The 72089-nt window shown below is 37.3% G+C and overlaps 1 protein-coding gene across 1 annotated transcript; it reads left to right on the top strand.

Annotated features, from left to right (window-relative positions):
- Positions 1–33144: 33144 nt before the first annotated feature.
- Positions 33145–39039, top strand: LOC140157207 (protein C3orf33-like). The gene is made up of 5 exons (XM_072180324.1): positions 33145–33308; positions 33460–33519; positions 35860–36016; positions 36768–36931; positions 38117–39039. The coding sequence occupies exons 1-5, from the start codon at positions 33192–33194 to the stop codon at positions 38447–38449; spliced, it is 831 nt and encodes a 276-aa protein (XP_072036425.1). The 5' UTR covers positions 33145–33191; the 3' UTR covers positions 38450–39039.
- The last annotated feature ends 33050 nt before the right edge of the window (positions 39040–72089 follow it).

Genomic DNA, 72089 nt, shown 5'->3' with positions numbered 1-72089 from the left:
CAAACACTGGTTCAACATGCACTAATCAAAGTAATCTAGTTAATAATACATTTTGTCCTGTGGCACTATTCCACTTGGGACAAACACTGGTTCAAGATGTACTGTTATTATATTTTGTCATGTGGCACTGTTCCACTTGGGACAAACACTGCACGGTTCAACATGTACTGTTATTACATTTTGTCCTGTGGCACTATTCCACTTGGGACAAACACTTGTTCAACATGTACTGTTATTACATTTTGTCATGTGGCACTATTCCACTTGGGACAAACACTGGTTCAACATGTACTGTTATTACATTTTCTCCTGTGGCACTGTTCCACATGGGACAACCATGGAGGTCAACATGCACTAATCAAAGTAATCTAGTTAATAATACATTTTGTCCTGTGACACTATTCCACTTGGGACAAACACTGGTTCAACATGTTATTACATTTTGTCAGTAATCTAGTTAATAATACATTTTGTCCTGTGGCACTATTCCACTTGGGACAAACACTGGTTCAACGTGTACTGTTATTACATTTTGTCCTGTGGCACTGTTCCACTTGGGACAAACACTGGTGCAACATGTACTTTTATTACATTTTGCTGTGGCTCTGTTCCACGTGGGACAACCATGGGGCTCAACATGCACTATTCAAAGTAATCTAGTTAATATTACATTTTGTCCTGTGGCACTTTTCCACTTGGGACAAACACTGGTTCAACACATACTGTTATTACATTTTGTCCTATGGCACTGGTCTACTTGGGATAACCATGGGGTTCAACATGCACTAAAGTAATCTAGTTAGTAATACATTTTGTCCTGTGGCACTTTTCCACTTGGGACAAACACTGGTTCAACACATACTGTTATTACATTTTGTCCTATGGCACTGGTCTACTTGGGATAACCATGGGGTTCAACATGCACTAAAGTAATCTAGTTAATAATACATTTTGTCCTGTGGCACTGTTCCACTTGGGACAAACACTGCATGGTTCAACATGTACTGTTATTACATTTTGTCCTGTGGCACTATTCCACTTGGAACAAACACTTGTTCAACATGTACTGTTATTACATTTTGTCCTGTGGCACTATTCCACTTGGGACAAACACTGGTTCAACATATATACTGAACAGTTATTACATTTTGTCCTGTGGCACTGTTCCACATGGGACAGCCATGGAGCTCAACATGCACTAATCAAAGTAATCTAGTTGATAATACATTTTGTCCTGTGACACTATTCCACTTGGGACAAACACTGGTTCAACATGTTATTACATTTTGGCAGTAATCTAGTTAATAATACATTTTGTCCTGTGGCACTGTTCCACTTGGGACAACCATGGTTCAACATGCACTAATCAAAGTAATCTAGTTAATAATACATTTTGTCCTGTGGCACTATTCCACTTGGGACAAACACTGGTTCAATGTGTACTGTTATTACATTTTGCCCTGTGGCACTGTTCCACTTGGAACAACCATAGGGCTCAACATGCACTAATCAAAGTAATCTAGTTAATAATACATTTTGTCCTGTGGCACTTTTCCACATGGGACAAACACTGGTTCAACACATACTGTTATTACATTTTGTCCTATGGCACTGGTTTACTTGGGATAACCATGGGGTTCAACATGCACTAAAGTAATCTAGTTAATAATACATTTTGTCCTGTGGCACTGTTCCACTTGGGACAACCATGCGGTTCAACATGCACTAATCAAAGTAATCTAGTTAATACATTTTGTCCTGTGGCATTATTCCACTTGGGACAAACACTGGTTCAACATGTACTGTTATTACATTTTGTCCTGTGGCACTCTTCCACGTGGGACAACCATGGAGCTCAACATGCACTAATCAAAGTAATCTAGTTAATAATACATTTTGTCCTGTGGCACTATTCCACTTGGGACAACACTGGTTCAACATGTTATTACATGTTGTCAGTAATCTAGTTAATAATACATTTTTTCCTGTGGCACTGTTCCACCTGGGACAACCATGGTTCAACATGCACTAATCAAAGTAATCTACATAATTAATAATACATTTTGTCCTGTGGCACTGTTCCACTTGGGACACACTGGTGCAACATGTACTATTATTACATTTTGTCCTGTGGCACTGTTCCACTTGGGACAAACACTGGTTCAACATGTACTGTTATTACATTTGTCCTGTGGCACTGTTCTACTTGGGACAAACACTCGTTCAACATGTACTGTTATTACATTTTGTCCTATGGCACTGGTCTACTTGGGATAACCATGGGGTTCAACATGCACTAAAGTAATCTAGTTAGTAATACATTTTGTCCTGTGGCACTTTTCCACTTGGGACAAACACTGGTTCAACACATACTGTTATTACATTTTGTCCTATGGCACTGGTCTACTTGGGATAACCATGGGGTTCAACATGCACTAAAGTAATCTAGTTAATAATACATTTTGTCCTGTGGCACTGTTCCACTTGGGACAAACACTGCATGGTTCAACATGTACTGTTATTACATTTTGTCCTGTGGCACTATTCCACTTGGGACAAACACTGCATGGTTCAACATGTACTGTTATTACATTTTGTCCTGTGGCACTGTTCCACTTGGGACAACCGTGGGGCTCAACATGCACTAATCAAAGTAATCTAGATAATTAATAATACATTTTGTCCTGTGGCACTATTCCACTTGGGACAACTATGGGGTTCAACATGCACTAATCAAAGTAATCTTGTTAATAATACATTTTGTCCTGTGGCACTATTCCACTTGGGACAAACACTGGTTCAACATGTACTGTTATTACAATTTGTCCTGTGGCACTGTTCCACTTGGGACAAACACTGCACCAGGGGGCTCAACATGCACTGATCAAAGCAATCTAGATAATTAATAATACATTTTGTTCTGTGGCACTATTCCACTTGGGACAAACACTGGTTCAACATGGACTGTTATTACATTTTGTCATGTGGCACTGTTCCACTTGGGACAAACACTGTATGCAAAATATTTGTAACATCATGCAAGAGAACTGTAACTCAACACTGCATGCAAACCATTTGTAACATCATGCAAGAGAACTGTCCTGTAACTCAACACTACATGCAATACATTCTTAAAGGCCGCTACAAATATCTGGAAAACACATTAAGTTGGGAGCTGTACAAAGTTGGTGGTATAGAGGTGAACATTGACTTGATTATATTTTAAGCCTACTTAATTGGGGTATCCTTGAAAGTTTGCCTGGTCAACTGGATCCCCCTTTAACATCATGCAAGAGAACTGCAACTCAACACTGCATGCAAAACATTTGTAACATCTTGCAAGATAACTAACTCAACACTACATGCAAAACATTCTTAACATCATGCAAGAGAACTGTAACTCAACACTACATGCAAAACATTTGTAACATCATGCAAGAGAACTGTAACTCAAGAGTCAACACTGCATGCAAAACATTTGTAACATCATGCAAGAGAACTGTAATTCAACACTGCATGCAAAACATTTGTAACATCATGCAAGAGAACTGTAACTCAACACATCATACAAAACAATTGTAACACCATGCAAGAGAACTGTAACTCAACACTACATGCAAAACATTTGTAACATCATGCAAGAGAACTGTAACTCAACACTACATGCAAAACATTTGTAACATCATGCAAGAGAACTGTAACTCAACACATACAAAACAATTGTAACACCATGCAAGAAAACTGTAACTCAACACATACAAAACAATTGTAACACCATGCAAGAGAACTGTAACTCAACACTACATGCAAAACATTTGTAACATCATACAAGAGAACTGTAACTCAACACTACTTGCAAAACATTCTTAACATCATGCAAGAGAACTGCAACTCAACACTGCATGCAAAACATTTGTAACATCATGCAAGATACCTAACTCAACACTGCATGCAAAACATTTGTAACATCATGCAAGAGAACTGTAACTCAACACTACATGCAAAACATTTGTAACATCATGCAAGGGAACTGTAACTCAACACTACATACAAAACATTTGTAACATCATGCAAGAGAACTGTAACTCAACACTTCATGCAAAACATTTGTAACATCATGCAAGAGAACTATAATTCAACACTACATTCAAAACATGCAAAAGAACTATAATTCAACACTGCATGCAAAACATTTGTAACATCATGCAAGAGAACTGTAACTCAACACATCATACAAAACAATTGTAACACCATGCAAGAGAACTGTAACTCAACACATACAAAACAATTGTAACACCATGCAAGAGAACTGTAACTCAACACTACATGCAAAACATTTGTAACATCATACAAGAGAACTGTAACTCAACACTACTTGCAAAACATTTGTAACATCATGATGCAAAAGAACTATAATTCAACACTACATGTGTAACATCATGCAAAAGAACTATAATTCAACACTACATGCAAAAGAACTATAATTCAACACTACATGCTAAACATTTGTAACATCATGCAAAAGAACTTTAATTCAACACTACATTACTCCAGACAGCATGCAAAACTCTTGCAATGCCAATTAAGTTGCAACATAACACAAACATTTGTAACACCAATTACCCTATGCAACTCAACAGTCAAATACATTTTAATCATTTTCAAATTTCAAACAGAATACTTATCTGAAATCATCTGAAGTGTAGTGCATTATCACATTGTTGAAGCTCTGCAGTTCTATTTGAATGCGGATTCGACATATAAAAATGGCTGGATTCAAACCATTTATTTAATGGGAAAACATGATGTCATCTTTTATCCTAGCTTAGTTCTGTGAACTTCTGTCAGACTGGGCTCCTCTCTTCATTATTCTATCTTTAGAAGGGTAGAACCGTAGGTATCAGCATCTGAGACGCAAATTAAAAAACAGTTTTGTTTAATGTTAGCACATTCAAAAGACAAGGCGGTTTTGAACAACAAGCCTCGCCCGCAAGTGTTTATTTGTAACATGGAAAATGTGCATAACTTTCAGTTAACTTGTGGGGGGGGGGGTTACACCCCATAACCCAAATACTTGCACAATGTTCTTCAGTATGATGGCATATTGAATTCGAGCTCGGATTTATTTTTCAACTATAATTAACCAATCTTACCGTTAATTAACCAGTTAAATAACCGCGTTTATTTTAACCGGTTAATCAAGAAAGCTGGTGTCACTAACATTGAAAATAGATTTATTCACAAGACTGTACTTCAAAAATGTGTGAAGTTCATAACCTACTCAAAAACAATATTCCCTCTTAATCTGCTGTTATACTGAAATCATATTGGTTTAGGTTCATTAGGACAACTTGTAAGAGCCTGCATGAAAAAACCAACATTCAAACAGTTTGATATTTAACCCACACATCTAGGGCCTTCTGTAACTTTACTTGATTTTAAAATTTGTGGGCTCTCATTAATTCTATAGCAAGGATGTGCCTTCAGCGTACTTTTCATGGAACAACACGCCGATTGCACAACCAAAGACCGTGAATCGGTCAATTCTCAAAAGATGCGCTTGCGCCGTAAGCATGTGGTCTTGCTCGACGCAAATATCAGTGCGTACCCAAGTTGGTTGTGATGATCGAGAATTATGAGTCGGATGTCGGAAATGTTGATTTTGAGACAGAGTCAATATTATTATTCAACTTCCTTTTTATTTTATTATTATAAGCAACACTAAAATGGCCATATCCCTGGAACCGTAAATCAAGTTGTAATGGCATATTTAGCAAAATAAGCTCTCAGAATGGCCAATGTAATGAAATTGAAAAATGAATTTTGTGCTTGATCGACATCACTCATTTCACTCATTGTGAAATTTAAATGTTATACAGGTCCACATTTAGGTGACACTTTGTAAGACTCCAAACAAGCCAATCCTCAACAATGTTTTTTCATCGGGGGGGGGGGTGGCTCACATAGGTATACAGGGTATAGGTGCCACTCTAATTGAGTTCCATTTTACAAGAAAACCCTGAATGGGTCCTGATTTGCAACAAACAAAAAATGGTCAAAAACTGTCATATTATGAGCCGTGTTTTAGGTAACAAAAATCTAAACATGTGTCCTGATTTGAAAAAAAAATTGGGGTTCCCTGTACCGTGCTAGTAAAAACCCCTTAACATGGACATGGTAGGGGTTTCAGAGTTCCAGCCCTGTGAAATTTAATTCGAGTACTGGTGCCCCCCCCCCTCCCCTTGTCGACGGGGGGGGGGATGTTTACGCAATGACATTGACAGCATTGTTGTTACAGTAGGACTACATCCACTATTCAATCAATGAATGTGATAGCTTTAAAAAAATGTAGGCATGCCACGTTACCCGCCCATACATTTTTAACGGCCAACTGCGGTAGCAAGCCATTCATCATGCAGGTTGCTGTACAGACAGCAATACCAATTTAATACCAACCATGTCATGATTAGCGTGGCAGCTCTGTGCGCGGCAGTTGGACTGTTTTGAATGCTTGCGAATGGCCGCGTTGACAGATGTCCATATGTCTAACAGAGTACAAACTACTAAATTGACTTTAATAACTCACCGAACTATGCCGCGACAATCACCCTGGAAGCTCCTGCAAACTTGTCAATATCAACTGTTATCATAAGGTAGTCAAAAATGGTTAATTTACTTTCACTTCGCCTCAATAACTTTCCCGGTAACGATCGATGCACTGCGATTATTAAAAATGGCGTTGTGTGGCCCGGTCACACCGCTGTTTATGCATGACATTTTAGTTGTACGCACTCGCGCATGGGCACGGCATTTACAGCAGGAAATGGCGGGAAATTTCAACCATTTTCGCGATACCATACAAGACGCACCTGGTCACAGTTCCTTCCAAAGCTTCAATTTCTTGTGTCCAATTACTTGAACCCGATATTATTTTTGTTTAAAAACGTTATTCCTAGAAGTTAGAAATGATTTTTCCTTGCTTAGGCTCTTCAAAATATTAAATTCACTTCATTCAAAAGGGTTAAAATATGCAACATTTCATCATGTCAACACTGATTATAAGATAAAAATCACCTTTTATGATCACAATTTTACATTTTTTCTGAGGTTATCCCACTGATTGGAATATTTTATTATGAAACAACGGCCTTTGATAAATACACTGAACCTTTAGTTTCTTTCTCAATAGGTCGATTTCGTATTTTAAAGGAAAATTGAATTTACCGGTTTTTTCTACCATGATTTTCTCTAACTTCTCGGAATTCAATATTAATAAGTCTATGTTGATATATTTCCACCTCATCCACTCCATTAAATTTGAAATGAAATCATTTCATTGAAATGTATGAACTTTAATACTATTATATTATAAATCCGTCACAGGTAGGCCGGCCTATCTGTAACTAGCCCCTTCTGAGGTGGTTTGTTTACAAACAAGTCAGCATGGCATGACATGTGACACGTACCTGGCTAGCTATTATCGAGGAAGAGCAGTATGGAACCAGAGTCGTGTATATGGAACAGAAATGTGTACATTTTCAGATGCCAAAATAGAGATTGAGTATTATTTAAAAAAATATCTGCATGAGATACTGAACTCTAAATATTACAGAGCTAGATCCAGTTTATTACGACACGGCGGAACAGCATTAAAAATGCAGGCTGTTGTTTAATCACGAAGAAACTTCGGCCGGCCACGTTGCACGCTAGCCCGCGCCCGGGACGCTAGCTGTGAATCTCATGGCAGCCCGGCATGGCAGGTATATGGGGAATACGTAAAACCTTCATAATTAAATTTTAATAAATAAATAAATAATAAAGTATATTAAAAATGATTTATTGATTAAGGAAAACACTGACCCCTGCTGAAAACTGAAGCATTTCTCGGCAGCATGACTAGGCCCAGGGGCGTAGCCAGCTTTCTTGGTCAGGGGGGGTAAAATGAAATTTTTGGGGCACAGACGAAAAAAATTGCAGTTGCATCATACAATACATAGAGACTGTATGTCTTCTAGCGTGCCTAAGAGGGCCTTATTGGGATGATGTGTGCGCGTAGCGCGAAAAAAAAAGTATTTTACACAATTTTCGCCCATTATCCGGCTAAAAAAGGGCTTTATTGTTACAATGTGTGCGCGTAGCGCGAACAATTTTGCTATTTTACACTATTTTGGCCCTGAATTTTGCTAGAAAAGGGCTCCTTGCCCTTTTCTTTTCCTTTTGCCCTCCTGATTTTCTCTTTCATTTTTTGTCAGGGGGCACTCTGCCCCCTGCTGGCTACGCTACTGACTAGGCCTACTCTAGGCCTATCCCGCATGTAGGCCTACATCAACATCATTTCATGAAAATAATTTTCATGAAATGATTTTGATGTAGGCCTACATGCGAGATAGGCCTCATGTAGGCCTTCATCAACATAAGTTCATGAAAATGATTTTCATGAATGATGCATGATGTAGGCCTACATGCGGGATAGGCCTAGTAGGCCCAGTCATGCTGCCGAGAGCCACTGCGGGATAAAATGAACGCCCGGGCCAATTTCTGTGCTTTTAGGGACCATTCACAAGCAATTGTAAGGGGGGGCCTGATGCAAAAAAAAATTCATCATGAAAAATTTTTGGGACCTCAAAAATTTCAGGCCCCCCCCCCTTTTGGCATGAAAATTATGGGTCAACCCCATAGAAAAGCATTTTAACTCATTTTTTCTAGGAAAATTTGTCATTTTTTTTCAGGGCCCCCCCTTAGGAGGGTCAAAAATTTTCAGGGCCCCCCCTTTTTGCATCAGGCCCCCCCTAACAAATGTTTGTGAACAGTCCCTTATGGCCCCATTAACCTTGCCCATTAAGGTATGTTTTCTTTATTTTTTACAGGCACCCCCATAACCCCCTTGTCGGCAGCACTGAGTAGGCTTATTGATAAAGTCTACCCCCAGGGTCGTCAATTGTCAAAAAGGTCTGCCAAAATCACTTCCCACTTCACCTAGGGAGGGCGAGTTAGCGCAGCGGTCGTTCCCTCGCTTTGCACCACCGAGGTCTCGGGTTCAAGCCCCAGCAGCGCCCAAGGACTCATGTGCACTTGGTTTATCCCGATTCCATGCTCGCTCTCGCAGGTTTTCTCCGGGATCTCCGGTTTCCTCCTGTATCACAAAAATCGGTGATTAGTTGTTTGGTTATCAAAAACTTCCTTCACCCAATGGAATTTGGGGAGCTGCACAGATAATTGGTGAATGTTACAATCTAAATGCGGATAGGTGTGCGGCGCTGTGCGCTGCTCGGCAGCAACCTAGTTGATGCGATCTGATTGTGATGATTCACCATTGCAGCGAAATTACAGCGCTTTGAGTCCTCTAAGTTCTGGAGAAAGGCGCTTTATAAATCCAAAATTAATTATTAATTAATATGTCTGGAGCAGTTAAGTTAGCTCAATCGATAAGGCGTTCGACTATGGTACGAGAGGCTGCGGATTCGAACCCTGGCGGTGCCTAGTATGCTCTTGTGGAAAAACGTACTAAACTCTGGGGCTGATCCTGGTTGCGAACTTTATTTGTGGAATGTCTCATGAAGCAGCAAAGTCCCTGAATTGTGAAATGGTTTATGGAATGATGTTGGACCGTAGAAAAGTGGGGCGATGAGCACGAAATGCCCCTTTAAAGTAAATATGTCTCTGAAACTATACATCTCACACTAACAATACTAACACATTTTTTTGATGACTTTGACCACAAATTTTTATTTTTTTAAATATCTTAAAAATACAAGAATCTAAGCTAATTGAACAGACAGTAGTACTACCCAAGTTTTTTTAGTGGCCCATATATAGCAGAGTTACTGCAGGGCTACAAGCTGGTAACTTCCATGCCATAACTTCAGAATTACTCCACAGCTACTCCATCACAAGCTACTGTATTATAGTGGAGTTACTCTTAAGGGGGTACTACACCCCTGTCCAATTTTATGCCTATTTTTGCATTTTTCTGAAAAACTATAGCGCATTGGTAACAAGATAGGTATATTATAGGGCAAGGACTACAACTACTGCACTGGAAATTTTATTTCAGCACAGAAAACAGTTGTGGAGTTACAGTCAAAAATGAGGGAAAACCAATATTTGATCAATAAATCAATAACTACTTGCCTTGAGTTGCTGAATTTTCAGTGCAGTAGTTGTAGTCCTTGCCCCTATAATATACATATCTTACTTGACACCAATGCGCTATAATTTTTGAGAAAAATGCAAAAATAGTCACAAAATTGGGCAGGGGTGTAGTACCCCCTTAAGTTATTGCACAGCTTCTCCAGCTTGGAATAGTCCTGCAGTATTGAACTCGGCTATCCATGGCTACCCAATAACTGGCCATATGAATATGGTTGTGTATGTTTATGATTGATCAGAGTGGTGATGCAGAGTGTGACAAAGTAAGGATTCACCAGAGGTTTGTTACACTTTCATAACATACTTAATTTTCTTCATGCATAGTGTATTCTACATCAATTTGTTTAGACCTTCATAGAGTTACGAGCAAAAGAATAACATTGTGACGTCATAGGTCTAATGAAAATGAAATTTGTTCTGATTTTGATGAAAATGATCTCAAATTAGAGGCTGTGCAATAATTATGAACCCTGGGGAGGGTAAAATTGGGGGGGGGCAAGAAATTTTTGGCAAGCCGAAAGGGGGGGGGGCAAGCGATTTTTGGTGGGCCGAGGGGGGCAAGCAATTTTGGCGAGCCGTTCGGATATTTTACCCGCCCGCCGGGGGGAGCTGATAATTATTGCTCAGCCCCTTATTGGTGTTCTTGCAAGAAATCAGACAAAGAGAATAGTTCTTTTAATTATCTAGGGTGCTTTCTTATCCAATTTGATATCAATTTCAAATTGACTAAATTATAGAACTCAATAAGACTCGATGTGTATTGTCCTTTTTTGAATTTTTGATGTGTTACCAAGGTAACATAAGATCCTATACTGCACAGGTTCACCATCGGTACTTGACCTTTGCAGTACAGCATTGTAATGTGTAGGTACTCTGTGTGTACAAGTCAGGTACCTTGGGGATGATGAACCTGTCCTGGCGGCCACAATAGGGATACATGTACATAGTGCAAACTATTATTTTTCTGATTTATCATAGAAGGACATATAATTGGAGACCATTTCAACTTCGAGCATCCTCTGAACCCTTTTGACCTCGGGAACACCAGCTGGAACATTATTGTTTGTGTTTAAGAAAGTCCAAGCAATCAAGCAAATTTAACATGATTTGCACATCATTGTATATTAACATCCTTGTCCAGACGTGTCGTTATCATGCGATGACAATGTCACAATGTACACCAGCACCAACCCTCTTCATGAATGGAACTACATATCTTCGCCCAGTTTCTCTTGAACATCCATGTTCTTTTCTGTGAAAATAGAGCAATAAAAGAAAATAAAAAAATTAGTAAATAAGCTTAAACTGAAAGTTGTTATTGTGTATATCAATTACAAATATGAATCACTGATTAACTTGATAACTTAAGCTGAAATTACAGCTAGGTTTAGGTGACAAAAAAAACCCTGTTCTACAGGCCTGTCTGACCTAGATTTTTGTGTCTTGGGTGTGTTTTTTTTGGAAAAAAAAAATATGAATGGAGCAAGTGAAAAAAATTGAAAAATTTTTACAGATCTTAAAATTTACAGGTATTTTAAGGTCATTTGCACAAGAAAAATGCTCAACTGACAAACCTACATGGGTTTATTTCTGTCGCATTTGAGTATACAAATTGAAGAATCGTGGAGGAAAAGTGAACAGGCAAAAGCAGCCTGCCTATTCCCAATTTCAACAACACAATCTTGATGTCCATCATTTCTATTAAAAAGCAATGAGCACCAACTCACTGTGTTTTTTTAGTGAGTTTTTGAGTACTTTCGTCACCACCTATCCCGCGGAATGTGGGAAAATGATGGCACTTGTAATTTTTGGTTATTTTGAACAGTCTATAATTTAGTTGAAGTGCAATTTTAGCAACAGTTTTGATGCGATGACCCCATCGTTATTTCCGAACTACCCTTGCTATTATGGTGTCTTTCTTCATCAATTTCTAGCCTCAAAAGCTATTGGTGAGCAAATTCCCCGGCAAATTCGAAGCTAGACTACCAGGGTGCATTCTACCATTGCCAATCCCTGGGTTGTATAGGGTTGGAAATATTCCAACATGCTACACGTTCCACCCCTAGAGTGCACCAACAGGTTAATTCCTGTTAATTAAAAATGTATGTAAACCCAGCTTACAGCCCCACATTTTCTAGGATGGGGGAATCTGGGATGATGGGGGTGAAGTAGGCCTACTTGAAATGAATTGCAGGATAATAATCATGATTAGGCAAAAAAAATATTATTGTGTTGCCCTCAAGTGGGAAATTTGGGTTGGACGGTCTGATTTCTTTTTTTTTATTCTCAAATATTAAATAATGCTTCTCAATTAGGGGACATTTGTCAATTTTGACTTCTGGATACCTGTTAGACATCAAATAAAGACTAGTCTTTCAATAAAATATTACTTTTAAGTGAAAAACATTGAGTTTTTGAACAAATCTGTAAAATTCATCAAAAAATTGCGACCCTGATTTTTCAGGATTTAGGTCGGACGGTTGAGGCAAAACAATAATTTTTTTTGCCTTACGCATGTCACACACATAACACATTTGATCGAGAAGTCTATCTTTAATACAGGCCACTGATATAGAAACCAATGATTGATTATTATGGATTGAGCTTTGGAGCTACATGTATCTCCAAATCATGTCAGAATCAGTCAAGCATAACACCACATTAGCAATGAAAATTCGGAAGTAAACAACATCGCAGATCACGATGGGTACAGCACCCCGAAAAAGCTGCTCAAATGACACATCATCAGCGAATTGTGAGCATGGTTAATCTCATAAAATAAAAATGAGCAAACTTTGGCTGCTCTGAAGATACAGATATGTCATCAAAATAAATTTCGGTACCCCGGTAACATTAAACTTAGTAAAGAATTTTTGAATGTGTTTGAAAATTGGCGACGATTAAGTGACTGAAGTAGTTAACAGTTCCATGCTCTATCTCTGTCCAGTGTTCACACTCACTGTGTCATCGTGGATAGTAGATACGAGTTCTAGATCAAATGATGCACAGACAGTAAGCTTACTTCAACCCAACAGAAGCCAGCTGCTCGGTCATAATATTTAATATTGCGCATCTCTATATGGTACTTCTAGGTACATCCACGGCCTTGCTAACGTACATGTTTACATACACATACCCATTTACATGGCATAGCACTCAGAAATACATGCATGCCATATACATGCATGATATTGAAATCGTTTATTTATTTTTTTTTTTAAAAGGACATTTTTTAACCTTGGGTCATTCATTAATTCAGCCTATTGAGAGCGTTTTTATTCACTTGCATACAAGATCAGATATAAAAGAAGGTGTACCAAGTGCCCAAAATCATGGGAAAAGTACAATAAAAATCCCCTCTAAAAGGGAAAGCCAGCCTCGATGCAGAAGTGGTCTTGTAACAGGTTTGAGTGGAAACTTTATGGTAGTAGGCTGTGCTGAAATGTGTTTGAAAATTGTTTAGATTGGGGAAGGGTGATAGGCCTATATAAATTTTATTTATTGTACGGACTTTTAAATTAGTGGTTTATATACACATGTAGAATGTTGATGAAGAACACAAACAACGAACTTGTGAATTTTGATTTGAAATTTATTATCAGTTGTAACACATATGTATTGGTTGTCATAATTATTTACATAGTGGTAAGCTTAAGACTTAATTTACATGCTATAAAAAGCATTGGAACTGTAGTGGTGGAAAGTCTGATAATATAATGAAAGACGCATCATAAGATAAGTTCGATCTGATGTCCGGGAAAGATGTGCGTGCGTTTGATTGTTGATGATGCAGCCCTGTTTTGTTTCATTGGTGGAATTTCAGATGCGAACTTATCTTTTGATTTTTGTTGTTTCAGATGTTTTTAATACTACATTGTCCTTAAAGTTACAAAATAAAACAGATAACATTAAATAGTATGTGTAAAGTGCTTGTTCTAGAAAAGTACTTGAATTTTGTGTTGGATAACAAGAGTTATGTTCATTTAGTACACGAAATAAATAGGTTTGTCTGGTCTGTATTGTTAGAAGTTGATTAATTGATTGACTTAAGTATACTTTTGTGGAAGAAGTTAACTTTACACATATTTAGAGTACGTATTTCTATTAGCTAAAACTAAAAATAATACAGCATATAAGTATATTTTAAGTATACTTTTGTGTGGAAGAAGTTAACTTTATACATATTTAGAGTACGTATTTCTATTAGCTAAAACTAAAAATAATACAGCATATAAGTATATATTAATACTTTGGTAAATCAGATTACAGTTGAACGTAGAATTATTGACTTGAAATGTTAAAAATATAATCAATATGATAAATGCGATTATCATTTGAATGTGATATCTTTGGAAGCTGAGGAGTAAAATTATAATACATTCGTAATAATAGGTTTACTTTTACAGTTCTTAAAATACATTATGAGAGGTAGTTTTGAATGGTATTTAAAACAATTTAATATTGCTGTTTTAGTCATGATTAATGAAAGACGCATAATAAGATAAGTTCGATGTGATGTCAGGGAAAGAAGTGCGTGCGATTGATTGTTGATTCTGCAGCTTTGTTTTGTTTCATTGGTGGAATTGCAGATGCGAACTTATCTTTTGATCTTTGTCGTTTGAAGTGTTTTTAATACTTGTCCTTAAATTTACAAAATAAAACAGATAACATTAAATAGTATGTGTGAAGTGCTTCTTCCAGAAAAGTACTTGAATTTTGTGTTGGATAACAAGAGTTATGTTCATTTAGTACACGAAATAAATAGGTTTGTCTGGTTTGTATTGTTGGAAGTTGATTAATTGATTGACTTAAGTATACTTTTTGTGGAAGAAGTTAACTTTACACATATTTAGAGTACGTATTTCTATTAGCTAAAACTAAAAATAATACAGCATATAAGTATATTTTAAGTATACTTTTTGAGGAAGAAGTTAACTTTATACATATTTAGAGTACGTATTTCTATCAGCTAATACTAAAAATAATACAGCATATAAGTATATATTAATACTTTGGTAAACCAGATTACAGTTGAACGTAGAATTATTGACTTGAAATGTTAAAATATAATCAATATGATAAATGCGATTATCATATTTTGTATTTGGTGATGAGCATTGTTGAATGTGATATCTTTGGAAGCTGAGGAGTAAAATTATAATACATTGGTAATAATAGGTTTACTTTTACAGTTTTAAAATACTTTATGAGAGGTAGTTTTGAATGGTATTAAAAACAATATAATATTGTTGTTATAGTCATGATTAATGAAAGACGCATAATAAGATAAGTTCGATCTGATGTCAGCAAAATAAGTGCGTGCGATTGATTGTTGATTCTGCAGCTTTGTTTTGTTTCATTGGTGGAATTGCAGATGCGAACTTATCTTTTGATCTTTGTCGTTTGAGATGTTTTTAATACTACAAGTTTGTCCTTAAAGTTACAAAATAAAACAGATAACATTAAATAGTATGTGTGAAGTGCTAATACTACACTAGTTTTGAATATTTACATAATCATGTTTTGAAGGAAATATTTGTTATGTGCATTTATATCCTTTATGTTATAAGTAGGTGACTTTGTTAAACCTGCTACAGATGTAGTGAGGTTGTGTAACAAAGTAGCAGTGACAATAAGTTATATGTATATGAATTTTGTTGAAGTGCCAAAAAAGTGAGTGGAATTTGTTACCTTTTGTTGTTACAATGAATATTTGTTTTGGCAATTTTTGGTCTGAGCATGACGTGTGCTGCCTTTTTTTATTTGACAAACGTCACTTCTACAGCACCACATGGCTGACATTATACATAAAAATATACCTTACATTTTGACAGTATAAACCAGTTTTGATTTCTTAAAAGTTTAACAAAAGTAAGATATATGCAAAAACAAATTTTGATGTATGTCATCAAAGTGTTAGCATTTGATTATACTAGTATTTGTTTCACAAAATTCACATGGCTTATGTTTGTTGTTATTCTACACCAAATGATCTTGTTAACAAGTTCATAGATAATACAGCAATTGTTTTGTATTATGTTCTGTAATGCTTGAAGAAATTGATATATAATTTACAATACTTTGAATAAATATAGAGGTATTGGCAGAACCGTATCAAGGTGTTTGGTACAAAAATAGAGAAGTCATTTAGTATATTTGATATATTATATTAACATCAATGGTCTAAAATGCTTTATACATTTGTCTACATACATGAAATCACAGTATGTGCTTACATTTTAAATAGCTTAGATACATGGATATACTGCCTTGTTACGTATTACACAATAGTGGGAGTAGTTGATCTCTGTACATACATAAGAAAATATTTCATATTCATGGGTAAAAAAGAATACAGAAACTGTAAAAGTGCAGCCATCTGGTACATCAACTTTCGAATACCGATATTGTTGTTTATCAGGCAAACTCAACACGCACATGTGGTGAAACGTAAAACCTGTTTGTCTTTCTCACGTGAACTGTCAAACGAGACCTACTTCCAAGAAAAACAGCGACCGAATGACGTCGAAGGTTATCAAAACCCAAACACATCGTTCAAAACACAATCAGTTCGCTAAGACTAAAATAGTACCATCGCTCACAATATAAAATAAACCCCTTCGTGCTTTTTGACCATCAAAACATCATAAAAGCACAATGATAATCAATATTACGATGACATTGGCATACTGAAGTATTGGACGGCGAACTTGACATTCACGTGATAACACGTCAATATTAAACAACACGCGTACTAATATTAAAAATTTTTCGGTAATTCGCCAAAATTTCCAGAAGAAATTAAGGAGTATACATGAATACTTTTGTAAGAGTTGGGAAAAACTTACCTCGGACAAAAACTTGCCTCGAACATCAATTGTTTAAAACCAACCATCAATTCGACGACGTCCAATAACAACAATGCTTACTATAAATTCTTCCCTAACACGTGTAATATTAAAATCTAAACCAAAATAAACAAAAACACCTTCGTACATAAAACATCGTCATTCAACTTTATGATTGTTCCCTAATACGTCACAATCGCCATAGCTTCATCGTGCAAGGCTTTCACGTCATCATGGTCATTGGTGATATGCTGTATAACATGGACGATATCCTTACATTTAGGCATAAACGTATAATATTTAAGCCATAAATAATTCAAATATAACTTTGGAAATACTCACTCGTTTTCGTTCGTTGAAACGGCAAAACATACCTACTTTTCCTAACAAATCGAATTAAAATATTTAAAAAAAAATTTAACCACAAAAAGTAAAAAAAAAAATCATTCCAATACCACTAAAATATAATCTCTTGAGTAAACTGACCCCAAACCTGAAACAGATCCAGCCCCGAATGGGCTGGCGAAAAGATTTGAAAATCCTACCGCTGCTACTGCCTTGTTGCAGCACGGTCAATCACAATGCAGAGCTCCGGAAACAAGTACAGAATTTGGGTGCAAAGTAATGTACAATTTCAGGAAATATTTATCACTGATGATGAAACCGGATTCATTTTAAGAATATCTTAGATCAAATAATTACCTTCGATTCGAAAATGTAGTTACTCTTGCAATATTAACACCTTTTTGCAGCATTTTATTCCACCACGGCTATTGTTTACGTGCAGACCGCCAGCATCCATCTTTAATTGTGTCACGGGCATAGTCTCGTTACCAGTCGTTTTAAGCTCTTTCGGTACAACTAATTTGCGCATTTTACGCAAAATAAACAGCGGTGTCATGTGACTTTAACCAATCGACCAATCAGGTGGCGGCATTTTGCCACGCATGCGCTACTTACGGAAATTCAAAATAAAAAACCTAACACAAATAAATAAAATATTATGGCCTATAATTATTAGTTTTGTCAGCAATAAACAAACAAATAAATAGATAAATAAATAGATAAATAAATAAATAATTAATTAATTAATTAATTAATTAATTAATTAATTAATTAATTAATTAATTAATTAATTAATTAATTATTATTAATTAATTAAATAAATAAATAATTAAAATAAATAAAAAATAAATGAAATGAAAGAAAGAAAGAAAGACCACATAAATGAATAAATAAATAATGAAATAAATGAATGAATAAATAAATAATAAAATAAAGGAATGAATAAATAAATAATAAAATAAAGGAATGAATAAATAAATAATGAAATAAATGAATAAATAAATAATGAAATAAATGAATGAATAAATAATGAAATAAATGAATGAATAAATAAATAATGAAATAAATGAATAAATAAATAAATAATGAAATAAATGAATAAATAAATAAATAATAAAATAAATGAATGAATAAATAAATAATGAAATAAATGAATGAATAAATAAATAATGAAATAAATGAATGAATAAATAAATAATGAAATAAATAAATGAATAAATAAATAATGAAATAAATGAATGAATAAATAAATAATGAAATAAATGAAGGAATAAATAAATAATGAAATAAATGAATGAATAAATAAATAATGAAATAAATGAATGAATAAATGAATAATGAAATGAATGAATGAATAAATAAATAATGAAATAAATGAATGAATAAATAAATAATGAAATAAATGAATAAATGAATGAATAAATAAATAATGAATAAATGAATGAATGAATAAATAATAAATAAATGAATGAATGAATAAATAAATAATAAATGAATAAATAATAAATAAACGAATGAATGAATGAATAAATAAATAATAAATAAATGAATGAATAAATAAATAATAAATGAATGAATGAATGAATGAATAAATAAATAATAAATGAATGAACGAATGAATAAATAAATAATAAATAAATAAAGTAATGAATAAGTAAATGAATGAATGAATAAATAATAAAATGAATAAATAAATAATAAATAAATAAATGAAGGAATAAATAAATAATGAATGAATGAATAAATAATAAATAAATAAAGGAATAAATGAATAAATAAATAAATAAATAAATAATAAATAAAGTATGAATGAATAAATAAATAATAAATAAATGAATGAATAAATAAATAATAAATAAATGAATGAATGAATAAATAATAAATAAATGAATGAATGAATGAATAAATAAATAATAAATAAATGAATGAATAAATAAATGAATGAATAAATAAATAATAAATAAATAAATGAATAAATAAATAAATAATAAATAAATGAATGAATAAATAATGAATGAATAAATAATAAATAAATGAATAAATAAATAAATAATAAATAAATGAATGAATGAAAATAAATAATAATAAATAAATAATAATAAAAAAAAAAAATAATGGTATAGCAAACAAACAGCCAATAGTAAAATATAATGGTTTAAAATTTTATTAAATACAAAATAAACAGATAAATAAAAAAATTAGTAAATAAATTATAAAATAGAAAGAAAGAAAAAATTGAGGTGTGTGATAAATAGCACACCTCAAACTTGTGAGGAATGATTGAGTGCGGAGGAGTGTGATCGCACCAGTGGCGTAGCTAGCCGGGGTTGATTATGATGATGTTAGGATGATAGGCCCTACTCGTTCCCCTCCAATTCTGGCATTCATTGCTTGGAGGGGGCCAGAATGGATGCTGAATTGGCCAAAACGGTGCCCCCTATCAGGCCTTGCCGTCTAGATTTTAAAGATTTTAAAATGGTATTCACGTTCAAATGCGCGCGAAGCGCACTAAAAATTTGTACATTTCTTCGCTTTGAGGGGTACAAAATCGAATTTGCTGATTCGCTGGCTGATTTTATGAGATTCGCAGCGAGTGATATTTAATGTCCATGGCGAGTGGAAAATCGCTCACTATAGTCCATGTCCATGGCGAGTGGAAAATCGCTCACTCGAGTTTGGGCGAGCGGCGAGCGGTGGCGAGCGAGAGCGATCGCTCGCCTCAAACGGCAAGGCCTGTCCTATTAAAGGGTGACGCCCAGATGTTGCCCCCGGCCCCCTCAAGCGCTACGCCACTGACTCGCATTCCTCAAAACTCAAAGGCTCCAAAGCCTGCCCACCGTCACTGGGACTGCCCCCCCCTGCGTGCCGTCCATTTCACTGCCAGTCCCTCCCTTCGTTTTGGCTTTCCAAACAATTCCTAAATCCCATATTCAAGTTACCCTCACCCAGGGCTCATAATTATTGCACGGTCCCTAAAAGAAATATATGATGGCTAGGAAAAAAAAAAAAAATTGTTTGTTTGTCCACGTCAAAAAAACCATGAACCCTGGTCCCGACCGTTTTTTGTTTTTTTTGGAATTTTTTTTTTTGAATTTTTTCAAAAAAAAAAAAAAAAAAAAAAAAAGATTTTTAAAAATTTTTTTTAAGTTTTTTATTGAAATAAACAAGAAAAAAAAAAAAAACACAAAAAAAAAAAAAAAAAAAAAAAAAAAAAAAATTCAAGATGTTTTGTATTTTTAATATGAAAATTGATAATTTGTATTCATGTCATAGTCTATTAATGATTTCAAAATGCATTGAATTTGAATGCATTTTGAAATCATTAATAGAGTATGACATGAATACAAAGTATCAATTTTCATATTAAAAATACAAAACATCTTGAATTTTTTTTTTTTTTTTTTTTTTTTTTTTAGATCAACCATGAAATCGTGGCGTTTAGGTATAAGCGCGGGAAAATACAAAACCAAAAAAAAAAAAAACTTTTTTTTTTTTTTTTTTTTTGCAATTTGGTACCCGGTTACCCGCCCGAAAAATGCGCCGGGTACCCGGGTACAAAATTACCCGAAAATGCCAGGCCTATCAGCAGAACCATCTCAAGAGTTAAACCAGTGAAGTGCTGTGTGTTTGGACTTATTTACCAGTCTTGTCAGTTGTCAGTTTCAAGTGCAATATCTGTAAAAAAAAAAAAAAAAAAATCCGACCTACCGACCCAACTATTTCATAAGCCTTTATGGACAAACAAACAATTTTTTTTTTTTGGCCCTATGGCTAGTGGACATCGATTAGGGACCGGACGCACCACTAGACTTAGACTGAGGATGAAGTGTTTGAAAAAAAACTTCCCCCACTACATGAGGAAAAAGGAAACTTTCCCCACTATCACTAGAACAAAATAATAATAACTCCTGGGCAACATATAGTGCAAAAAAAAATCTTGCCGCTTTCGGCGGCGAAAAATAAAATTGCACTGACCACCCCCCCCCCCGCGAAGTTTAATGGTGCGTCCCCGAGGGTGCGTCGCTTAGTACTAGTAAACAACATAACGGTCATCACCTGACCCAGCAAATTCCAGATAGTCATGTACTTGTACGGCGTACAATGTACGCTCATGTGGTTATGGCAAGCCATTGGATCCATAACGCAATTATTCAACGAGGGCGGCGTGAAAATGTTACAAACTCATTATGGAATTTCCACAATAGGCCTACTACATTTATTGCAAGCCATCAGATTGTCACTTGATTGAGTCAATCAATACTGCAGCCAAGCGTATTACGTTTAATAATACTAACGAATCGCGTTTGTTTGTTTGTTTGTTTGATTGTTTGTTTGCTTGTTTTGGACAGGCCATCATGCAGTTATTGTTAACTACATGTATATTTATGCACACAACACAGGGGCACTCACAATAGGCAATTGAACCCTACTGGTAGCGCTGTGTTGTAGATATATGAGATAAACTAGTTATATCGTCATATATGAAAAAGTATAAAAGCTATGATTTTAATTACTTAGTCTTTTCAAAATATCTGAATTTTCAACCCGATACATGCTTTAATAACGGGGGAACATAGTACATTTGTAAGAAATATACCATCCAAACTCCCGTCTTATTCCAATGCACATTTTGCTTCACAGGGCCGTCCTGGCTTGGTCGCAGTTGCAAGAGGGGTGTCACTAAACCATATTATATAAATTTAGTACTGTATTTCAATCAAGTATGGTTTATTCTATACATGTCAAACATCATATCATTATCATAACGGTGGACCGCCTTGATGAGTAAATGATAGCAAACCAGTACCCCAATCGACTGCAAAATTTACAAAATCCCATGGGAAAATTGCCAAAAAACGTCTTGTGCCCTCCCACCACCAGACCCGGTGCCCCCAAGCATGGTCGGTCCCCAAGGCCCGTAAGCAGGATTTCAATGAGAGGGGATTCTGATTTTGAAAAGGTGGACTTTTTCCAAGGAGGGGGGGGGGCGATTTTATTGTCCAAAAAACGTAAAAAATCTGAAATTCTGACATTTTGCGTACGGGCCTGGGTGACCCCACCCCATCGCCCCCTACCCCACGTCGGATGAACCACGCTACGCCACTGCCGGACTCCTGCGGCAGCGAGTAGGCCTATATATAGAGTGGAAACCAAATGCAAAATGCTCGAACCCGGTACCTCATGCAATTATGCAATCGAGGACATTACGGCTAACCCACCGCGCGCTGAATGCTCGTATAATGAATCGTGGAATAGGCCTACAATCCTAATTTATCAAATCGGGATGCATCATACAGATCTTATTCAATTCTATTGGTTATCAGCTCAACACGTTGTGACATTATCACAACGCGTGTGCAACAACGCCTCTGTGCAAAATCTAATATGCCTATCTGAACTCGGATCGTAAAAGAGTTTTTCTAAAGGAAAGTTACGAAAGGCTGCAAAATTGGTGGGATGGTGTAACTTGATGGAACTGAGAGTTTTGAGGGAAAACAAATATGACGCGACTACCGTTTTTAGATCACTCAAAACCTGCTTGCAAGGTTTAAAATGACGCGAAACAACAATTTGCTAAAATTGAAGTTTAGAAATACTGAATATGCAAATTAGTCGTTAGAAATCCAAATTGAATTTGCAACAATACAAAAGATAAATAAAAACATATTTTTCTTAAATAAAATAGCTTTATTAACCAGTTTATACTACAAATTTGTCACAATTGCCTCCTAAAAACAATAAATTACAAAGAAATTGCATGCATTAGGAAAATATAGAAAATATTACAAGTAATTTCAATTTATATTGTCCACGTCTGTGTCTATGAATATGAATCATAAAATGAGTACCGAATGTCCAATTTCTTTCAAATAAAAGCAAATTGAAGCTGAAATTTCAAAGAAATTAAATATGAGAAAATCCTAAAATGAGTTAAATTCTAAATTGTCCCCTTAAAAAAGACATGTTATCATTGGAGTCCTTGAAACAAGACATTGAACTAAAAAAAACACAACCAGGATAGAGTGACCATTTAATAAAGGGTCTATGGTTTAAATCAACAAACAGCACACAAACAAACACTTTGACCACAATGGCTTGCCATATTCGGTCGCTTTGCAGCTGGGCGTATGGAGGAGTCGAGGCATAGATGTTTTCCCATGCACGTATACCATCACTTGCAGCGACCGCAGGCTGGCGACCTGGCAGGGGCAGCAGGCGACTCGCCATTGTGAGATGATTCCGAATTCTTGTTGGTTCTATTGTTCATGTTGATTGCCCTGTTTAATTGTCAAAAATTAATTAGATCCGAACTGTACATCCAGGATAAATATTTTACACTGCTGAATTAGATCTAAATTATGTTTTTATGTTTGATTTCAGAACTTGGTAAATGTACGAATAGAAGTTGCAAATTCACGAATATAAATTACTTCATAGACCTGTACAGTCTTCGCTTTTGTGAATGCTACCGGTATTTAGCCTACTTTTTATAATTAGGCCTATCTTTTACGATATTATAATAATCTTATAGGCCTATGTGGGATTCCCCTTTTGCACCACCACATCACGTTTTGGTGTTTCATGTGCAATAAATGTAATATACTAAACCAATTGACAGATAAAATGGAATGCATAGGCAAAAAAAATCAATATTCAAATGTCTTTTTTTATATTAAATTAAAATATGCGTCAATGTTGTTCAGTCTGCCGTCCCGTGCCCCGGTCATTAATGTCCCATGATTTAAACCGTCCCGTCTTATATAAGTTATTTTCAAAGTCATCCCGTGTTTACCCCCCCCTCCGTTGTCCCGTGCCCAGCCATCACGTGACCGTCGTTTTTTCCTGCTACGGGACGAGATGTCATGTGTCCCGCTGTCTCATACCCGCATGCCGTTGCCCCCTCATGTCTGCTCAAGTTTCCATTCAAAAAGTAGCATCCCCTATCCCCTATAAGGCCCTTCACAATTAATTCTTAGTTTCCTGTTTCATGGTTGAAAACCAGGGATGAGGCGACTTTTAATTATTAATTATTAATTATCTTTTATTTTCTTTATTTTAAAACAAGTTGTTGCAACCTACATCAAGCCATTTTGACAAGGAGCATGCATTTAATTATTTTACTACTATGTTTGATTTTATACATAAGTGATGGTACAATTAGGTTCTATGTTTATTCATCATTATAGATGATATGATCAAAGTCAGAAAGTAGCAAATGGGAGTCATTTAAAGTTATTTTTAAAGAGAGAATCCAAAATATAAATAAAATAATTAAATATTTTGCAATTCTCTACTTTGGACGCGGGCGGGAAACAGGAAACTAAGAATCAATTGTAATTGGCCTAACCAACAAAATTCGGATTCCCCGCCCACCGAGACTTCCCCCTCATAAATATTGACCGGTCCTTTAGTGCGGTATTTCATATGTATACGCGTACAGCGTTCAGTGAGAGACTAGTCAGTCTTTTACAGTAATCATGTAACCATTCAGTAATCAGCTACTGAACGATCAGCAATCAGTGGTCAGTGACTGAACAATCAGTAATCAGCTCCTGATCAATCAGTAATCAGGTAACCATTCAGTAATCAGCAACTGGTCAATCAGCAATCAGTAGTCAGTGATCAGCAATCAGTAATCAGTGATCAGCAATCAGTGACCAGTCTTTTATACCTGCCGTATCAGAGTTGTTATCAATTCACACGGACCCATACTGGTCAACAATAGAATACGTGGAAATGGGCTGGTAACAAAGCCAATCGATCGTGAATTCTGAGAAACGTGTCCTTGGTCTACACAGGCTAGCGTTGAATAGTACAGTACTCACGTATGTTGAAATCATGTCGATAAAGATGCAAATATATAACGAAAAATGTTACAAATTAAATGTCCTGGCACTTTAAAATCATGATGAAATGGTTCCTTGATCAATCCACCTTCTGTTAAATGGTTAAAAATCTTGAAAGACGACTGTAGGCGCTGAAGTAGCGATGCAAATTTGCGAGGGCGATAAAAGCCGTGCTACTCAGCATAGGCGGCGGAACCGGGGGGGCCAGGGGGGCCAGTGGCCCCTCCACTTTTTTGACCAGGGGGGCCTGGCCCCCCACTTTTAACCCATAAAATGCTGTGTGTAACATGTCTGGGTGAACATAAATAATCAAATCTCTATTCTAGACCCTTAACATGCCTAAAGAAAGTGTAAAAATGATGCACTAAATGGCTTCAATTGGACCTTCATTTTGCAAAATTTTCCAACTCCCCTGTATTAGGACATCCAACACTAAAAGCAATAATTTATACAATTATAGTGAAAGCTTATCCATGAATGGCTTCAATTTGGGCCTTCATTTAACCCATTTTCGGATTTTTCAAACTAAAATTGTACACAATAATAGTGCCAGAATGGTCCACCAAATGGCTTCAATTGGGCCTTCATTTTGCAAAAGTTTCTCACTTCTGAGGGGGGCACATCCCCCTCAGACACCCCCCTGCGTCGCGCAAGCGCGACGCGATGGCCACTTCGCGACCATTATTTTTATTTTTTACATCACCCTGACTGGCCCCCCACTTTCAAAATCGTTCCGCCGCCCCTGCTACTCAGTCAGCCATCGTATTCATACATATTCGCCACCAAACATGCCAAATATTCGATGTCGTATACCGGTACTTTTTCGTCAACAAACAACTTTCCCTTATAACTTACACTTGCACTTACACTTTGTGACCCCATGTTCATTTTCTATCGTGTTTCAAAACCTGTCAAGCTGAGTCTTGATTTGGTTTGTTGTCTTTGCTTCTACCACTATTCTGGGATAGGTTGTTCCACTCTGAAATCGATCGGACTGAGAAGAAATTCTTCCTGCAAGTTGAGGCCCTTCTTCCTTGCAGTGGTGACATCTTATACAACTTGTAGTTGTGCCCTCTATCTCTATGCCATTATATTCAAGGTGAAGAGCTGCTTTGTTGATGTAATCCCTTCCAGTCCTTTCATGATCTTGAATGTTTCAATTAGGTCTCCTCTTAATATCCCTTGCTCCAAACTGTACAGATTCATCTCTTGTAGTCTTTCTGGATAGCTCAGATGTCTAATACTAGGGATGAGTTTTGTGGCTCTCCTTTGGACTTTCTCCATCACAATAATGATGGACATTATGCTTGGACTGAGTACTCAAGGTGAGGACGGATATACGTTTTAAGCATTGTGAAGCTTTTCTTGTCGAAGTGCTTGAAGGTACGCGTTATTACTCGTAAGCTGTTCATCGCCTTATTCGTCGCCGCTGCACACCGCTTACTTGTCTTTTCATCTTCTGTAATTATCACTCCAAGATCGTTCTCTTCTGTGCCATGTGGGATTACCTCATCATAAAGCTTGTTTGAGTCCATAATACATGTTCATCATGTCCATGGAAAATCCATGGTCCAAGTTGAAACATTATAACACGATTACTTCTGGCATCGAATCAATATTCGACGTCGAACATGATATGTATATATAAGAAAAGGACACGGTAGCTCAGTGGTTACGGCCTTGGACTCATAATCTGAGAGCTTGCTCGACGTGCGTCGAGTCCCTGTCCCACCACCGTGTTGCGCCCTTGGGCAAAGCGGTTTGCCTCGCTTGCCTCACCCCACCCAAATGCAATGGGAAGCTCCGGGGGGGTCACTCCCATTGTGGCCTGTACACCATCCGCGATAATCAACTTTTGAAAAGCACCCTAAACAAGGATTTAACCCTTGGCTAAAACGACACCCTAAACAGGGATTTCATTCCTAACATCAAATTTCATACCCTAAATTTCATTTCCGCGTATTTAGAAATTGCAATTTTGCTACCCTTTTTTCCAATTTTTCTTGTTTTTTTCACCCTAAACGCGATACGCGCGTATCGTGCCTACCAACGAAAAACGACCCTTTTACGCGTTTTCATTATCGCGGATGGTGTACAGGCCACAATGGGAGTGACGCCCCCGGGGAAGCTGTTAGGGGTAGTCACCGTCGTTGTGCTGATGAACCCTGCGCCATTTTGTAGGCAGCAAACGTGGTTCCGACATAATTTATACTAATGACGGCCGACGGGATAAAATAATGTGAAGGCTGTTTACGGCATAAAACGCTATATAAATATCTACATTATTATTTGTTTATTAGTATGACTTTTTAGTGGCCATTTTAATAATTTTTTCACTGATCAATATAATTCAATTAAGGGATCGGATAGCAACGTTTGCGCAGTAGTTTTTGTGGGACCTGCATGAGAGCACATCAGACACACCAAATTGCAATCTGAACATGAGGAATGTTCTTCTGATATCATAATTTACATTTTTGAAATTTGCGACTATACAAATTTTATGTCAAATTATTAAAAATTGATATTTTTGATATTTAAACAGTCCTCGAAGTAAAATCTAATGATATGCAGTGTATGTAGCTAGGAGGAAAAGCCGTCCATCAATTGAAAATTTTGACCTAAGTTCGTTATTGAAGGTATATATACCCCCAACAAGTCTTTTTGGAAAAAAAAGAGTGAAAAACTCCGCAAAAGAATCAGAAGAGTGAAAATCACTACTAAAAGAGTGAATACCACTCCTAAAAGAGTGATAACCACTCCTAAAAGAGTGAAAACTAAGAGTGAAAACCACTCTTGCAAGGTAGCCTAAAGTGGTTTTCACTCTTCTCAATGAATCTTTTGAAGAATAAGTTTTTCACACGTTTACGTAAGAGAATCATCTGGGAAAATTTAAATTCGTTGATGGTGAAGTTAATGAGAAAGGTCTAATCACAGACATGGATATTTAATTTTGACTTACATTAAGTTTATATTTTGTATATTTGAACTTGTAATATAAAATGTATTTTTATATACTCAATGATGTAAAGTGTCAATAAAACTATTTTTTGTGTGCTCACATCGTGATTGTGTCAATATTTTGTACCCCATTTAAAGATATGATGAGAACTGCAAAGCCAGGACAAATGAAGGTATATAATCGACAGGCCCGTAGCCAGGATTTTGTGTGTGTGTGTGGGGGGACTTTCTTCCCCAAATTTGGACCTTTATTGACCCCAAAAACTTTTATATAACGCTCGCAAATTCTTATATTTTGGGACTTTTTGTATACTTTTGCCAATTGGAGGGGGGGGGGGATGGGCGCGAACATTTGTACTTTGGGGGCTAAAATTGGCAAAATGAGGTTCATTTGGTCAGAAACCCATATCCAGGTGTCAATATTGGGGGGATGATTGTATGGACCACCCCCCTGGAAAAATATTGGAAGGATTTACATATCAAAACGTTAGGGTACCCTAAACGTCATTACTCATTTTCTTATTTCATTCCATTAACAACCGTCCACTGACATCAACAAAAATCAGACTTTTTCTCAAAGATTTGTATTACTAAAATCACAACTTTGAAATTATTAGTCATATGTCACTGTCGTTACACCAAAATAAACATGAGAATGTCCTGCAATTTATGATCGCATCGGAAATAATGTAGATGATATTGTTTACTCGCCAATAATTTTTATTCACCTCCACCTATGTATTAAAAATGCTTCGTTCTCTGCCTGAGATCCGCGTTTTTCAGCTTTTCTACGTATTGACCAGTCATCTCAAAGCGTTACAACAACATGGGACCATTGTATACCTGGTCGAGGTATCCAATTGAAGCTTGTGATGTTTCCAAGCTTATGATCTAAGAAAGAATTTGATTTGTCAAGTATCTCACTCGCCGGATCGCATACAGCGAAAAATCTGAAAAAATTGGTGCAAGCAAAACCCCAAATCACCTCTGTTTGAACTTAAGGTATATTGGTCTGTACACAGTCCGTGCACAGTCCGTGCAGTGAGCCGATTGCTATGTTGAGGTCTGGGTTTCACCAAAGGTTAAAGATGGTAATCTGAGACTGTATTGAACTGCACACAGAGATCGCGTTTGACCTTGTGATCCCTATAAGCAGTGTTGGAAAGAAGTAATAAGTCGCAGTTTGAAATGGGTCTCTCATAGCTAAAACGTTTTGATATGATGATAGTTGCACAGCCCCTTAACACGTCAGTTCGGGGGCACTGCTAATTCAAAGACGTCTCTGATATCAAAGACGGGTCAGTGATTTCACATACGGGGGTCTGTGATATCACATACGTCGTGCTTTTTTTTACAGTTTGGGGCTAGATGCAGCATATCGGAAAGAAGGTGACTGTATCGGAATATGTTTTCCTATGTTTAGCAAATATCTGCCTGTGCAAACATCATATCTATCTGTGCAAATTCTGACAAATGGTCCCAGAAACACTTAGATTGGCAAAATCGAGCCATATCCAACGTTTTGAAGTAACAAAAATCCCAAGTCATGGGGAGTGAATATTTTGGCAAGGCAAAAAAGGAGGGAACAATGAATTTTTGGCCAGTCAACGAGGGGGAGGGAGCGAATTTTGGCACGCATTGTGGCGGCAACTTTTCAAAAATATATTCAAAAATGACTTGAAAATGGTAGGCCCCTACGGAAACGTTCAGGCCTAACCTCGTGGCCTGACTCTCTTGCACACGTGCATGGGATGAATTCGGAGAAATATGGACACTTGTATTTTATTGATAGGGGTAGGGTTATGTTATGATTAGGTGGCTCAAAATAGATCAAAAAATTACGGTAAACCAGGCGCGTGCCCACTGCCCAGGGAGTGGGGCTTTGGGGCCTGCAGCCCCGGGTCTTAAAAAAAAAGTGAGGGAGACAGAGAGAGAAGAGAGAAGGGAAAGGGAGGGAGAGGAAGGGGAGTGATAGAGCAGTGGCATAGCCAGACCCGTTTTTTTTGCGTGGTGCTGATTTTGAAAAAGTGTTTCTTTTTTTTCCAGGGGGCGATTTTGTAAAAAGTGGACCTTCTTCACAAACTTTGGACCTTTTTTTGACTAAAAAAGCATAAAAAACATATTTTTTGCTCACTACGGTCGTAAATTAGGATTTTTTTTGAGGACTTTTGCCTCACCGCACGGCCCCACTCTGCGTACGGGCCTGGGCATAGCCAGTGGGGCAGTATAGTTCCCCCTACAAAAATTGAAGGGCGGAAAAGGGAGGGAAAAGAAAAAGGTCTGCTTTTTCGGTCTGATTTCCCAAAAATTGAAAGAAATAACCCGACAACTGAAAACATATATAAAATAACTGCCAATAATACCGGAACGAAAATGTTACAAAAATCAGGACAAAATATTAGCAAAACTGGGTTGAAAATTTTGTTTTGCCACAGCCACCAGGCTCATTTCAATATCCGGGGATTTTTAGGCAAACAAAAGGGGGAAAAGTGGAAAGAAAACAAGGAAGAAAACAAGAAGAAACGAGGAAGAGTAGGCCTACGTTCTGAGTCATTGCGCATCATAATTATGTTCATGCTTGAAATTTGTGACGGGAAGTCGCATCCACTGGAAATCCATTCTAAAATACATATTATGCATTATCATGACATGGTTATATGGCCTATAGGCTATGCTTAATCATGATGGTCGGAAAAATAAGTTAATACTAGGGGCCTAATGTAAAATGATGCACCAATTGGCTTTTATTTTGAGGATAATATTCCCCTCACAAGTCGGGTCCGTTGAAATCTGTTATGCCCAAAATAATACGAATAATAAGTGTAAACTTTTACACCAAATGACTTTATTGTGCCTTTCATAACTTTTTGAAAATAATTCTCCAACTTCTGAGGGAGCACATCCCCCTCAGGCACCCTTCTGCGTCAAAAAAGAAAAGGCTAACTTGCATTTATACATATAGGCCTAATTGAGCAGGTTCATACCCATGCAGAAGTCAAGTCCGCAGGAAATTTGTTAGGAATTATAGGCCTATCTTTCATAGATATAATGACAATAGGCCTATTATAGCACATCCCCCTCAAGCAAAACAGAAAAGCCTAAACGTAGGCTGAATTGAAGGAATTATAAAAAAGCACGAGTGTTAAATATAGGCGGAGACTGGGGTAATTGTGGCCCCGGGGTAATTGTGGCCCCTTTGTCTTTATCAGGGTGTCTTTATACTAAGCATTGGTCTAGGTGTCTTAACTTTGTATTGTATGAAAGAGTGGTCTTTGTGTTACTGTTTGGTGAAAAAATATTCAAATAGCATTAGAATTTTTATGAGGGGGGGGGGGTCTAATTAGCGGAGCGACCTCGCAAATGGCTCTAAAAAGTGGCAAGTCCACTTTTTATTCATAGGGGTGGTACTTATTGGTTGTATCACTGACTATTTTGTATGTGTTTGACATGAAAGGTAATCATAACAGTTCCCATTGATATAACAATTTTATAAAAAAATTGTTTATTTAATGAGCTAAATTTGCATATTATGTAATACCCGGCTTGGGATAAATGTGGCCCCTGTTCATGTCTTAAGCAAACTACTTGCATCTGACCCCCTAAAAAGCTATTTTGGTCATTAATCTGTTATATGTTAATCAAATGAGCCATTTGGGGTCATTATTGAAACAAAAAAGACATATTTAGTATGTTTTCAAGTCAAAACAAGGAAGTATAATGAACAGTCAGATCCGGCCGCAGTTTCGGCATGCAAAAATTAGCATAATAACAAGTATTTTACAAAATGCCTTAAAATGCCCTTTTCTGGTAAATTAACCAGTCCAAATGGCCTAGAATTATCGCAATGACTGTAAAACATGTTATTAATAGTTATCAGGAAGAACTGGATTCACAATACTCTTTAAATTCTTTATTTTGTTCAGGGCCACAATTACCCCGCTTGGGGTAATTGTGGCCCTAAAACATGTTAATTATTATGCAAATTGCAATATATTTTCCAATTATATTTATCACATCTTATAGGTACCCATTGCCTCTATCCACTCATGCAGAAATTTTACTTCTCCAGTTCATACTTAAAGAATTACATGGTAAAAATGCAAAAGGGGCCACAATTACCCCAGTTTCCCTAAGCCTAAAACTAAAATTCGCGGCTCAGTTGGAAATCTGTAAAAAAATATATGCTCCGAAAATAACCAATAAACAGTTTTGATGTGTCCGGAGATTATTGAAAGTCTGCAAAATGTCGTCGAGGGAGCAAAGTTATTCTGCAGCATTTAAGCTCAATTATGAAAAAGAGCAACATTTTTTTAGCATTCTCCGATTTCTCACGTTCACTAGAAAGAGTGTATCCCGAGCCCGCGATTTAATTAATAAATTGGATAGTAAAATTAGCAGGAGCTAGCAGGCACTTGGGCTAGCTACAACCCTGTGAACATGCTGATTAGGCCTACTCGCAAAATTATTCCCGTTGCGCCAGTTCACGTTCACAATATCGTTTGCGGCTGGGTTTTGAGACTAGGGAGTATGTGATTTATGAGACGTCTTTGAATTATGATACTGTCAGGTGACTCGGCACTGAAGAGTCTTTGATATCAGAGACGTCTTTGAATTAGCAGTGCCCCCGAACTGACGTAGGCGGGCCGGAAAAACTGGGCTTGCCCCATTAAACAAGTGCTGCGCAAATTGTTTACTCGGTTTTTAATTCTATCAAACACTATGGACCAGGCAGTAGGCGCATTGAATTGTTTGAGTCCGTGTTAAAATGTTTAAATACATTATTTTATTTTTCATGTTTCTTTGCTTTTTTTTAACGCGGCCTCAAAAACAATTCGATGCTCCTACTGCCTGGTCCGTAGTGTTTTATAAAATTTTATAGTGCTGCGCCATCCATTTCAACTTTGGAACTTATAACGAACGAGAACAATTATACCAGTTATAGTGAGGGCGTTTTTTCCTGCCTGACACAGCCAGGCCAGGACACAGCATTGACACTGATTGACACAGACCAGGCTGAGGCCGTGAAGGGTCACAGTGAATTATGTCCAGAAAATCACAGCTTTTATTGCACAATGATGATGCACAGAAGTCACGGAGCATAAGTTATCAATTTCAAGCTGGTACACACTTTATCGATCAACATTTACAATTATTTAGGGTAAGAAATGCGAAATTTGTAACAGTTAACAATGACTAAACACAGCTCGTCATATAAGCTTAAATTTAGTAATTGCTATGTTTACAGATTTCAAATCAACTATATCTAAGTTTACAATGTTTTTTTCTGATCTTTCCCATATTTTCTACAGACTGGGTCAACTGTGCTAGCATGTGTTGGACTGTTATATGTTGCAAGAAGCATACGAATGGTAAATAGTCTAAATACTAACTTTTGTGTATGTGATACATAAGTGGGGGGGTCACTCCCATCGTGGCCTGTACACCATCCGCGATAATGAAAACACGTAAAAAGGGTAGTTTTTCGTGGGTAAGCACGATACGCACGTAACGCATTTAGGGTGTCAAAAACATGAAATATAATTGGAAAAAAGGGTAGCAAAATTGCAATTGCTAATACGCGGAAATAAAATGTAGGGTATGAAATTTGATGCAAGGAATAAAATCCCTGTTTAGGGTGTGAAAACACCTGTTTAGGGTATTGTTTTAGCCAAAGGGTAAATCTTGTTTAGGGTGCTTTTCAAAAGTTGATTATCGCGGATGGTGTATAACGTTGACGAGATAAGAACATGTACCGAACATCCGGGACCTACTCTGCCGTGTTTGGCTGAGTAACGGTACATGAACACGGTCTTTTGTGCCTATGTAAATTAGTCATTGTGTAAAGCTGTGTTTATACCCATAGGTTACTCATCATCAGACTGAATCATTGTCGTTAACTGCACAAGTTAGGCCGTGTAAAATTAATATTTTGGTTCTCGTCCCCTCCCGCCTCAATTTCTGGGATTTGTCAGATTTTTTTTTTTTTTTTAGATTTTTCCTATTTTTTTAGACTTTGGAATGATTTATGAAATCTTCATACATATAAATAAGTTTATTAGAGAACAAGCATCACTTCCAAGTCTTTTTGTGGTTCTCTAGGGGGTTTATCCCTCAGAATCTCACATTTGAAAAAAAAAAAAAAAAAGGGCCTCATCGTTTCCTCGAGCACTGTTTGGAGAAGACCGAAAACTACTGACAATGCTAATTTTACATTGAAAAAACAAAAAAACACCTCCCTCCCTCATCAATTCATGAAAATCCTCTGGACGAGAACCAAAACATTAATTTTATACGGCCTTATGTGTGCAATTCTAGAGAACGTTGACCGACAGAGGGTGTCAATATAGGCCTACGTGTCGCTTTTGAAAAACAGCGATTCATGCGCATGCTCAGCAGGCAAATACGACGGTGATTTAGTACACTGATCATGCGTGTGATTCAGATTTCTGCAAAAGCGATTGAGTATAAATGCATCTTTAGAAATGACTGGCGATTGTGTGTTCTCAAGTGGGTTTTATCATGTTAATTAGTGACCTGACACACATTTGTATTGGTTCGATCAAGCATTGATATTTTGTACTGGATCGTTCAAGCATCTTCAATAAATTTTTCAATGTAAGTGCCTCTGGCCCTAGTGGAAGTAAAAACGGATAATCTGGCCAGAGTTAGGGCTAGCCTACATGCCTGGGAGTGCATGTCTCTTAGCCATAGGGATGTCCGGATGTGCAATAATTATGAGACGGGGCGAGGGGATTTCCAAATGACGCGTCAAAACATGCTTGCCCCCTTCTCGGCTTGCCAAAAATCGCTTTCCCCTTCCCCTTGGCATGCCAAACAACCCCCCCCCCCCTTTGCACACGCCCAATTTTTGGGATCCCATTTTCTGTACTGTTTTACTCAGCCTTTTTAAAGTGTTTTATTTAAAAGACGCCTATGAATGTGTGCCAAAAATCACTTGTCTGCCCTTGGCTTGCCAAAATATGCTTCCTCCCCTTTTGGCTCATCAAACCCCCCTATTTTACACTCACATAGGGCTCATAATTGTACAGACCCTTACTTCCATGGTGCATGTCAGTTTGTTCAAAATGTCTGCGAGTAGAAATGTGTGGTATCAATTGTATCAATCTTAAATATGCCCGGTGATACATGAATGATGATATGTGCCCCCCAAACAGTAGGCCTAGTAAATGCCATAATATCCCAAATGCATAGCTACAAATAGTGCATGGGTTGTAACTACAATGGGCGGTGGTGGGTGGCACAACCCACCACTTGGCTTTAGAGCCCACCACTCAGCTGCAATTTTAGCAATGGAGCCCACCACTCAGAGTCCAAAATTGCACAATTTTATTGAATTAATCAAGAATTTGGTCAATTTTGACAACAAATTACCAAATATGCAAGATTTTCATCAAATGCCACCCTGCACTAAAAATATCCTAGCTGCAGTGGCAGAGGCATGGAGGGGACATGAGGGGACAAATGCCCCCAGTCAGAACTCTTGCCCCCCAGTTAAAACCCAAAATTACGAAAATTTCACCTTTTAGCAGTAATTTTGTTGATTTTGCTCCCCCCCTGAAATTCACTTTGCCCCCTCAATGCCCCCGGGAAAAATTCTTGGTGCCGCCACTGCCTCGCTACAACCCTGCATGGTTGCACTCTTGGATGTTTATTGGCATTACTTTTTGTGATTGCTTTATTTATTACAGTATAAGAAGTTTCACCATGTTCGAGATATCCCACAAGAGTTTGTGAGGAAGCATGTACGACTACGAGGTCAAGTCATCAGTGTCGAGAAATCCCACCTTAAATTGGAACATCTTCCCATCATAGAGTTGCCAAAGTTTGTAACTCGCATTGTACCAGGTAAACAAACTGTTTTGTTGTATCTACTCTTTAATTGGCTATATGCAAATCATATTAATGTCCCAACAAGTTTGTGAAAGTAAACGTTTTTTTCTAAGAAAGTATTGCTAAGAGTGTTGGGAATCCTCTACATGATGGCATATTAATTAGAAAAACTGTGTCTTGTTTTTATTTATTTATTTATTTATTTATTTATTTATTTATTTATTTATTTATTTATTTATTTATTTATTTATTTATTTATTTATTTATTTATTTATTCGGGCAAAGCCCAATCTTGCTCATTGGCTACTAAATGAAAGTGACAGGACAGGGATTATAATAGGGTAGATTGCCCGATTTTAGAAGCAGGGGGAAATCCAGAGAAAATCTTGCAAGGACAAACATGGATCAGCAAGCAAACTCACATGTGCCAATGTGAGGAATCAAATCCGGGCTGCATGAGTGAGTGAGAAGACCATCGACCACTACACTATCCCATTCTCCCAATTAAGATATTTTAGGGGGGAAACAACAACAACATTACTTAAAACAAAAAGCTGAATATCATCAAATCTGACAGTATTTTTTATTATTGTAATATTGCAAGGTGTTCCTATAAATACTAAAAATAAAACCACTTGCACTAGAAGATGATTTGAAAACATGGATATTGCATCTGGTTGTACTAAACCCCATTAAATTAACATGATTAGCGGTTAGCCACTTTGAGTTAGTGAATACTAAGTTTTAAATATTCTATCTTTCACAGATAAAGTTGCTGGTTTGAATGTCAACCTAGCTGGGGTTTTGTTACTTGAAGAAAGTCAAGAGTTTTTACAAAAGCAAGTGCCAGTTGGCCAGGTACTATGGTTTCAAATGTTGGGTGTTGATGAAGAAAATCAAGAAATTCAAGCTGTAGTGACTTTTAAACAGGTTGGTATCAGGTGCTTATCTGAAAACTAGAAGAATATGGGCTTAACTTACCAGCAAATACAAATCGTTTTAGTAACAGGTTAGAAAAGGTTTTAATTGTCGGGTTTAATATGTAAAGGGTATAAAGTTGTTAACATTTTTAAAACAGTTTAAAAGTTGCTGGAAAGCATTGTAAACAGTAAATGTTATTTGATTTTTAACAATTAAATGTATGACTTTAGCAAAAAACAAATTTTACAATAACATTTTAAAACATTTTGTAGTTTGTTTTCATACAAAACATTTTAAAATGTTTTTTGACCTTTATATAGCCCGACATTTAAATGTTATTAAAACGTTTTGACTAAAGACAAACCAACTTTTTAAAAACGTTATAAAACATTTTTGTGTTTGCTGGGTTATGAATTCAGTGTTAACTCTATCGAAGGATTAGGGGGTCAGAGTTTACAGGGTCAAAGCCATAATGTACGATCTTTTAAAATTAATTTGTGTATTATTTTTCAAACCTGAATATTTGGCATTATTTGTAATGCATACGCATGTCCCAACTTATACTTAAATGGAATCATTCAAATTCATGTGCTTTTGAATTCATATCTTATATATTCAAAATCGCCATAAACAGATAGTAAGCGGGCTTTTCTCTTACTGAACTTCATCATTTCGGCTTAAATCTAATCAAACACCTCCCTGACAGTTGTTAATATCGTTTCATAATTTTTGGCAAAGAATAGCAAAATTAAAATTTGACCGAAATTGTATAATTATTATGGCTTTAATGTTAGGGTGAGTGTTATTGTTTAGAGACACCTTTACTTCAGCCGACACCTTTACTTCAGCATCTGCATTTATTTTTCACCAAAAGGCGAGGCGTACCTGTTATATTTGGCTAGCATGTCATCCCCTGTCAGATCAGAAAATTATAATATTATGCCAAATTATAGACCTTGATATGATATTAAATAGTATGTGACTTACTACATGTACAAGAGAGAGGACACATTATTGGTTACTCACATTACATACCTTTGTCCCAAAGAGAAGTTACATCACAGTTGAATAGAGTCATCTTTAGATCCCAAAATCTACAACATTCCAGCTATACCTACATACTAATTACTAAGATGAGTTTTTAATTACATGTTATGAATCTTACTGATATCTTTTCTTTTCCACATTGTACAGAACTGGAGAAAAACCACCAACTTGAACGAATTGGTTTTACGTCACGGGTATGGCAAAGTAAAAGCACTTCCAGAACATACTAATAGAAAAATAGGTGTGAAGCTAACTCAGAGATTGATAAAAGCAGAAATAGCAGCAGAGAAAGCACATCAGGGAGTGTGGCATGAAGAGGAGACACAACTGGACAGATTGAAGGGAGTAATGTATACATCATGGAATGGCATGGTATATGTTGTTAAAGGTGTAGTGGGAGTAGGAGTAAAAATCGTAAGAGCACCTGTTACAGGTTACAGAGCTGTAAGACAGATATTTGGAAAGTTTAAGAAAAGGTGACAAAGAAATTTTGAATGTTTCTATTAAAACAGGAATGCACAGAACGACACTTACATGCTCTATATTAGAGAATAAAGAGGTTTTTCAATACCTTTTGAAGTTATACAGTTAAGGTTTCATATATAATATGATGAAAGAATGTCATAGTATGTAGACATAAATCAATTGTTTTTGAGGTATTGGACAACATAGATTATTATTTTCAATATATTATTATTGCTCTTACTCATTTGAACCACAATCCACAATTCATTGAAATAAACACAAAACTTTTCATTTTCCATGGCACATTTCCTTTTGGATACTTTTGGAATTTGGAAAATTATAATGTCAGAAATATTATCTTGAGTTTAAATCTATATCAAAATTCGTACCACTATTGTAATTTATTTTAAGTGCAATATTATTTGTTTTGCAATGTGTAATATTAAAATTAGCATCACAGTATTTTCAGACTATAATTGTCTGATGCTTTGGCATTGAATAATCGTAATGATAATACGTGTACCGTACTACTATTATTAATAAACCTGTTTTTTTAAGGTGCTGCTTTTAATATTAAAGATGTATGTGTGACATAAAATGTAACTTTAGTTAGAGAATAAAAGATAGATTTTGTCTTTTGCCTATCAATATCGTGTCATAATGGATGGGCTGGCCAATATTTTGAGTAGTGGATGCCGGCGCAGCCGGTATCCACTACGATAAAAATATTGGCCACCCCATCCATTATGACACGATATTGATAGGCAAAAGACAAAATCTATCTTTTATTCTCATTCTTATTCAGTTTTAATGTAACTTTTGCGAGAAAAACTCCCCTTTTTCATACAAAAATAAAGTTACTTTTGTGAGGACATCCCCGTTGTTTTAAATGAACGAAACCATCACGAACATCTAAGCCGCCGAATCGCGTTCTTAGTTCTCGCATGTGTATTACGCGAACGCATTATCGCGCGATCATTGAGGAGCAACAAGCGTGCCGCCGTTGCGTGGCGGCGCGCGCCCTGACTAATATCACTATCAACTATTGTGAGATATTATACACCCGAAAACCAATCAAATTACGTGAATTCTTTACAAGACGCACCCATTGAATAAGAATGGCTGATAAGTCATGCCTCTTGTCGCAACGGCATGAAAGTATGAAAGGGGACATGATTGGCTTTAAGGTCAGAACTGTGCAGGCGGCGGATGACATGATCGAGCCGGCAACTTGTGAAACCGCCCGGCCGTATGGCATTTTGGTTAATTTTGTGGGGTTCATTATCGAACCCCAACGGTTTTAACTTGTATTTATATTATTTATCAACATAGGCCTATTTGTTTGTGATATTTCAAGCGTTTTAAAATTTCAAAATAATCCCATTCAATTACACGGTTGACGATGAAAATTTACTGAATTTAGAGAATGCAATGCGGCCACCACCTGGAACTGTGGTCGCAATTTCAGTGATTGACACTTTTGACAGTGAGGTAACACGAACATGGCACTGGCCATCTGGTCACGTGCGCATTTATATATGCGCATTTATATATACAACCGAAGTCCACTGATTACGGTATGTTATAAAACCGAATAAAAAGAAAAACAAAACCTTACAGGAAGCAATATGATATTCAGGACGGATTTGTTTTCGATTAGTATCATGAAGAGAGTGATTAATTTGGATAAATCCGGTACACTTATTTACTTCCGCAATTCTACCTTATCATGCTCAATGATCATGTTGTTTACTTCAAAAGTCCATTTTAACAGAATTAAGATATGAATTATTATGAAGATTCAGCTTTATTCGGTTAAAATTTGCTTAAATTTAATCAAATTTGCATATGCCTATCATCACCATAATTTCGCATTTTGCTTATATTAAAATTATATCCCCCTGTCCCCCACAACATGTGTATAACCATAGACGTCGATCTTGGGGAACGGGGTGCATACCCCCACACACCTTTTGGCAAAATATTTTTCAACAATTATTTTTGCAATTCAGGTCAATTGTTTCCCTTTCAAGAAGGTTTGACACCGCTGGTAATGCATGTCCGTAATCCGTATGCCCTCACCACCACCCACACCTTCACCACACATAAGCAGTGCCACAAGTATTGCAATATTGCTGATTGAAGCTGAAAGTTGAACATTCACCCTGTCGTTTTCACATTACATACTAGTACTAGATGACATGCACCCGGGGACATGTTTTTGAAAGATATTGGTGTTTCCCAAAGCATCGATATGAGAGAATACAAGTAGTTCTTGAGACCAGATATAATGATACATAATTCTTTTCTACTTGCATAGCATAGTCCCATGTTGTCCAGTTCCCATTTGCTGCACAGTCCATATGTGACCATCCACCACAAACCGGCCTTTAAGTCGGCAAATTGTTTTCTGAGTTACAGTGCAAAGTGTGCATAAAGGTTCTATTCATAGGCACCTCAAGTTGATGCTACATGTATCTCATTTTGCTAGCGTCAGTCAAACACCTTTTAAACTAATCAATAATCCTATTGTTGAAGAGGATAATAAGCTTCTACCTATGTATAGAATTCTTAAATAGCTCTAGTCTTTGATTGCATTGGCTAAATCCTGTTCAAGTGTTGGGATACAAAGCATTGTATTTTGTTTAGGTATGTATTAACAATGAGAGGACATTCCTGGACCTCATTGACTTGGGGATGATTTGAAGTGACCGCCAATTATGACCGTTTGATATTTATTACCAGCAATGTGAAAAAAAGACATAATAGCACCAAAATAAGATACCCTTTTGCTGAAGGAGCAAATATCAACAAACCATAACTCCGCTTCTGGATATCGTTTGGAGTCAAATGATATATCATTTTAAAGCTTATGATATATATTTTCTAAACACGAATAAAACAAAATGGACAGGGACCGACTTTTTGGCCGTGTCGTGTTGGACGGTCACATATAAGTGAATCAGGATGATAGATAGATAAATAGATTGATCATTATCATCTTCTAATTCATTATTGGCCTCTTCGTCAACATCTTTGACAACAAGGCTGGTTAGGGCTACCCTGTGATTGGCTTATGGTTTGATTTGTATCCCAGTCCAGCTCTATCTGTCTGTCCTCTACACATTTCATTGATGAGTAGGTGGCGTCTATTCTGTCGTGAATTTCATTGGCTATTTATTGGAACTTATTAAATGCCCCGTGGTACTAAACTATGCCGTGCGCTTTACCCAAGGCAGGAATCTGTTGGCTATGAATAGAACATAAATTTGATTATTTTACATTATTGCAATCGAACAAATACCTTCAGGTAGCGACAGCATAGTATAATTATCGGGTTCCGGAAATATTCTTGTGATTTGCAACATGATAATTATTAAAATCGTGTCATCTGACCGGGTTATGAACATAAATTGAATTATTATGAACATGAATTTATTTGATTATTAGACAATTACAATCAAAGAAACATTGAGGTAGTGTATCATCGTTTTCCTAAAATAGTCTTCTAATTTGCAACATAATTATTCAAACCGTGTCAGCTGACCATGATGACCGGGTTTAATAATATAGTAATTATATTATGTTCTGTTAAATCAAAATATAATTTACACGATTTTGTCTCCTGCATTGGTAACGAGTAGTCAAGTTGTTGAACTACGTATTCATCAAGTGTTGGACTTCAATAATTCAGATTGTTTATAGGCTTCAATAACTGCAAATGGATAACAAGACAACCTCAAACGATTCCATCGCTGAACTTGCAAATACTTGGTATTGGTTTCGTGTTTGGATCGTATCCTTAACAGTACTATTTGAAGTATTTGGTAACATATTATGTTTGATAACGATATCTCGACTCAAGTTTATCTCCAAGAATAATCGCTTTCTAATGACGGTTATATCTGTTTCTGATCTAGGCACTGGATTAGTGCTAAGTTTGAGCATTCCACCTTCTATCTCTGGCTTTTGGCTCTATGGATCTCAGAAATTCTGCGCAATCTTTGAGCTTCTTTTTGCGTTCCTTATAATCAATGTACTAACTCTAATACTTGCAGCAATAAACAAATACATAGCTCTTACAAGACCATTATGGCATAGGGTTAGCTTGACTAGGCAACATCTTCTAATTATCGTCGGTGTATACTGCTCAATCGTTTTACTTGCAGTATTTATTGATAACGTCGATGGGTTGTCAACTGAATATGAATCTAATCTGTGTATTTGTCGACAGATCAGAGATGCTAATTTTCGCATGGTACAGATGGGTGATGCAATTGTGCTATTCGCGGTGCTACTCTTTCCTTAGCAATTTGCAAAATTGCTAAGGTCTGTTTCTGTCAAGTTCTTTCTTTGTTTCTTTCTTTCTTTCTTTCTTTCTGTCAATCTTATAATGAGCCACCGTAGCCATATGCTTTGAGCTATGTTGACCATAGTTGGTCATTAGGACCATTGGATGGGGGGACAAATGAAACATGATCAACTTCAGGTCAAAGGTCATCCACTTCCGGTCAATGGCCAAAAACGTGATTTCACTAAAAATGCTACTCCTTCCACAAATTACACAGCACGATGATGGCACTTTGGTACATGCATCAGCTATACCCAATGTCTAAAAGTTAATGTCCAGAATCGGGGTCAAAGGTCATTAAGGGGATACTTCCGGTATATGACCAAATACCCTAAAATGCTGATGCTGTCGCAAATATATATAGTACAACAATGTTACTTGGTCATCAGGTACAATAGCTGGTGGCACAAATGTCACATGACCAACTCAAGGTCAAAGGTCATGGAAAGGTCATTATGGCCGAAAATGTTATTTCCTATTATTTTTACTAAAACTGCTACTCCTTACACGAATTACACAGCAAGATGACGTCACTTGACACATGCATTAGCCTTGAGGTCAAAGGTCATACGAAGGTCATTATGGCTGATGTGATTTTCTGTTCTGTTACTAAAAATTCTAAGTCATTCCACAAATTATAATATAGCATGACATTACTTGCATACATCCATTGGGGTCAAAGGTCATTGGGTCAAAGGTCATTGGGGTCAAAGTTCATGTAGGTATTACTTCCAGTATGAAGCAAAATACCTTAGGAAGTCGCACTATAATAGCGCATGACCAAAGTTGCACAGAAATATTTACATGAAATTGAATCTTGAATAATTTTTGGTTAGGCCGAATAAAAAAATAATCATGTTTGGCGTCTTCTCCCGCTTCTTTTTTGAGGTTTCTTCAGTTTATAATTTTATTTTTTGAAATTCAGTTATAACTTTAAAAAAAATGTCTAGGGAGTAAAGATGCTTTCTATAGCCTTGCTAATATACAAGAAACACTTTTGGAAGGTTTTGTGATAATTAGAAGAGGCCTATCTCGTTGAACAAGATATAAAAAGAGGCCTCCTCCTTTTTCCGGGCATTATTGTGTGCGCTAAAACAGTTCTAATTATGGGTATTTGCACCAATTTTACGATAAAAAATATAATTTATAATTATAATTGTAATACTACAAACATCTGTTCATACATGTATATTCCAAGGAATTATACATAATATATGCTGGACCTTTTGAACTTGCATATGCTATAGGTGAGCTAACAAATTAACCTTGGTCTCTAGCCAAATTCCAAAGTTATAGTGCATTTCAAAAAAGACCTCTCAGTAAAATCAGCATAATATAGGCCTACTACTGCTTACATGCATTCATGCTATATAGCTGGGCTAATTAGCTATAGGCCTAGTTAATTAGCTATTGCTAAGGTCGCGTATATGTGTATGCGCAATTAGCTCTAGTTATAATTGTCGTGTACGCTCGATTACTTTCAATAGCTCAATCGTCAGTTCGTGCTAATCAGATACGGAGTGCTGAAGGGAATGAGAGGCAAAGAAACCTTAAGGCTGTCCAATTTTTCGCCGCATTCACTCTTGCGTTTACCTTTGCGTGGGCACCAAAATTAATTTATTCCATTTACACGAGCGTGACGGGTGTGGCAGTCCACTATGTAATCGAGTTCTTTTGCTATTGGTTGACATTCTCGGGAGCTTGGTTGGATATAGCCATGTTGGTACTGACGAATCCAACCTTTCGTCAAACCCTGCTGCAAATTGTTTTAATGCGTCGTCCAACACAAAGAAGATATCGGACTAGAAGCTTACCGTCCCTTGGAATTTCACAAATTTCTGGAAGCGTATAGACATTTGATTATTAGACAATTACAATCGAAGAAATCCCTTCAGGTAGCGTTTCATGCCGTGTACTGTATTTAAAAAGGTGTCATATTTTTGGCTCTATGGATCTCAGAAATTCTGCGCAACCTACGAGCTTCTTTTCGCTTTCCTTATAATCAATGTACTAACTCTAATACTCGTAGCAATAAACAAATACATAGCAATGACAAGGCCACTTTGGCATAGGGTCAGCTCGACTAGGAAACGTCTTCTAATTACCGTCAGTGTATATTGCCCAATTGTCTTAGTAGCAATATTTCTTGATAACTTCGATGGATTGTCAACTGAATATGACCCTAATCTGTGTATTTGTCGGCAAATCAGAGATGCTGATTTTCGGGGGACTGCTCTATAATCCGACGCTTCTATAATCCGAAGGTTCTTTAGTCCGAAGGTTCGCCAGTCCGAACATGTGTTCATAGCATTCGCTAGTCCGAATTTTAAAAGAGGTTCTCTAGCCCGAATTTTTTTTAAAAGAGGTTCTTTATTCCGACGGTTCTTTATCTCGAAGGTTCTATAGTCCGAATTTTAAAAACGGTTCTCTAGTCCGAATATGAAAATAGGCTCTATAGTCCGAATTTAAAAAAAGGGTTCTATAGTCCGAAATTGCAAAAGGGTTCTATAGTCCGAAACGGATACCGTGTTCTTAAGTCCGAATCAGTAAAAAGGCTCTATAGTCCGAATTATTTTATAACATTAGATAATAGCAGAGTTTATGGTAAACGGGATGACGCTACTTTTGCCCCCCCTGTCATCAAAAACAAATCCTGCGTTCGCGCCTGATATCCCCAACTTACTGTAAACAAAGATCCTAAAAATACGATATTTGCTCCAAAAATGTTGACATATTTTTACACCATCAGAAACGAAAAGAAAAACAACGAATGGAACGAAAATATAAAGAAACCTGAAGAACACACACACAAAAAACACAGAACAAAAGAAGGAAATACACAATGAAAGAAAATAAATGAAAGAACAAATGAAACAACTCAATAAAGACTAAAACTAAAAGGAAGTCCAAATGAAAGAACAATGAATACAAAGATAATGAACAAAATAATGAACATTAAGAAAGAACAAGGAGAAGAAAGAAAGAATATAATAAAGATAGAACAAAAACAATTTGAATATAGAACAAACAAAAATGAGGGATTTTAAGAAAGAGCTAATGAAAACAAGTACCGTCGGATCCGTAGCGGGACAAGGAATTCAATTTTGCAGTGTTGGTGTCTTTGAAGCAGGTTCAAGTTTGACCCCTATTTTGACCTGTAAAAAGCGTCATGACATCAAAAGTGTTCGGAAACCGATTTCGGACACTTTTGATTTCTAAACAATTTTCGGGGAAAAAGCGTCTTGACATCGAAAGTGTTCGGACACCGATTCCGGACACTTTTGATGTCCAAACGATTTTCGGGAAAAAAGCGGCTTGACATCAAAAGTGTTTGGAAACCGATTTCGGACACTTTTGATTTCCAAACGATTTTCGGGGAAAAAAGCGTCTTGACATCAAAAGTGTTCGGAAACCGATTTCAGACACTTTTGATGTCCAAACGATTTTCGGGAAAAAAGCGTCTTGACATCAAAAGTGTTCGGAAACCGATTTCGGACACTTTTGATGTCCAAACGATTTTCGGAAAAAGCGTCTTGACATCGAAAGTGTTTGGAAACCGATTTCGGACACTTTTGATGTCCAAACGATTTTCGGGGAAAAAGCATCTTGAGTGTTCGGAAACCGATTTCGGACACTTTTGATGTCCAAACGATTTTCGGGGAAAAAAGCGTCTTGACATCAAAAGTGTTCGGAAACCGATTTGGGACACTTTTGATGTCCAAACGATTTTCGGGAAAAAAGCGTCTTGACATCAAAAGTGTTCGGAAACCGATTTCGGACACTTTTGATTTCCAAACGATTTTCGGGGAAAAAGCGTCTTGACATCAAGTGTTCGGAAACCGATTTCGGACACTTTTGATGTCCAAACGATTTTCGGGGAAAAAGCGTCTTGACATCAAGTGTTCGGAAACCGATTTCGGACACGTTTGATGTCCAAACGATTTTCGGGAAGAAAGCGTCTTGACATCGAAAGTGTTCGGAAACCGATTTCGGACACGTTTGATGTCCAAACGATTTTCGGAAAAAAAGCGTCTTGACATCGAAAGTGTTCGGAAACCGATTTCGGACACTTTTGATGTCCAAACGATTTTCGGGGAAAAAGCGTCTTGACATCAAAAGTGTTCGGAAACAGATTTCGGACACTTTTGATGTCCAAACGATTTTCGGGGAAAAAGCGTCTTGACATCAAAAGTGTCCGGAAACCGATTTTGGACACTTTTGATGTCCAAACGATTTTCGGGAAAAAGCGTCTTGACATCAAAGTGTTCGGAAACCGATTTCGGACACTTTTGATGTCCAAACGATTTTGGAAAAAAGCGTCTTGACATCGAAAGTGTTCGGAAACCGATTTGGACACTTTTGATGTCCACACGATTTTCGGGAAAAAGCGCCTTGACATCAAGTGTTAAATCCCTAATTTCCCTTAATTCTTGTCAATTTCCTTAATTCATCAGAATTTCCCTTAATTCTCTTCAATTTCCTTAACTTCCTCAATGTTCCCAATTTCCCTCAATTTCCCTCATTTTCCCAAATTTTCCTTAACTGCCCTCTATTTTCCAAAATTTCCCTTAACTGCCCTCTATTTTCCCAAATTTCCCTTAATTCTTGTCAATTTCCCTTAATTCACCTGAATTTCCCTCAATTTCCATTAATTCTCTTCAATTTCCCTTAACTTCCCTCAATGTTCCCAATTCTCCCTCAATTTCCCCTCATTTTCCCAAATTTCCCTTAAATTCCTCTATTTTCCCAATTTCCCTTCTTCACCTGAATTTCCCTCAATTTCCCTTAATTCTCCTCAATTTTCCCAAATTTCCCTTAATTCCCCTCAATTTTCCCTTAATTCCCCTCAATTTTTCCCAATTCCCTCAATTTCCTTAATTGCCCACAAAATCAATTAATTTACCTGAATTTCCCTCAATTTCCCTTAATTCCCCCAAAATTGCCCTTAATTTCCCCCATTCCCCTCAATTTCCCTCATGTTCCCCACTTTTCCCAAATTTCCCTTAATTGCCCCATAGGCCCTCTCCCTCACCAAGTAGTACCATAGTCATGCGACAAACGATGTTGACGTAACAGCATTTTTTAGAAATGGTTGAAAATCGTGTAATGCCCCTTTAATGACCTAATTAGCATATTTCGGGACGAAACTCTTTTTCAGTATGGGGCCGGTACCTGCCTTCCCCCTCACCAAGTACCATAGCCATGCGACAAACGATGTTGACGTAACATCATTTTTTAGAAATTGTTGAAAATCGTGTAATGCCCTTTAATGACCTAATTAGCATATTTCGGGACGAAACTCTTTTCCAGTATGGGGCCGGTATAGGCCCTCCCCCTCACCAAGTACCATAGCCATGCGACAAACGATGTTGACGTAACAGCATCTTTTAGCGTTTGTTACTAACGGACGCACGGACGGACGGACGGACGGACTAACGGAGAGACATGGTGACTTATAGAGCTGCTACCCGCAGCTAAAAATATCGAACGAAATCAAGAATGAATAAATGAATGATGATTTGACACTGAAACAAATGATGAAAATAAAATTCGGACTATAGAACCTGTTTACCAATTCGGACTAAAGAACACGGTATCCGTTTCGGACTATAGAACCCTTTTGCAATTTCGGACTATAGAACCCTTTTTTAAATTCGGACTATAGAGCCTATTTTCATATTCGGACTAAAGAACCGTTTTCAAAATTCGGACTATACCTTCGAAATAAAGAACCATCGGAATAAAGAACCTTCGTAATAAAGAACCGTCGGATTAAAGAACCTTCGGACTAAAGAACCGTCGGAATAAAGAACCGTCGGACTATAGAGCTTCCACCAATTTTCGCATGGCAAAGATTGGTAATGCAATTGCGTTAATGTCTGTGCTACTCTTTGTAACGGTCGTGTACTCTCGTTTACTTACAATAGCTCAATTGTCAGTTCGTGCTAATCAGATACGGAGTGCTGAAGGGAATGAGGGACAAAGAAACCTTAAGGCTGTCAAATTGTTCGCCGCATTGACACTTGCGTTTACATTTGCTTGGGTACCACACATAATATATTCCATTTACACGAGTGTGACGGGTGTGGCAGTCCATTACGTAATCGAGTTCTTTTGCTATTGGTTGGTATTTTCGGGAGCTTGGTGGGATGTAGCTATGTTGGCACTGACAAATCCAGCCTTTCGTCAAACCCTGCTGGAAATTGTTTTATTGCGCCGTTCAACAAAACGAAGATGCATGACTAGAAGCTTACCGTCGAATGGAATTCCTCAACTTTCGGGAAGCGTATAGACAGATAAGTATGTACAGTACTTACAGTATGTCCAGCACCTCCTGGGAGATACTGAAGGGATGCTGCAGCCAAACAAAATTGTTTCGCTTGCCCAAGATCGCATTAGTTGGAGAAAGCTTGTAGTCGCCTGCTATGTCACAATGTTGGTCGCATCATTCGCCATCACCATCTGATGTACCATGTATTATGCTGACGATATACAAATATATTTACCCGTTGATCCTACAATTCCTGGTAATATTTCATGTGCTATTTTCAAGATTTCTCAATGTGTTAGGGATATTAACGCATGGATGATAACAAACAAACTTAAGTTAAATCCCGATAAAACAGAGTTTTTGTTATGTCATCTTCTCATCATAAATCCCGGTTGCAGGATGTCACCTTCAATATTGGTGATGATATCATTCCTCAATCATCCAATGTGCAAAACTTGGGTTTTATTTTTGATAACCAATTGAATATGGACAAACATATAACTAACCTGAGCCAAACCATAAACTGGCAAATACGCAATCTGTACAGAATCCGGAAGTATATCGATCAAGACACCTGTGCCAATATTGTCAGAGCCATGATTTTATCCCGCCTGGACTACTGTAATGTTTTGTTCAACAATATTGCGCAAAAGGATATTGATCGATTACAACGGCTCCAGAATAAATGTGCCCGCTTAGTCTTCTTGTCGCCGAGACGCACTTCCATCCGTCCCCTGTTGAAAGAACTCCATTGGCTTCGTATAAAGGAACGCATTACTTTCAAAACTCTGCTTTATATATACAAGTCACTGAATGGGCTGTGTCCCCGGTATATCGATGAGTGCCTAACTGTTAAACGTCCTCATGAGGGCTCAGTCACCACACGTTCGGACCACGGTCTCAATCTTCGTGTACCAAGGACGAACAAGGGTGCCGGGGACAGGGCCTTTTCAGTGATTGCTCCTTACAAATGGAACTCAATCCCCCTAAATATTCGCAGTGCCCAAACTGTCACCGGGTTCAAATCCCTTCTGAAAACATACCTTTTCTCATGATGTTGCTTTTGTTTGTTTTGTTTTGTTTTCTGTGTTTCTGCGCTTTGTATCCTCTGGCATTAGGTGCATTATAAATGCCGTGTTACTTACTTACTTACTTACTTGCTCCGCAGCCGACTGATGATGATGATAGACAGGCATAGACTAGAATCGTTATTAAGAACGATAACATTCTTAAAGGTGCGTTTTTATGATATTAAAAAAAACAGCAACTAAACCCTGACGACAACCACAAAAACTGACGGCAAATTGACGGCTAAGTAATTTAGGTGCCATACATTATTTATCCTTTTCTCGGATGAATGCATCAGATTATTGGATCAACCTCCCTTTTACATGCTACTAACCAGTCACTGGCCATAGGAGTTTGAATGACATTAAACGCGAACCTTTTTTTAATATAGGGAAGCATTTGGAGAGCTCCACATTTAGATAGCTTGGTGTGAGGTATCTCCATGGAAGCATTCACTAGGATATCAAACATTCTCATCTATCAAGGTATGGTACACTCATCAAAATGGCATTTGAATGCATTGGGCACAAAAACACATTATGCATGGTTTAGATGCTCCTTGTGCTCTGAGGTCAGAGAAAGCTGATGGGATAAAGAGTTGAAGAAATTTCGGAGGGTGTCACATATCTTGGTGTGAGCTTTCTCCATGGAAGCATTCACTATACCATTTTTCATCCTGATGTGGCAGTGACGTCACCGCGTTAGCGCAATTGTTTCGCTCGCACATCTTTAGCACGTACGGGTGTACACCAGCGCCTTTAGCATGTTGAGCGAACACTACTGCGATTTGAAACTGCGCCCAATGAAATGCGCACTGACGTCACTGCCACATCGGAAACAGAATTTCAAACATACTCATCTACCACGGCATGTACACTCATCAAATGACCTTTGAATGCATGCATCCATGGCATTTGGCACAAAAACACATAATTCCAAGTTGAGTTCAAATTTTGCGCGATGATTTGTTGTCTTTCATAACAGTTTATTACACTTTGATTGTGTATCTCAGTTCAATATAATATTACCAATCGCATGCATGGAATCAGGACAAGGCAAGGTGGTGCTACATGCCAAGGATTCTTTTAAGAAACCTGATATGAAAGACACCACGCGCGGATGGCTCATTCTGAGTTTATACATATTAGTAGGATTGCAACAATTATACATGCAATTTAAACTCTTTTCTACACCACACCAACTCTCTCATATGTAATTATTTTTTTAAGTAAAGATAACAGATGGGGATGCTTTCCATATTTATATTTGCTGATGCATATAGCTGACTAATTATATTAAGTTTGTTTATGAACTGGATCTCCTCATTTTCGCTAAAAAAATCCAAACAGATGTCTGCTACAGAGAGATTGATGTTTTCTGTAATATAAATTTGTTTATTTGTACCCGTATTTAGTCTTCAACCCCAGTCTTCAACATTATGTACTTCACACTTACTACTAATCTACTATAGTTGCTTTTCCCGCAAAATCGTGTAAATTTCCACTGATATAGGCCTATTATTCGTTCCAACTTCTTTCAAATATATATAATTTTATTATATACATTATTGTTTGTGACCTATTTTGCTAATACGTAGTAGTAAGTTCCAGTCCATGTGTACTTGTTGCGAGACCATTGTTCCGCTTTGGCTGGATCAGTATGAGTAATCGATGATCCTTGTGCTCTGGGCCCGAAGAAAGCAGATCGGATAAGAAGTTGTGGAGACTTGGTCCCTACGGCAGGAGTCCCGCCATTGCCACAACAGTGTGATGCACTTGTATTGAAGCATTGAATGTGGTCACCTGGATTGCACAGACAAATAAACATTTGTATTCATTTGGAACAACTTTGTTTGCTTAGAACAGGGGCTCTAAAAAGGTGGACCTCGATCCTTTCTGGGCCCGTGAGCTCAAAAACGAGACTATCAGGAATACAGTGGGGAGTGGGACGCAATTTTGACAAGTGGTCGCGATTCATCCGACTTTCAAGAAATGGGATCGCGCTCATAATCAATCCTTGGCGTTGAAGCAGTGTGGTCTTTTCAGCCAATTTTAATTTGTTTTTGAGAGGGGGTCAGCCCCCGCAAAGAGTAGGCATCAGATCTCCTAATGAAGCCCAATCCCCAAATTTGCCCCTGTTTTTGTTTGTTTTCAACGTTTTGACCCCTAATTGACAACTCCCAAATGAAATTCATCAAACATGTCTAAAGGCCACACTGCATTGCACCATTTTGACTCCAAGACTTGATTGTGTTTTATATGGTCAGCTACGAGCTGCTACAGTAAAGAACTCATCTTGAGCTGTTGCAGCTGGTAGCTGACCATAAAACACAAAGAATATGCGAACTATGGCTTCCCCAGGGGATGGGGTAGTCAATACAAATGGCCATACGGGAATGTGTCGCAAATATGGGTCTCAGTTTTCAGGCCCCCTTTTCTAGGTCAATTTTTGTGGTATAAAAATGGGCCATTTTTGTGATTCTTGAAGGCCGCGTCCCGAACAAACTTGAGTACTCCCCAGGTGGTTTAATTTGGTAGAGTGGTAGATTTGTGTGCTATTGTGAAGGGGATCAGACCCCGGAGGATTTTCTCCCTAGTTATTATAGGTGCACGGGGATGTGCCAGGGTTTTGGGAGTACCTTTTACGCGAATTTTGTATATATGGTATATATCGATGGGTTTTCAATGCAGAGCAATTGGACGCTTTTTGCCAAAAGTACCCTTAAAAGTACCTAATGTGGACAAATTTGAGTGCTATTTTTATACTTTTTTTGGAAAATTGGTATACTGATGTGTTGTAATTTTTTTTCCGAAGACCCCCGTCCCTGATCAGAGATGTCAGAGTATGGAACTTGTATAGATAAAATTATATTTTTGATCGTATTAACACTCTCACTAAAGCGCTACTTTGAGATATAAAAAGTCGACTTATAATTCTAGATATTGGCATAGTCGACCGTAATCATGCATACTACTATAACGACACTCAAAACTTATCAAAATCAGTTATTTGAACTCGAAGAAACGACAACGAGAAGAAAACGTTTTACCTTGTGATTGCGAATCGAACAGCAAGTGAGTATGATCAGCGGCACCAACAATCTTCACCTGTCCAGATGTCAAGGAAGGCAGCCAAGTAACAGACAACGAAGATGGGTTAATGCTATCATCTGCTTGCAGCCTGAACTCCACATCAGTCCAGATCTTGAACTCTGCGAAATGCATGTTTTGCATCTTCATAATGTCGGAATCGGAGATGAGGTTGATGGTTGTTGTCACCGCATCTTCGTTTCTGTAATTCCAAAGAGGACCCATGTTATTTTTACCAAAACGATTCCAACCGCCACCAAATGTCTCCATATCGCAGTACACCTGTACAAGAAATCAAAATTTCGCCATATCGTAATTTTGGAATACCTGTGTATATTTATCACGAAAATCATATCGGGAACTTAGAAGTTTGTTTCCGGCCCAAGAACGTCAACATAATTATAAAAACGAATGTTTCGAAAATCATTCAGATTACAATCGTTGTTGTTGTTGATGTTATTGCTGTTATTGCGGTTGTTGTTTAATGAAAGTAGTATAAAATGCTCCGAGTTTGAACCTATTCCCAAAATATCTGTGTTTCTATAATCGAAATTCGGGAATAGGTCACTAAAAATAATGAAGATTCTTTAGAGTGCATAATTAAATGATTTTTTTTTGCAATTTTTTTATGACATCATGTAAGTTGGCTCGATCGAGAGTACTGGGCATTTGTAATGTTCATTTGGAAATGAAGTTGGAGAAAACCTTCTGTTAATAAAATACTATGCTGAGCCACCAGCCTGGGTGACTCACGCTCCAGTAATTTCAGATGATTGAGCTCAGTAATACATCAAAGAATGTCTTCCAATTCATGAAAACAAATAGATAATCAGCTTATCGGATTAAAAGCTTAGAGAGAAGGTCTTGCTTCTCAACGAGTGTTTGTAATTATCAGAAGGTTTTCTCCAAATTCATTCTCTAATGTTTATTACCGACGTGGTCTCATCCCCACTATAGCCCGACTTACATGACTTAAGGCCCGATTCATACTATTATTCTGATTAGAGATTAGATATCTAATATTCGATGTCATGGATGTAATACGCATTCGTTATCCAATCTGTTTCAACTCATTTTTACCTTCTATTCTAACAGATGGCCACAAATAAGTGCACCCCCTATAGAGGAGGTAATTTTCATTAAAAGAAATGTTTGGAGTTCTAGGTTTGCTTCCAAAAAACGACCGGAATTCCAATTGCCAATGTCAGTGGAAAAAGCGTGGAAATCCAATATCAAAATGTATACGAAATCACGGAATTGTACGGAACGAACCCCTCTAATTTAGGATTTACGAGTCAGAACTATTTGTAGCTGGATTTTTTTACCTATTTAGACACTTTCTAAATCTGGATTTCAAGCAATCATAACCTTTAAAATAGTCCGGAAATCCTATTAAACTCCTCTGTAGGAGGTGTGCATCTATTTTCTGGAATAGCCTATTATGCGACGTCGGCAAACATGAGTTAAAATATATTGACTAACGAATACTTTTTGCATCACATATTCAATGTCTAATGAAATTGCAAGTTTAGTTCTGCCAGCAACACGAAGAGAATAGGGCCTATATCTACCTCGTAGAATGTTCCACTTCCATCTAGCACGTAGTAGACACCGCTTGGTACTTGGCACGCTTCCTTCAGTTGGTCACAGGAAAGGGCTGAGGAGTTTGTTGTGCACGTATCATCTGTTAAATAAATGCAGGATCAGACACTAACAATCCTGATTTTGCATTAACTCTTTTCTGTTCTTATGGTGCTGACCAAAGTATTTTTCAGTTCTCATGGAACTTCAGTACTTGGTAATGAAAGCATATTGTTGCCTTAACATGACTGAAATGACACTGATCTGATTTACAATGTTTTTGTTTTTTGTTTGTAAAGTCTGGACCCCTTTTTTGTTTTTGAGTATAGGCCTATGTAGTGTATTTGAAATTTTTTTTGGGAATGGATGCTATTGACGGTAAAATTAGATGAAAAGTAAGAGATGGAAACGAGAAGATTGCAAAAGAGAGACACACAAGACGAACACAAATGGAGGATATTGCTTTAAAAGAAGCATATTATCCGATATCTTGACCTGCCAACAGTTAAAGTATTTTGTATTAGACCGGAATTGACCCCTTACTGGCAATTGACCCCAAACCTATGAACACCCCACACACTGACTAACGTCAATGCATATGTGCAAGTGGCGTCACTCTGTTATGTTATTTTTGACAGAAGACACATTTAAAGGTATGTCGTTGCAAACCGGAAATAATCCCTTTCACTCTTTAATCTGTCAACACCCCATATGAACTCGCTAATGACAATCCATGTGTGCAAGTAACGTCACTGTCACTGTGTCATGTTATGTGTGACAGAAGAGGCATTTGAGAGGTATTTTGTTTCGGACAGGAAGTGATCCTTAGTGACCTTTGACTCCAAGTGAACACCCCACACTAGTAATAACAATTAGACTGCTGCCCTCAGTCGTCAACCGTCTGGATTGACGACTGAGAAAACTACATGGAAAAAAGTGACGGATTTTGCAACAGGATTCCTGTGGCATAGAGCATGCGCAGTTGTGTCCAAATTGACCTTTTGACCGAGTTTGTTGTTTTTAGAAGTTCAGAGCGCGATCTTGTCACAGCGGCGCGGTACAGCGACGCGGTACGCGGGCGCCGCTAGTCAGTCGCGCTACAGCGCACAACCAAAGTCGCATTGAATAGTTTTCAGAAGTCCGTCATGATATGGCCTGTAAGATAATCAGTCGTCACTACGAAGCATACACAGTACATGCGAAGTGTAGACGGCTGATTGGAATTAGTCTAAATAACAATACCTGTGTGTAAATGGCGTCACTGTCCTAGGTAATTTGTGGGATAAGAGGTATTTTGAGCTAAAATAAGGGTTATATGACATGTGTAGTCATGGTCAGTCATAGTTGTGACCAAGTATAAAACTGCGCTAATCCGAAACCAACAACCACTGCGCTTGTCCAAAATTGAAAACAATGTATCTAGAAAACACTCCTTCAGTCCGACACTGCGCTAGTCCGAATCTAAAAAATATTGCGCTAGTCCGAATCAAAACTAGCGTAGTGTTTCCCAGATTCGGACTAGCGCAGTGTTTTTCAGATCGAAGCATATTTAATTAATTGTCCCTCAACTTGTTCCCTCGCGCAATCATTTTGCCCCTCTCCCCCATGTCAAAATGCGGCTTCCGCGCAAGGATTTGATTTTGAGGGCATTCCTCACAGTCATGGGTTTTCACTCCGGTTTCCCTGTTTATGGGCAATTTTAACAATAATTTTGGCACATTTTCTCGAATCCAGGACAAGCCATGCAGTGCTACAAAAAACAAACAAACACAAAACAAACAAACAGATACTAACATTGAATTCTTTCATATTGGACTTTATTTTATCCACTTTATATTTCAAACTTCAAATAATGTTACTTTGTGTAGCAAATATGATTTTGAATTTCCAATTCATTATCCAAATAAATACAATGTTTTAGGACAGACTTGTTGCAGTCTAAAAAGTTTTTTTTTATTGAATTATCAGTATTGTAACATGGTAGACACATCACGGATATTGGTACTGAAATGAATTTGTTTGGAAACTCATAGCAATCAAAGTAGAACATTTCGAAAGGAATGCACCATTTCCAAATGGTAGTTTGACTCGCGCACAGGTGACAATTAAAAAAATAGAATGGGGATACATTACAAAATAGACTAACCAGTGCATGTTATTCCATCTCCATTGTAGCCGGTATTACATGCGCATGTGAAGGAACCATTGGAATTGGTGCAAGCAGCATTCTGGTGACAGTTATCAGCATCCGAAGTACATTCATTAATATCTGTATTAAAATGTATCAATAAACGTAATTTTTCGCCAGGTTCGCCGTCGCAAACAATAAAGGAAACAAGTAGAAAAAGTGATCCCGCCTGGGAATCGAACCCAGGACCTCAAGTTTACGAGACCTGAGGCTTTACCATGCTGCTCCAAAACCCAAGAATCTGGGATTAGTTTTGTCAGGATTTACCTAACATTCGGAGGCTATAGCGTGATATTGCTGTACATTACTACAAATTCCCAGACTTCCTAACTGATTTAAGCTTTGGGAGCAGAATCGGCTGGCAAAACTCGGTATAGTGATCAATTCTTGGCTTTGCTTGACAACAAATTTGATCATGTTTGCTTGATCACATCACAAATATTGGTACTGAAACGAATTTGTTTGAACACTCATACTAGCAATCAAAGTAGAACATTTCGAAAGGAATGCACCATTTCCAAAGGGTAGTTTGACTCGCGCACAGGTGACAATTAAAAAAAATAGAATGGGGATACATTACAAAATAGACTAACCAGTGCATGTTATTCCATCTCCATTGTAGCCGGTATTACATGCGCATGTGAAGGAACCATTGGTATTGGTGCAAGCAGCATTTTGGTGACAGTTATCAGCATCCGAAGTACATTCATTAATATCTGTATAAAAATGTATCAAACAAGACATTTTTCGAAATAGATTTTAGTCAATATCTGTGAACAATGAACACTTTTCTGGTGAATAAAATGATTAAATACGCGATGTAGATCAAAAATAGAATGGCGATACATTACAAAATAGACTAACCAGTGCATGTCATTCCATCTCCATTGTAGCCGGTATTACATGCGCATGTGAAGGAACCATCGGTATTGGTGCAAGCAGCATTCTGGTGACAGTTATCAGCATCCGAAGTACATTCATTAATATCTGTATAAAAATGTATCAAACAAGATATTTTTCGAAATAGACTATTAACAGTAAATTTTAGTCTAGTTTGACTAGCGCATAGGTGACTGACAATTTGTTTAAAAATTAAATGACGATACATTACAAAATAGACTAACCAGTGCATGTCATTCCATCTCCATTGTAGCTGGTATTACAAGCGCATGTGAAGGAACCATCGGTATTGGTGCAAGCAGCATTTTGGTCACAGTTATCAGCATCCAAAGTACATTCATTAATATCTGTATTAAAATGTATCAATAAACATAATTTTTCACCAGGTTCGCCGTCGCAAATAATAAAGGAAACAAGTAGAAAAAATGATCCCGCCTGGGAATCGAACCCAGGACCTCAAGTTTACGAGACCTGAGGCTTTACCATGTTGCTCCAAAACCCAAGAATCTGGGTTTAGTTTTGTCAGGATTTACCTAACATTCGGAGGCTATAACGTGATATTGCTGTACATTACTACAAATTCCCAGACTTCCTAACTGATTTAAGCTTTGGGAGCAGAATCGGCTGGCAAAACTCGGTATAGTGATCGATTCTTGGCTTTGCTTGACAACAAAATTGATCATGTTTGCTTGATCACATCACAAATATTAGTACTGAAACGAATTTGTTTGAAAACTCATAGCAATCAAAGTAGAACATTTCGAAAGGAATGCACCATAAAGGGTAGTTTGACTCGCGCACAGGTGACAATTTAAAAAAATAGAATGGGGATACATTACAAAATAGACTAACCAGTGCATGTTATTCCATCTCCATTGTAGCCGGTATTACATGCGCATGTGAAGGAACCATCGGTATTGGTGCAAGCAGCATTTTGGTGACAATTATCAGCATCCGAAGTACATTCATTAATATCTGTATAAAAATGTATCAAACAAGACATTTTTCGAAATAGATTTTAGTCAATATCTGTGATCAATGAACACTTTTCTGGTGTATAAAATGATTAAATACGCGATGTAGATCAAAAATAGAATGGCGATACATTACAAAATAGACTAACCAGTGCATGTCATTCCATCTCCATTGTAGCCGGTATTACATGCGCATGTGAAGGAACCATCGGTATTGGTGCAAGCAGCATTTTGGCCACAGTTATCAGCATCCGAAGTACATTCATTAATATCTGTATAAACATGTAACAAACGATATATGTTTTTGAAATAGACTATAAAAAGTCAATTTTAGTCTAGTCTGACTAGCGTATAGGTGACAATTTTTGTTTAAATTGAATGGCGATACATTACAAAATAGACTAACCAGTGCATGTAATTCCATCTCCATTGTAGCCGGTATTACATGCGCATGTGAAGGAACCATCGGTATTGGTGCAAGCAGCATTTTGGTGACAATTATCAGCATCCGAAGTACATTCATTAATATCTGTATAAAAATGTATCAAACAAGACATTTTTCGAAATAGATTTTAGTCAATATCTGTGATCAATGAACACTTTTCTGGTGAATAAAATGATTAAATACGCGATGTAGATCAAAAATAGAATGGCGATACATTACAAAATAGACTAACCAGTGCATGTCATTCCATCTCCATTGTAGCCGGTATTACATGCGCATGTGAAGGAACCATCGGTATTGGTGCAAGCAGCATTTTGGCCACAGTTATCAGCATCCGAAGTACATTCATTAATATCTGTATAAAAATGTATCAAACGATATATGTTTCTGAAATAGACTATAAAAAGTCAATTTTAGTCTAGTCTGACTAGCGTATAGGTGACAATTTTTGTTTAAATTGAATGGCGATACATTACAAAATAGACTAACCAGTGCATGTCATTCCATCTCCATTGTAGCCGGTATTACAAGCGCATGTGAAGGAACCATCGGTATTGGTGCAAGCAGCATTTTGGTGACAGTTATCAGCATCCGAAGTACATTCATTAATATCTGTATAAATATGTATCAAACAAGACATTTTTCGAAATAGATTTTAGTCAATATCTGTGAACAATGAACACTTTTCTGGTGAATAAAATGATTAAATACGCGATGTAGATCAAAAATAGAATGGCGATACATTACAAAATAGACTAACCAGTGCATGTCATTCCATCTCCATTGTAGCCGGTATTACATGCGCATGTGAAGGAACCATCGGTATTGGTGCAAGCAGCATTCTGGTGACAGTTATCAGCATCCGAAGTACATTCATTAATATCTGTATAAAAATGTATCAAACAAGATATTTTTGGAAATAGAATATTAATATTCAATTTCTGCGAAGAAATAGCACTTTTCTGGTGTATAAAAATGATTCAATACACGATATAGAACAACAGTATACTGACAGTGATAAACTGGCAAAATTCGGTATAGGGATCGATTCTTGGCTTTGCTTGACAACACAATTGATCACATCACAAATATTGGTAATGAAACGAATTTGTTTGAAAACTCATAGCATTCAAAGTAGAACATTTCGAAAGGAATGCACCATTTCCAAAGGGTTGTTTGACTCGCGCACAGGTGACAATTAAAAAAATTGAATGGCGATACATTACAAAGTAGACACTAACCAGTACATGTTATTCCATCTCCATTGTAGCCGGTAACATTGAATTCTTTCATATTGGACTTTATTTTATCCACTTTATATTTCAAACTTCAAATAATTTTACTTTGTGTAGCAAATATGATTTTGAATTTCCAATTCATTATCCAAATAAATACAATGTTTTAGGACAGACTTGTTGCAGTCTAAAAAGTTTTTTTTAATTGAATTATCAGTATTGTAACATGGTAGACTTGGAACAAATCTTAATTAATTATTATTCTAAGAAAAAAACATAGATAATAAAAGTAAGCATTAAAATGAGCAGAAATTTGCATAATTTTGGCTAAATTTGGATTGGTAATGATTAGTAATATTAAATCCTACAAGTGTATCACAGATGGCAGATATCAAAAATTGTTTAAATGATTTTAAACAGCATTTTTATAGAGAAAAACTGGCATCATTTTCAGTGATGTGCGCCCTTATGTTAATTTGCTCATGCACGATGGTCGAATTCAGCACCGTTGAAGAGCTAGCGTTTGAACTTGAAAATCAGTGTACTATGAAAGCCGAATAGATTTCATGATGGAATTTGAATGTCTGTGATACTAGTGATGTGAGTAATTATGATTGTGTGTGTGGGGGGGGGGGTACATATACCTGTATGTTCAGTAAGCTTATAGATTTCATGCACGTGAAAATGCAATGCTGTTGATCATGCACTTGTCAATTGAAACCCTGACCCTGTGATACTAGTGATGTGAGTAATTATGATTGTAGGGGGGGTGCATAGGCCCGTATGTTCAGTAGTTAAGCTTATAGATTTCATGCACGTGAAAATGAAGACTGTTGATAATGCACTTGTCAATTGAAACCCTGAGTCCCTGTTATTTGACAGACTAGAGACATTTTGAATGTTTTGATCGTAGAAAGGAAATGGCCCCTTAAGACCTTTGACCCATTTAATATTAAACACCATATAGTACTGGCTAATGTCAATACATGTGTACATGCATGTGGCAGAAGAGATATTGTGAAGGTATTTCGTCGCGTCTCAGACCGAAAGCGACCCCTTAAGGGGGTACTACACCCCTCGATAAATTTGTGTCTATTTTTTGCATTTTTCTCAAAAACTAATAACACACTGGTAACAAAAGTTATATGTATTACAGGGGCAAGGAATCCAATTACTACACTGGAATTTCAGTGACCCAAGACAAGCGGTTCGTTATTTATGATAAGAAATAAGGTACCGCTGGATGTACCTCATTTCCTATCATATATGCTGAAACGCTTGTCTTGAGTTACTGAAATTTCAGTGTAGTAAATGGATCCATTGCCCCAATAATATACATAACTTTTGTTACCAGTGTGTTATTATTTTTGAGAAAATACAAAAAAATAATCTAAATTTACCACAGGTGTAGTACCCCTAATAACGTTTGACCCAAAATACCCATCGGAGAAAAGGAATCACAGAAAATGGGGAAAAATTACAATACTTCCACAAGGTGCCTTCAGGAAAGAAAGCTTCCTATTACTAAGATCTAACTGTTGAGACGGTTTGTATATTTGCAGGTGCAAAATTAAGTATAAAGCACACTGTTTTAATAACGTTGTTCAGAAACTCAATCATCACGACACTCGTTATCAAACCGTGCTCGAGTTTGAATGACAGATGACGTCAGACGCAAACTGGTCTTTTTTTATTATAATATCAATGCATGTGTCACTGCGCTATGCTATTGTGGCAGAATATCAATGAAGGTATTTCAAGAAGAGACATTTAAATTAATTTGAAGTGAGCCCTTAATGACCCGTGACCCAAAATATGTGAGCACACCATAGTGACTAACTAATCACGATGTACGCGTGCAAGTGGCATCAATGACATGTGCTATGATATTTGTGGCAGAAGAGGCATTCTGAAGGTATTTCGTCACGGACCGGAATTGACCCCTTACTGACCTTTGACCTAAATCTGTGAGCACCCCATAGACACTGGGTAATGTCAATACATGTGTTGACGCAAGTGGTGTCACTTAGCATGTTATTTGTGGCAGAAGAGGTATTTTCAAGGTATTTCGTCACAGACCGGAAGTGAGCTCTTGATGACTATTGACCCCATATTTGTAATCAACCCATAGGCACGGGCTAATATCAATGCATGTGTGCAAGTGTTGTCACTCTGTTATGTTGTTTGTTGCATTTTGAAGGTCTTTTGTCTCGAACCGAAAGAGACCTTTGGCCCAAAATAAAAAATAATAACAAAAAAAAAAAAACCCTTTTAAAGGGTTAAGCAGCGCCAAGGATTTATCATTTAAATATTGGTGCAATGCACTTAAAACCCACTCATAATCATATACCAACATCGCTGAAAAGGTACGGTACCCTAAAACCGTGGCACATCCCCGTATACCTCCAACCATGGAGACCCCCTCCCCACGTGTATTTTGTATCGTGTATGATCATGAGAATTGAATATTTCGGATAACCTTGCTTTTCCTTGTGTTTATAACACTTTTTAATCAAAGTTTTTACTCCCGTCCTCTATCAAAGTAAGTTGACAGCCCTGTTGCATTGTCGACTCCGTGAATTCGTTTATTTCACTGAATACTGTGTGAACTACATCTAGGCCTATACTCACACGCAAAATGCGGGAGTTGTGAAAGATAAGACTACTTACATCAACTGACCATGCTGAGTGACGACCAACATCAAAATGATGACGTAACAGCTGTTGATCAGTCGCTAGTATCCTTGACTCGCAATGCATTATGGGGGTTTTACTCTCATGTAATCTCTTTCTTAGTCAGTTACTGACATACGTAAAACAAACCCATGACAAATGACTGTTAAAAAGACCAATATGTTTAATCTCTTTCTCAGTCATGTACTGCCATACAAAACAAACTCATAGCAAATACAGAATGTGCATGCGCTTAACCTACATTTTCGATCTCATTTGAGCTCGATTATCGTATGTATTTTGAATGGTGTATCAACAAAAGTTGAGGCATACCACCTATCGTATGCAACCAATTTCGGTGAAATTAAATAGGGAAGCATCGCCTGCGGGCGCTGCTTCAAACAAATACCACATATAAACTGGGTAACAACAATTTATGTCTGAACATACCGTCACATGTCTTTCTTGGAGGTATTTGATTTAAGACCGGAAGTGACCCTGTAATGACATTTGACCCTAAATCTTTGAACACCCTATAGAAACTGGCAATGCATGTATGCAAGTGACGTCACTCTGTTATGTGGCAGAAGAGGCATTTTGATGATTTTATAGACTAGACATTGACTTACAATAATGCATATGTACAACTTGTGACAAAATTGGATTTTGAATTCAGTAAATAGATGCATTTTGTAGAATTGTAGATACAATAATTCAATAGCTTTTCTAAAGGAACCAATTTCGCAGAACATACTTTCCAGTTTAAACATATTCTTACCAGTGCAACTCAAGTTGTAGTGATGTCTGATCTTCTCTACGTCGTTACCAATCCATGGTTTGTCAACGTAAGTGGGCTCAAATGGTCGCACAGGTGTGTATGCATTCAACCCTCCAAACCTTACGCTTGTACATTGGCATGGATCTTCATAAGGCAAAACCCATTGCCAATTATTGTCTTCCCGCATCTCTTTACCAACTTCACATACATGTGCTCGAACATCAATAATATTTTCTGAAAAAAAAAGGAATTTTATAAACTTTTAGTATATTATTAAAGAAGTCAACCCTTTATAGTAGGGAACACAGGGTGGCAAAATTTACAGGGGGTCTACGCAGAGAGCCACACAATATTTGAGAATGGTTATTGATCAATTCGGCGTGCTGATTCATAATCATTATTTTATATATTCTTTCATCAGAATTTTCATAAAAGTGGTCGAAATTTTTAAAACATGAAAAAGTATCAGGTCAACAATTTGGTAATTTTGCTCGTAATCATCTAGTTTCATCTAATATTGTTGTCTTCGACTTGAGTTGATATGCATTATGAAAAAATTCTGCTCGAATTACTCCATTGGAAACTGTGTAATAAGCAATTAGTGGTATGTGTTATTTTCTAATGCATTATACGCCTAAAGGATTTTTCTCCGTACACTAAAACGCTCAAATAACACCCAAATGACGGGCTAATCGTAAGACCATCCCTTTAGCCAAATCTAGCGCAAAAATGACCTACCAGTTATCCAGGAATAGGGAGGCCGATCACACTTCAATGGGCGGGGGTGAGGCCCAACGATTTATATTTTGCTCTTACCCAATTATTATTCTAATAAAGTAATGTGGAGTAAAAACTTGATAATGTATTATTACAATAGAATAATCATTATAATGATGCATTTTTGTTCTTTTTTTCCATTCGACTGTTGTCATATCCCCAAACAGCTTCTGTATAGTCAGAGAGCTTGCCCTATAACAACCTGGGCTCCTGATTCCATGTGATGGAACATAAAGAGCATATCTTCTATCATGTCTACAGGGCTCCTTTACTGGCATCCTCAGGATGTGCCGAGGAAGCAAAGTTGACGCTAGGCCGATGATAGGCTGAGTGTCATTCATAGCATCGAATCAGAGGTTAGGACGTTACTCACTCAGTCAATGCGCTTGATTTTGAGCATAATCCTGTTATATGTAAATGTTGCGGAGAATGCATTTATCTAACTTTCCATGTCACATAATACCAGGATTCACAGCCATAAAAAGCTCTGTTATATATGTGGTGTTAACATGCCTGGTTTTGGTCGCGATGGAGATTGATGGACTTCTTCAAAAGGTGTTCTAACTTGCAAAAAGCAGTCCAATGAAGTGGTTTCCGCCTGATTTAGGTTGCTGTTACTGGAGGCCATCATTGATCCCAGGTATTTGAAGTTGGATACATATTTGATACGCTCTCCATACACTTGAAGCGGCGTCTGTGGCTATTGGTTGCAGTTGACTGTCATGTAGTTAGTTTCTGGTACGCTGATGATGAGCCCTAGATGTTTTGCTGCACCTGCTGTTTACGTTGTGCATGTGCTCATAAGATGGAAGATTCAAGCAAAGCACTGTTGTCAGCAAAATCCAGGTCATTCATAATCTTGGCTGGACACCGACTTGACCGACGAAGGTGTGTTACTACACCAGAGTGTGTAGTCTCGGTTACATTCTTCATCAGGTAGTCTATGAGTGCAATAAACAAGAATGGGACCAGAACACGCCTCTGCAGTACCCCGGTGGATAGCTGAAACGGTTCTGAGATGTTGCCATAGTTGCCATCCACCATAACAGCACCCTTGGAGTTGTAAATAGCATTGACCAAGGGCTCTGGAATATCGTAGTGGTGAAAACATGACACTCTTGTTAATTGAATCAAAAGCATTCTTAAAGTCGATAAATGGGATGGTGGGTGAAGTTGATAGCTCTGGAAGGCTTCAATTACCATTCATCATCTGATCAGATCATTCCACTGGGATTTCGCTTCCCAACCACCTTCTTTGTCACATCCTTGGCAGATTTCTCAAACAGATCCTACACTGGAGTACTTGGAAACGGTTTGAAAGCTCAATCTGGAAGTTGGTCTTAGTGTGCATGATTACACTTTAGTGATTCAGCAACTGGTGGTAAGTAGCAAACTGTGTATGCGATGATCAGAATACGAATTCCGCAATGTCGGAATTCACTCACTTACTGCTGATGTATACTACCGGATGCATAGGCTATTTCTACAATGTTCTAAGCTGCGGAAATCTTGTTTATACTGGTCGAAAGTAGATTCTTAGCAGATTCACCAGACACCCCCCCTTCTCGTGAGATATGTGACTGTCCTTACCAATTCTAGCATTGAAGTAACCAATAACAAGAGGTTTGTCATGTTTCTTTGTCTTTTCCAGATGGTCTGTGAGGGAGCCGTAGAAATCGCCCTTTGATTACGTGTTCAGCCGGTGGAATAATATAATCATTTTCATCCGCTCTTTAGTCGTTGAGATAAGTAATCTTCATCAACAGGCAGTTCCAAACTTTAAAATAGCTGGCTATAATAAGGACACTTATTAAGGACACTGATAAAAGCTATAGGAAAGTAAGACATGGCAGATCCCTTGGAACTAAGACTAACCCTACCAGAAACACAACACATGGCCTAGCCGCATTATTCTCCAGCAGCTTGAGGAACAAGTTCGGCCGGAACATAACTTGAGAAGTGCCCTTCAGAGACCAGTGTTAATCCCAACCAATCAAATGCCATGAAACATCTCATAATTATTACAAATTTACTTCACTTACTAAAGAACACAACTGGCCAGACCATTGAATAAGGGCATACTTACTTTATGACGGTACATTGACGTCATGCGGAAAAATGTTATTGTAGTATAAAAGAGGCACATAGCTATCCCTGACATTATTGGTGTTTGGTATAGAGTACGTCAGTAAGACAAGGGTTATTGGGGCGAGTGGGATTGCAGGAGGCATATTTTCCAGTTTTATTCAAAAAAAAAAAAAACTGCAGTTTACTTCTTATAAGATTAATACATTGATATTATAGGAAATGAGGCAAGGAAGCCAATAACCGTATGTATATTTCTGGAGTTATGACCAATTATATATGAAAATGAAAAACATCCATGGGGTAGAAATGACACCCCTTATATCAAGCCTTGGGATCTCATTTATAGAACCCACACCATTCCTCTTGTGTGTCAGCTTTATTTGCTTCAATATTTGAGTACAAACACTGGCAGGTCATGCTCCTCTTACGATAAGACAAATACTAAGTTCAAACCCGTCACAGAAGAAGAGCAAGATTAAGATCCAATCCACTCCGACCAAGTAACAATAACTGCAATCATACACTTAAATGGCATCAAATAAAATTGAGAATTTTGATGAGTTTAGCTTCCACCTCAAATCAAAAGATTTATATGATCTGCCTAACTTGCTTTTGTTTCTTCATTGTCAATGTTATCACATCGAACATAGGACAAAGTAGCCTACTAGTACTAGTAATGCTAATAATTCTAAGGCTGGTGTCCATTCCAACATGTATGGATAAAATATGAACAACGATAATAGTACATGATATTTTGGCTGTGTCACTTAATTCTTAAGCCACGTGTATAGTCGTAAATTGTATTTATTTATTTATTTATTTATTTTTATATTTATTTATTTATTTATTTATTTATTTATTTATTTATTTATTTATTTATTTATTTATTTATTTATATTTATTTATTTATTTTTATTTTTATTTATTTTAACTTCCAGTATAGTCAAATAGAATGCAGACATGATAGCATTATTTTACTTATACAGGGTGTCCCAGAAAAAATACGGGGCAAATGAATTTGGACGTAGGTCGAGAAATAGACACATCATGCAGTTATTGTTAACTACATGTATGCACACAACACAGGGGCACTCACAATAGGCAATTGAACCCTACTGGTAGCGCTGTGTTGTAGCTATAGGGATGAACTAGTTAGCGTCATATATCAAAAAGTATAAAAGCTATGATTTTAGTACTTGCTCTATGTTTCAATTACTTATTCTTTTCCAAATATCTGAATTTTCAACCCGGTACAAGCTTTAATAACGGGGAACATACATTTTATGAAAAAGAAATCCTACCATCTATCCAAACTCGCCGTGTTATTCCAATGCACATTTTGCTACACCGGGCAGCCTGGTTTGGTCGTATTTGGAAGATTGGTGTCATAAAACCGTAATAGGTACAAATTTAGTACTTTCTGTCAATCAAGTATGGCTTATTCTCTACATGTCAATCTTTAAATAATTAGCATAGTCTTTATAATAACGGTGGTCCGCCTTGATGAGTAAATGACAGCAAACCACAGGGGTGCAAATTGTGATTTCTTCCTCAGGAGCAAGATAGGCTCAAGATTTCCTCAACCACACCAGACATAAAATATGTTTGTTCTGCTCTTCGAAAGATGAGAATGGTAGCATAGGATTTTTTTAAAGAGACTCTACATGTAAAGTCTTCAAGCTTTCAAGAAGGGCTTTATTTGGTAAAGTGTGCGCGCGTATTTTATACTAGTTTGGCCCATGGTTGGGACACGGGCTCCTTTTCTTTTCCTTTGCCAATTGCCCCCTCCCGATTTTCTCTTTCATTTTTTGTCAGAAGGAGCACTTTTCTCTATAATTTTTTGTCACTCTGCCCACCCCCCTTCTGATTACTTTTCCTTTTCAACAACTCTTCCTATACCTTTGTACAGGGGCCAAGCGTTGTTATTCGGTGATGAATCCACAGTCCAGTAGCGTATACGGGCGCTGCTTCAAACAAATACCACATATAAACTGGGTAACAACAATTTATGTCTGAACATACCGTCACATGTCTTTCTTGGAGGTATTTGATTTAAGACCGGAAGTGACCCCGTAATGACATTTGACCCTAAATCTTTGAACACCCTATAGAAACTGGCAATGCATGTATGCAAGTGACGTCACTCTGTTATGTGGCAGAAGAGGCATTTTGATGATTTTATAGACTAGACATTGACTTACAATAATGCATATGTACAACTTGTGACAAAATTGGATTTTTGAATTCAGTAAATAGATGCATTTTGTAGAATTGTAGATACAATAATTCAATAGCTTTTCTAAAGGAACCAATTTCGCAGAACATACTTTCCAGTTTAAACATATTCTTACCAGTGCAACTCAAGTTGTAGTGATGTCTGATCTTCTCTACGTCGTTACCAATCCATGGTTTGTCAACGTAAGTGGGCTCAAATGGTCGCACAGGTGTGTATGCATTCAACCCTCCAAACCTTACGCTTGTACATTGGCATGGATCTTCATAAGGCAAAACCCATTGCCAATTATTGTCTTCCGCATCTCTTTACCAACTTCACATACATGTGCTCGAACATCAATAATATTTTCTGAAAAAAAAGGAATTTTATAAACTTTTAGTATATTATTAAAGAAGTCAACCCTTTATAGTAGGGAACACAGGGGTGGAAATTTACAGGGGTCTACGCAGAGAGCCACACAATATTTGAGAATGGTTATTGATCAATTCGGCGTGCTGATTCATAATCATTATTTTATATATTCTTTCATCAGAATTTTCATAAAAGTGGTCGAAATTTTTAAAACATGAAAAAGTATCAGGTCAACAATTTGGTAATTTTGCTCGTAATCATCTAGTTTCATCTAATATTGTTGTCTTCGACTTGAGTTGATATGCATTATGAAAAAATTCTGCTCGAATTACTCCATTGGAAACTGTGTAATAAGCAATTAGTGGTATGTGTTATTTTCTAATGCATTATACCCCTAAAGGATTTTTCTCCGTACACTAAAACGCTCAAATAACACCCAAATGACGGGCTAATCGTAAGACCATCCCTTTAGCCAAATCTAGCGCAAAAATGACCTACCAGTTATCCAGGAATAGGGAGGCCGATCACACTTCAATGGGCGGGGGGGGTGAGGCCCAACGATTTATATTTTGCTCTTACCCAATTATTATTCTAATAAAGTAATGTGGAGTAAAAACTTGATAATGTATTATTACAATAGAATAATCATTATAATGATGCATTTTGTTCTTTTTTCCATTCGACTGTTGTCATATCCCCAAACAGCTTCTGTATAGTCAGAGAGCTTGCCCTATAACAACCTGGGCTCCTGATTCCATGTGATGGAACATAAAGAGCATATCTTCTATCATGTCTACAGGGCTCCTTTACTGGCATCCTCAGGATGTGCCGAGGAAGCAAAGTTGACGCTAGGCCGATGATAGGCTGAGTGTCATTCATAGCATCGAATCAGAGGTTAGGACGTTACTCACTCAGTCAATGCGCTTGATTTTGAGCATAATCCTGTTATATGTAAATGTTGCGGAGAATGCATTTATCTAACTTTCCATGTCACATAATACCAGGATTCACAGCCATAAAAAGCTCTGTTATATATGTGGTGTTAACATGCCTGGTTTTGGTCGCGATGGAGATTGATGGACTTCTTCAAAAGGTGTTCTAACTTGCAAAAAGCAGTCCAATGAAGTGGTTTCCGCCTGATTTAGGTTGCTGTTACTGGAGGCCATCATTGATCCCAGGTATTTGAAGTTGGATACATATTTGATACGCTCTCCATACACTTGAAGCGGCGTCTGTGGCTATTGGTTGCAGTTGACTGTCATGTAGTTAGTTTCTGGTACGCTGATGATGAGCCCTAGATGTTTTGCTGCACCTGCTGTTTACGTTGTGCATGTGCTCATAAGATGGAAGATTCAAGCAAAGCACTGTTGTCAGCAAAATCCAGGTCATTCATAATCTTGGCTGGACACCGACTTGACCGACGAAGGTGTGTTACTACACCAGAGTGTGTAGTCTCGGTTACATTCTTCATCAGGTAGTCTATGAGTGCAATAAACAAGAATGGGACCAGAACACGCCTCTGCAGTACCCCGGTGGATAGCTGAAACGGTTCTGAGATGTTGCCATAGTTGCCATCCACCATATAACAGCACCCTTGGAGTTGTAAATAGCATTGACCAAGGGCTCTGGAATATCGTAGTGGTGAAAACATGACACTCTTGTTAATTGAATCAAAAGCATTCTTAAAGTCGATAAATGGGATGGTGGGTGAAGTTGATAGCTCTGGAAGGCTTCAATTACCATTCATCATCTGATCAGATCATTCCACTGGGATTTCGCTTCCCAACCACCTTCTTTGTCACATCCTTGGCAGATTTCTCAAACAGATCCTACACTGGAGTACTTGGAAACGGTTTGAAAGCTCAATCTGGAAGTTGGTCTTAGTGTGCATGATTACACTTTAGTGATTCAGCAACTGGTGGTAAGTAGCAAACTGTGTATGCGATGATCAGAATACGAATTCCGCAATGTCGGAATTCACTCACTTACTGCTGATGTATACTACCGGATGCATAGGCTATTTCTACAATGTTCTAAGCTGCGGAAATCTTGTTTATACTGGTCGAAAGTAGATTCTTAGCAGATTCACCAGACACCCCCCTTCTCGTGAGATATGTGACTGTCCTTACCAATTCTAGCATTGAAGTAACCAATAACAAGAGGTTTGTCATGTTTCTTTGTCTTTTCCAGATGGTCTGTGAGGGAGCCGTAGAAATCGCCCTTTGATTACGTGTTCAGCCGGTGGAATAATATAATCATTTTCATCCGCTCTTTAGTCGTTGAGATAAGTAATCTTCATCAACAGGCAGTTCCAAACTTTAAAAATAGCTGGCTATAATAAGGACACTTATTAAGGACACTGATAAAAGCTATAGGAAAGTAAGACATGGCAGATCCCCTTGGAACTAAGACTAACCCTACCAGAAACACAACACATGGCCTAGCCGCATTATTCTCCAGCAGCTTGAGGAACAAGTTCGGCCGGAACATAACTTGAGAAGTGCCCTTCAGAGACCAGTGTTAATCCCAACCAATCAAATGCCATGAAACATCTCATAATTATTACAAATTTACTTCACTTACTAAAGAACACAACTGGCCAGACCATTGAATAAGGGCATACTTACTTTATGACGGTACATTGACGTCA

Source organism: Amphiura filiformis, chromosome 7 (genome assembly GCF_039555335.1).
Source record: "Amphiura filiformis chromosome 7, Afil_fr2py, whole genome shotgun sequence".
Classification (NCBI taxonomy): domain Eukaryota; kingdom Metazoa; phylum Echinodermata; class Ophiuroidea; order Amphilepidida; family Amphiuridae; genus Amphiura; species Amphiura filiformis.
This window is presented reverse-complemented; position numbering and strand designations above follow the sequence as displayed.

What these genes read in the sequence shown, in the direction of transcription:
- LOC140157207 (XM_072180324.1), top strand. Translation starts at nt 33,192, where the DNA reads ATGTCCAGAAAATCACAGCTTTTATTGCACAATGATGATGCACAGAAG. An exon ending in AACATTTACAATTATTTAGG is followed by an intron (nt 33,309 to 33,459) that starts GTAAGAAATGCG and finishes TATTTTCTACAG; the next exon opens with ACTGGGTCAACTGTGCTAGC. An exon ending in CTGTAGTGACTTTTAAACAG is followed by an intron (nt 36,932 to 38,116) that starts GTTGGTATCAGG and finishes CACATTGTACAG; the next exon opens with AACTGGAGAAAAACCACCAA.